The sequence below is a fragment of the Magallana gigas genome, chromosome 1, assembly GCF_963853765.1.
Source record: "Magallana gigas chromosome 1, xbMagGiga1.1, whole genome shotgun sequence".
NCBI classification, from domain to species: domain Eukaryota; kingdom Metazoa; phylum Mollusca; class Bivalvia; order Ostreida; family Ostreidae; genus Magallana; species Magallana gigas.
Genome location: NC_088853.1, coordinates 3,058,226 through 3,120,775, shown reverse-complemented (window position 1 = coordinate 3,120,775; position 62,550 = coordinate 3,058,226). Strand labels below are relative to the sequence as shown.

Below are 62,550 nucleotides of genomic sequence, written 5' to 3'. Positions count from 1 at the left end.
AAGGTGGTGGTAGGCTGCGATACTTTGTCCATCTCCTTTCCAGTCCTTTGAAGTTCCGCCGATTCCATATGGGGCGTCGCGACAGGCGGGTCGGTTCGGTCGGGAAGTGGTTCACTAGAATCGTCCGGTTCGTCTGAATCGTAATTTACACCTGATAAAGTTTTACTGCCACGGTATCGTTTAAGGTTGTCTGCATGAATAATAACGGGTTTTGAATTCTTAGCGTGTTTTATCTGGTATAAAACGTCTGAGAGTCTTCTTGTGACGATCCATGGTCCAGTCCATTTCCTGGTCCAGAACCATTTGACAAAATCAAATAATACGTATTCGGTGCTATAGTTCGAGATTTTGATCCTGTGGGAAATATATTCTGTGTTATGAAAACCACGCTAAGGCGACGATGGTGACAGCCTTGGGTAAATAATACTTCCATGTCTGTATTTTGTACGACCCTATGCATTAAATCTTAGATATCAGTGTGTGCTCTCGCACTGAGGTGAGTTCTTCTATCGTTTTAGTAGATGGTAGACCGTGATGTAATTTCAGATTTATAAAACGTCGTTCCATGTCGTCAAAAAGAGGGTGGTGTATTCTGTAGCAATACAAAATACTTTTCATCTAAATGAGTTAACAATCAATACACAAATCTTGTATTCCCACATCCGGTTTGCCCACTAATGCACATACTCGAACACGGTTGAAATGGTATAGAAATCTTGTTCATTTTTAGGGTCTTCCGTCTTCAGCGGAAGACCCTTCTATTATTGTAATGTTTCTTTTTCAGGTTTTTTAGGGTCTTCCGTCTTCAGCGGAAGACCCTTCTATTATTCTTCGGTTTCTTTTTCACTTTTCTTATTATTATTATTATTAAGGTCTTCCGTTTCCAACGGAAGACCTTATTGTTATTGCTTTGTTTCTTTTTCCCTTTTATTATTTTTTTTTTTCTTACGCTTTTTTGTACAAGCGATTTTTTGAAAACGACTTGACCGATTTTCGTGAAAATTTCAGATCTTGTAGATATTGATAAAAACCTTATATATAATTTTTTATTTTAATGACGTCATTTCCGTTCGGGAGATTTTGACGTTTTAGTGATTTTTAGAGGGTCATTTTGTCCTGCTATCTCCTCCTAAACGAAAAAAGATATTGAATTTAAATTTTCAGGGATTGTAGACAAAAGATTGTAGATGTGTTTAAAGGCATTTGTGCTTGTCTGGCTTCAAAGGCGTCGAAGCTCGCCTGGACCCGAAAATCGAGTTTAAAAAACGACGTAATTTTTAATGGTTTTCGTTCTTTATCTCCTTTCCTGAAAATATTTTACCATAACATATAGAGCAAATAAAATTTATATTTTCAGGATCTTCCGTTTGATAACAAGAAAAAGGGGCTGGTCCCTTAAATAAGGGGCCAAAAGGGCTCTAAAGTCTTTCTCCCATAGCACTTTACTGAGAAATATTTTGTCATATGTTTAAGAAGCAAAAATGTTCATCTTTTACTAATTAAACTATACATTATAAATTTTTTTATCATGCGTTACGTAATTAGGGGTTTTAAGGGGCAAAAAATCCAAAACTTCGATCGAATATATCTCAAAAAGGACAAATATTTTGAAAAGCAATATAGAATAAAAGATGCTTAGAATGATGTTTTAAACAATATTCAATCATAAAATTTTCGTTATCTGGCCCCAATAAGGAGATAAGGGGTCGGCCCCTAAAATGTCCTTTCCCAGATAGCTCTTAAACGGCAAAGAATTTCTAAACACTTGTTGAACAAAATATGTTTAATATCAAAAGAACTTTCGTATGATGCCAAGAAAAAGGGGCTGGGCCTTCAATTTAGGGGCCAAAAGGGCTCTAAAGTCTTTCTTCTATAGCACTTTACTGAGAAATGTTTTGTAATATGTTTAAGAAGCAAAAATGTTTATCTTTCACTAATAAAACTATACATTATAAAAATTTTATTATGCATTACGTAATTAGGGGTTTTAAGGGGCCAAAAGTCCAAAATTTCGATCAAATATATCTCAAAAAAGACAAATATTTTAAAAAGCAATATAGAATAAAAGATGCTTAGAATGATGTTTTAAACAATATTCAATCATAAAATTTTCGTTATCTGGCCCCAATAAGGAGATTAGGGGTCGGCCCCTTAAATATCATATCCCAGATAGCTCAGAAACGGCAAAGAATTTCTAAACACTTGTTGTACAAAATATGTTTCATATCAAAAGAACTTTCGTATGATGCCAAGAAAAAGGGGCTGGCCCTTCAATTTAGGGGCCAAAAGGGCTCTAAAGTCTTTCTTCCATAGCACTTTACTGAGAAATATTTTGTCACATGTTTAAGAAGCAAAAATGTTCATCTTTTACTAATTAAACTATACATTATAAATTTTGTATTATGCGTTACGTAATTAGGGGTTTTAAGGGGCCAAAAGTCCAAAACTTTGATCGAATATATCTCAAAAAGGACAAATATTTTGAAAAGCAATATAGAATAAAAGATGTTTAGAATGATGTTTTAAACAATATTCAATCATAAAATTTTCGTTATCTGGCCCCAATAAGGAGATTAAGGGTCGGCCCCTAAAACGTCATATCCCAGATAGCTCAAAAACGGCAAAGAATTTCTAAACACTTGTTGAACAAAATATGTTTTAAATCAAAAGAACTTTCGTATGATGCCAAGAAAAAGGGCCTGGCCCTTCAATTTAGGGACCAAAAGGGCTCTGAAGTCTTTCTTCCATAGCACTTTACTGAAAAATGTTTTGTTATATGTTAAGGAAGCAAAAATGTTCATCTCACATTTATTTAACAACATATTATAATTATTTTATCATGTGTTCCGTATTAAGGGGTTTTAATTGGTTTTAAGGGGCCAGAAGTACCAAACTTTGATAACATACCTCAAACAGAACAAATATTTTAAAAAACATTATTTTGAAAATCATTATAGAATAAAATGCTGAGAATGATGTTCCTAATACAATTCAACCATCAATTGTTTTTTGTTGCCCCAATAAGGAGATAAAGGGTCAAATATCAAAGTCAAGGTCATATAACCTTCAAAAAATCGCACGGAAGACCTCCTCGTTGCTCGCAACGAGATCGTGTCTAGTTATTATTAAGGTCTTCCGTTTTCCAACGGAAGACCTTATTGTTTTCGTTCGGTTTCTTTTTCCCTATTATTATTATTTTTTTTCTTACAAAATTTGTGCAGGCGATTTCTCAAAAATGGCTCAGCCGATTTTCGTGAAACTTTCAGATCTAATAGATATTAATCCGAACTTAATATACATTTTTTTATTTTGATGACGTCATTTCCGTTCTTGAGAAAATGACGTTTTAACGATTTTCAGAGGGTCGGCTTGTCCAGGGATCTCCTCCTAAACGGTAAAAGATATTGAGTTCAAACTTTCAGGGATTGTAGACAAGAGATTGTAGATGTGCTATTTGGCGTTCATATTTGTCATGCTTAAAAGGCGTTTAAGCTCGCCTGGTCCCGAAAATTGAGACTAAAAAAACGTCGTAATTTTTACTGGTTTTCTTAGTTTGTCTCTTTTCTGAAAAATATTTTGTTAACACTTGTAATGCAAAAAAGATTAATTTTTACAAGACCTTTCATTTGATATTAAGAAAAAGGGGTTGGCCCCTCAAATTAAGGGACCAAAGGGCTCTAAAGTCTTTCATCTGTAGCCCTTTACTGAGTGATATTTTGTGAACAGTTATAGAAGCAAATATGTTTATCTTACAGTTATGTATCCAATGAATGTAATGATTTTATCACATGTTACGTAATTGGGGGTTTTTAAGGGCCAAAAGTCCAGAATTTTGATCACCCATATCTCAGAAAGGAAAAATATTTTGAAATAAAGTATAGAAGTAAAGATGCTCAAAATGATGTACTAAATAATATGCAATTTTCAAAATTTCGTTAAATGGCCCCTATAAGGAGTTATGGGATCGGCCCCTAAAACTTTCTTTCCTATATATCTCAAGAACGGTAACAAATTTCTAAACACTTGTTGAACAAAATGTGTTGAGATTTAAATGACCTTTTATTTGATATCAAGAAAAAGGGGCTGGCCCTTCAAATTAGGGGACCAAAGGGCTCCAAAGTCTTTTATCTGTAGCCCTTTACTGAGGGATATTTTGTGAACAGTTATAGAAGCAAATATGTTTATCTTACAGCTATTTATCCAAGCAATGTAATGATTTTATCGTGTGTTACGTGATTAGGGGTTTTAAGGGGCCAAAAGTCCAGAATTTTGATCACCCATATCTCAAAAAGGAAATATATTTTGAAATAAAGTATAGAAGTAAAGATAGTCAAAATGATGTACTAAATAATATGCAATTTTCAAAATTTCGTTAAATGCAGTTAAGGGATCGCCCCCTGAAACGTTCTTTCCTATATATCACAAGAACGGTAACAAATCTCTTAACAATTGTTAAACAAAATGTGTTGAAATTTAAATGACCTTTTATTTGATATCAAGAAAAAGGGGCTGTCCCCTCAAATTAGGGGACCAAAGGGCTCTAAAGTCTTTCATCTGTAGCTCTTTACTGAGGGATATTTTGTGAAAGGCTATAGAAGCAAATATGTTTATCTTACAATTATGTATCCAAGCAATGTAATGTCATGTGTTATGTAATGAGGGTTTTTTAGAGGTCAAGAGTCCAAAACTATGACCATCTATATCTCAAAAAGAAAAAATATTTTGAAATGCAGTTTAGAAGAAAAGATGCTAAAAATGATGTACTTAACAACATGCAATCTTCAAAATTTGGTTCAGCTGCTCCAATAAGGAGATAAGGGACCGGCCCCTAAAACTTTTTCTTCTAAGATATCTCAAGAACAGTGACGAATTCTAAACACTTGTTGAACAAAGCTCTTACACCTGTAACAAAATAGTATCTGGCCCCCTAGAATGTAGACCCTGTTTTTTTTTATTCTAAATCATGTTTAACTGTTAAATAGGAAAATCAAGATAGAACAAATTCTAAAATCAGACGGAAGACCTCCTCGTTGCTCGCAACGAGATCGTGTCTAGTTATTATTCTTTTTTTGTCTTACAAATTTTGTGCAGGCGATTTCTCAGAGATGGGACGATCGATTTCTCTCAAATTTTCAGGACTGAAGCCTCGTTATCTGAAATTTATACCGCTGAAACAGATTTTGAAAATTCACTTCCGGTCGGAAGTTATCGTCCGTTTACGATTTTAAAAAGTCAATTTTGTCGCTCAGGTTTTTCAAAAACGAGCAAAGATAGAGAACTGAGAATTTCAGAGATGATAGATCTATCGATTTCCTGGTGCACCTCGGTATAGAGAATGTTCGCCGTCACTTCCGGTCGTCACCGGAAGCAAAATTAAAAAATGAAAATTTTCAACTTTTTATTTTTATATATTTTTTCCAATAAGATGATAGTGACCCTTTTACTGATTCAGAATATGTAATTTGTTTCAAAATCGATCAAGGCGTTCTCGAGAAATTAAGCGTCAAAATCCTGAAGCGAGAGTCCGAGTAGCTCACTCGATGTAGTCGTGGACATGGCCCAGGCGACCCGGGTTCAAGCCTCGAGTGCCGCAAATTTTTTTTTCATTTTTTTTGCTTAGATCAACGATTTTATCTTTGAATTGATAAGTTTAATCTAATCTATTCAAACATCGGACGGAAGACCCACTCGTTGCTCGCAACGAGATCGAATCTAGTTTTTTTTCTTTTTCTTTTCTTTACAATTTTTGTGCAGAAGATTTCTCGGAGATGGGTGGTCCGATTTTTGTCAAATTTTCAGCATCGATCTATTATTATATAAACTTCCGGTTCGGACTTATCCGCCATTTTGTCATTTTTTAAAAAGTTCTTGTCCACGTATCTCCTCAAAAACGAGCAAAGATAGAAAGCTGAATTTTTCAGGTATGATAGAGGACATGAACGTCTAGCCTCACGAGGAAAATCATTGTCCGGAAATTCCGAGTACGGAAGCTAGCTGGGGTCAAATTATAGGACACGTTTTTGACGAAAACGTCTTGTCCACGCATCTCCTCAAAAACGTCCAAAGATAAAAAGCTGAAATTTTCAGGAATGATAGAGGACATGAACGTCTAGCCTCACGAGGAATATCATTGTCCGGAAATTCCGAGTACGGAAGCTAGCTGGGGTCAAAATATAGGACACGTTTTTGACGAAAACGTTTTGTCCACGCATCTCCTCAAAAACGTCCAAAGATAGAAAGCTGAAATTTTCAGGAATGATAGAGGACATGATCGTCTAGCCTCCCGAGGAAAATCATTGCCCGGAAATTCCGAGTACGGAAGCTAGCCGGGGTCAAGATATAGAACACACTTTCGATGAGTTTTCATTGTCCACACATCTATTTTAAAGCGAGAAAAAGATAGAAAGCTTAAAATTTCAGGAATGATAGAGGACATGATAGTCTAGCATCACGAGAAAAATCATTGTCTGGAAATTCCGAGTAGGGAAGCTAAATTTTAAAACTCATATTAAATGTGTTATAATGACCTCAAACTAATTTTAAAACATAATATCTAAGTTGCACTTTAATTCTACGTCTAATAAAATCTTTTTCCAATTGATGGGATGAAATTTAAATTTTTTGAAAATTTTAAATTTAATTAAATCGTAATAAAATGACCTCAGACTAATTTTAAAACATAATATTTAAGTTGCACTTACAATTTTGTGTCCAATGAAATTTTTCTGGAATTAATTGGATGAAATTTAATTTTTTTAAAAAATTAAAATTTAATTAAATCGTGTTAAAATGATCTCAGACTAATTTTAAAACATGAAATCTAAGTTGCGCTTACAATTCTGCGTCTGATGACATCTTTTTCGAATTGATTGGATAAATTATAAATTTTTTAAAATTTTTAAATTTAATTAAATCTTAATAAATTGACCTGAGACTAATTTTTAAATGTAATATTGAAGTTATGCTTACAATTTTGCCTCTAATGACATCTTTCTCGAATTGATTGGATGATTTTTAAATTTTTTGAAAATTTTAAATTTAATTAAATCGTGTTTAAATGACCTCAGACTAATTTCAAAACATAATATTTAGGTTACTCTTACAATTCTGAGTGTGATGACATCTTTTTCGAATTGATTGGATGAATTTTAAATTTTTAAAAAATTTTAAACTCATTTAAATTGCATTAAAATGACCTCAGACTAATTAAAAAACATAATATCTAAGTTGCGCTTACAATTCTGCATCTGACGACATCTTTCTCGAATTAATTGAATGAATTTAAAAAATTTTAAAAATTTTAAACTCATTTAAATCGCGTTAAAATGACCTCAGCCTAATTTTAAAACATCGTATCTAAGTTGTGCTTACAATTCTGCGTCTAATGACGTTTTTGTCGAAATGATTGGATGATTTTTAAATTTTTCAAAAATTCTAATTTCATTTCAATCGCGTAAAAATGACCTCAGACTAATTTTTAAACATAATATCTAAGTTGCACTTACAATTCTGCGTCAAATGACATCTTTGTCGAACTGATTGGATGATTTTTAAATTTTTAAAAAAAATTAAATCTAATTAAATTGTGTTTAAAAGACATCAGAATAATTTTCAAACATGATATCTAAGTTGCTCTTACAATTCTGCGTCTAATGACATCTTTGTCGAATTGATTGGATGATTTTTAAATTTTTTGAAAATTTTAAATTTAATTAAATCGTGTTTAAATGACATCAGACTAATTTTTTAACATAATATCTAAGTTGCGCTTTGAATTCTGCGTCCAATGACATCTTTTTCGAATTGATTGGATGAATTTAAAAAATTTTTAAAAATTTAAATTTAATTAAATTGTGTTTAAATGACATCAGAATAATTTTCAAACATGATATCTAAGTTGCGCTTACAATTCTACGTCTAATGACATCTTTGTCGAATTGATTGGATGATTTTTAATTTTTTTGAAAATTTTAAATTTAATTAAATCGTGTTAAAATGACCTTAGACTAATTTCAAAACATAATATTCAGGTGACGCTTACAATTCTGCGTCTGGTGACATCTTTTTCGAATTGATTGGATGAATTTAAAATTTTTCAAAATTTTTAAACTCATTTAAATCGCGTTAAAATTACCTCTGACTAATTTCAAAACATAATATCTAATTTGCGTTTAAAATTCTGCGTCTAATGACATCTTTTTCGAAATGATTGAATGATTTTAAAATTTTTAAAAGAAATTAAATTTAATTGAATCGTGTTTAAATGACATCAGAATAATTTTTAAACATGGTGTCTAAGTTGCACTTACAATTCTGCGTCAAATGACATCTTTGTCGAACTGATTGGATGATTTTTAAATTTTTTGAAAATTTTAAATTGAATTAAATCGTGTTTAAATGACATCAGACTAACTCTTAAACATAATATTAAGGTTGCGCTTTAAATTCTGCGTCTAAAGACATCTTTCTCGAATTGATGGGATGAATTTAAATTTTTTTTTTAAATTAAAATTTAATTAAATTGTGTTTAAATGACATCAGAATAATTTTCAAACATGATATCTAAGTTGCGCTTACAATTCTACGTCTAATGACATCTTTGTCGAATTGATTGGATGATTTTTAATTTTTTTGAAAATTTTAAATTTAATTAAATCGTGTTTAAATGACATCAGACTAATTTCAATACATAATATCTAAGTTGCGCTTTGAATTCTGCGTCCAATGACATCTTTCTCGAATTGATTGGATGAAATAAGCGTCAAAGTTCTGAAGCGAGAGTCCGAGTAGCTCAGTCGATATAGTCGTGGACATGGTCAAGGCGACCCGGGTTCAAGCCTCGAGTGCCGCAATTTTTTTTTATACTATTTATCGCTTAAATGTACGTTTTTATCTTTGAATTGATAAGTTTGATCTAATCTATTCAAAAATCGGACGGGAGACCCACTCGTTGCTCGCAACGAGATCGAATCTAGTTTTTTTATTATTTCTTTAAGTATTCTTATAATTTATCTGGTTTTAAAGGTAATTTTTTTTTATATATTTCTTTAAGTATTCTTATAATTTATCTGGTTTTAAAGGTAATGCGTAACCTATGGCACAGCTAAGCAGGGAAATCCACAGCTCCGTAGAACCATTTTGTAGAGACAAGTTTACAATGGAGGTTATTATTATAATGTAAACCACACTCATTTGACAAAAGTAAACGATATCTGATTTGGGAATTTTATTTCCCAGTAAACTCCAAGGTTCTGTAGAGGAACTGTTAGGTCTGTCCATGATTTTTTTTTTTTTTAATACTAACTCCTTCTTATAACTTTAGTAATCAGTAGTGAGTGAAATTATCATGTAACGAGCATTATATATTGTGATTATAATTGTTAAGTACAAAACACTTGTAATGAAGAATTTTACCCCCCCCCCCCTCCCCTTTTTTTGAAATGTAAAAAATAAAATATATGTGATCTGGTGTCAACATGTTTCGCATTTCGTTTGTAATAGTGGTATCTTTTCTAAGAGTTTGGTGGCCCTGAAAAGGGCCGTTTGTTTGTATTCTTTTATCGTTGCCTATACTGGCAAAGACGTTGTAATAGTGACATTCCTCTCCCTACTCCTCTCCCTACTCCTCTCAATATTCCTCTCCCTACTCCGCTGAACTGCTGGGGTGGTTCATGCTCCGGATCTTCTCTTTCCGCTATGTCGGAGAAGCGACATACGGGGCACGGCAGCCAGTCTCCCCATTCAGTAATTGCAGGGTGCACTCCCTGCATGCTGGACGTTGTCTGCACTGTCTGCACACATATAGACTAAGACGACCCGTCTCTAAACACACGGGGCATCTATTTAAAAGTAGGCTTCTTGCCCGGATACCCCAACTTGGAATTATCTCTGTTCCAGGTGGGAGATTTAGAATTGTGTTCCGTAATGTTAAATCTTCCTGATGTACCAGGACAGGCGGGGATTGGTACACTCTCTCTCTCCTTAAAGTGTGCCAGGCGTTTCCGTCGCCAAACTCGCTGACGACAACGAGACTCTGTCGCCAAAACAAGCTGGCTCCGCGGTTTCTGAAATCCGCCTCCAACCTCTCTTCATTTTCCCTAAACCATGCTCTAAAATCTTCTTGGTCGCCCATCTTGATGAAACAAGGAATACTTACAGAACCCGATTTATATTACAAGAAGGCGGAGCAAAATTATGTAAATCGAACCCCATTAACTTATTTGTGTGTTAATTGTATGAATCAAGAAGTTATCATAATCCTTTAACGATCCCCACTTTAAGGATTAACATTAATGTGTTCTCGTGAGATAAATAATGAGACACCAATGACTTTACAAACATATATTTATTGACAAAGGATTACACCTTGTGTTTATAACAGATGGTACATAAGCACGTGTAATGTGGTTTTGGATTATAGCTAACAAACTTTTAATCTGTAATAGTGTTTTCAAGTTTATAATAAGAAGACTTAAAATAATATATACGTTTATCTTTAAAGTAATGTTTTTTTTAAATCACTAAAAAAGAGAAATATGCGATTCTGCTTTTTTTTTTATCAATGTGACATAAATAAAATCTGAACACAATAAATAAAGCAATATTAAACAAATATTTACACTCATGATAAATGGAAAATGTAAAACTATTTTCATCATGCAACCAGAAGAATGAATCCTATATTCGACAGACAAAACAGTGCTTTTAAATTTAAAAAAAAGTGTTACTAGTAAAATAAAACTAAACTCAGTCTTATGAGGTCAATAGACAAAACGACCATTTATAATTTAAGGTATATTTTTTTATATTTTTAACGAGAGCTGTAATGAACCAATTTACACCTTAATATCAGATTATTTATTAATCTGCATCGTTCATTTCGTGGAGCAAATGTATGAGTTCTGAATAATAGTCGTCAATTTCAATTTCATAATCGCGTTTACTTTTAACTGGACATAATTTTACATCTAAAGGTACGGTGCTGATGCCGTCAGATTAAACTCTGCACTTACAATAAAAATACGTAAATCCGTTTCGAACTTGACGGTACGTATAAATTTCGTTATTGTGTAATTTAAACCCCATATTTAAACTTGGTGATGATTTCTGAGTTTTAATGACGTTTCTAAACGTAGTTAAGGGAGCTTTTACCCTTATCTTTGAAATACCTTTGCAGGAGAACTTCGATTTATTAACAATTCTGTCTTTTACGCGTTTTCTGTATATAGAATTGTTATTTTTAGCTTTGTTAAGTAAGCGATCAGCCGTAATTCTTGTATTAGACTGCTTCACTCTTTCTCGAGTCGAAACAATGTATGTCTTTGAACATAAACCAATAATTTCGTGTCCTTGTATTCAATTTTAAAAAGACCTGGAGTCCTGCGATCGTGTTTGGCATGAGCCTTGCAACAAGTGCGAGGAAACCAATGACGATCGCAGTATTTCACGTCCTGAAATTTTTCCTGATTCATAATCGTGGACCCGTATGCACTGTTTCCCTCTAATATCCGGGTGTCCGCGAGAATGGTTTTAGAGGGATCTACATCTCCTTGACGCCGGGCATCACTAACGTCGCGCACGAAACTTTTAAAACATTTTTGTCTGTCATATTCAAGGTCTGGTATATTTTAGTAACCTCCAGACCGTGACTTATGTACCACTTGAGTAATGGAGTTGCGATTAATAATTGGCGCGCACGCATTCCCCCTATTAATAGGCGACGCGGTTTTTCAGACAGGTGAAAACACTTTGCATGTGATGACCTATCACGTCAAAGGGAATATCAGTGGTACAAAAGAGGGGACTCATTTCTGAAAAATACTCATAGGGTGTCATAGTGGGGTGGCTGAAATGAGCAGGCCACATATCCGGTACGCGAATGTCGCACTCGACCATGCCGAATAATTTTTCAGTCATAACAGCAACAATGATGTCTTCCGGAGACATTTGATGTCGACTCATACTGGGCTTGCGAGAATCTGTAAATTTTTTCAGTCGCAAATTAGTGCGCATTTTATTACGAAAAAAACCAGTATAGCATCTCTACAACCTTGTAACCTTTTCTCTTCAGATAGGTAGGTGTTTTGCGCGTCTTCTTTTCGCGATTAGTCATTAACTTGTCGTATTGAACATGACGAGTCAACCAACAACGGTGGCCGTGCCAGTAGCAACCTTGAAATTGAAACACAGTGTTGGAAGATTCGTCATAACCATCGACCGGAAAACGACCTATTTTCTTTTCCTTTCCGGAATTTAACTTATGTATAATATTGTATTGACCACTGTGGTTCAGCCACTATAGCCAATCATAAGCAAGCATGTATTTATCACGCCTCTGTGCCTTAAACCCGTCGCCTATCTTACGACGCACAAAAGCACCCACGGGCATGTCTTTTCCTAAACAGTGTAGATAGAGAGCATTAGCATCGAAACCAATGATCTTACCACAGGGTTTCTGGGAATTTCCACGAATGAACGATTTCCCCGCCTCGTGGTAGCGCGTGAAAATAATACTAGCCCCCCCCCCCCAATGATATTTTGTTTTACCGTGTCATACAAGTCTTCGTTTGACTTATCAAACAAGGAGAAAAGAGCCCCTTCTTTTCTACCACTTTGAACAACATTTGTCGCGCTAGACCCGGTACCGAAATGCTACATTTGAATATATCAATGTTTCGTTCGAAATAATTATTTATTTAATTTAATTATATTGTGTCTGTAGTATATCGATCCTTACACCCCTCCCGTTTTACAATAAACCAGTCCGGCGATTTTGGTCTTTCGGGACGGTCACACCAACAGGTGTCCGTGGGGGGGGGGGGGGGGGGTGATAGCAATATGCTGTATTGCACAACGTTCATCTCTGGGTTTTTTTCTTTTATTTAAATGATTTGAAATATTAAAACAACTTAAATGATTTGTATAAAATTATTTTAGATTTTATAATTCGAGTGTTGACACCGGTGTTCTGCTAAGACTTCAAAACAAAATAAGCTCCACCCTGCTCCCCCTCCGCTGATGTGTTGTATTGGTTCGTTTGGTGTTTGGGGGTATACACAAGGGTGGGAGATTTGGGAATATATTCACAAGAATGAGAGAGAGAGAAAGTTGTTTTGAACTTGTTCTCTACAATTTACTTGCGTGAAAAAATCCCCGTTTCATAAACCATTTAATTTTGAATATATTCATTCATTTGTTATATACATTTATGTGTTGAAGATAATAGTTTTAAACGACACTTTGTAGAAGACTTTTAAACGACACTTTGTAGAAGACATCATACTAGTTTGTATAAAAAACTTGTTGACAAGACACAATTTGCAGCGGGAGCCAATCTAGAAGGCACAGGTTCCAACGTAGTAGGCTTGGAAAACACTGCAGAATCTGTCTCCAAGCAATGGGGTCTGCAATCTAATTTGGAAGTCATGCTTTCGTGAGGACAGTCTCGTAAATAAATCAGAAATAGGGTTCATCGTATTTTATATAGCAGTCATCACGTGATTATAATGTTTGACGTCCCAGTCAAGGAAATACCTGTGATGTCATGAGATTTTCCATGACATCACAGGTGATGGTGATACAATCTGTAGATATCATTAGCCAAGAAATATCTTAAATTTGATTCCTCGTATTTTAATTCATATCTATTGTAACAACAATATCTAATTTCCCTCAACTTTATTACACTTAACGAGGCCCATTCTAGTTGAATAATTAAAATACTGTAGGGTGGAATTTGCTGATTTCTATGGTAGATACTTTAAATCATACTTTCAACTAGACTCTTGTTGCAAAAGCAACAAAAAGGTCTTCCGTTTTGATATACATGTATCAATTTAACTGTAAGACATTGCTTCTCTCAGTATTTCATAACCATTAGACAACAGGACTTAATTGACTATCAATTTGTCTTACTTTGTCAAACAGAAGCAGTAAATCTCTTAAACAAAATGAATTGTTTGAACTCTTCCGGTGTGGACCGGAAGTGACGGTTGACAAAATAAAAACGGTTAAACACATCTTCTATCAAATGTCTATCATCCGTGTAAGTTTTGTGTCTTGGTCACTTACAGTTTATGAGACTTCGCTGTCATAATATTTGTTTTAAAAAGACTACCTGAGATATTTGAGATATCTCACCGGAAGTAATTTTTTTTGTTTATTAATCATCGGATAGATAACATATGAAAGCGCTTATACCTTTATATCATTTCAGTGTTAAACAAATAAAATGCGTAAAAACATAATTTTTGAAGTGCTTCCGGTGACGACCGGAAGTTACGACGAACAAAACAAAATAGTTTAAACACATCTACAGCTATAGGTCTATCATCCCTCAAAGTTTGGATGTTCAAGTCTTTATCGTTTCTGAGATCTCATTGTCCATAGCTTTTTGTCGCGGGACAGGAAACGGACGACAGGAAGGGAATTTTGAAAAAATGAAAAAAATGCCTAAAGATATTTTCGTTCTCTATCAGTCCTATAAATTTCAAGAAAATCCATCCATGCATCTCTGAAAAATCGAGTTAAACTTTTACAAAACTTGATTTGTTTGAACTCTTCCTGTGTGGACCGGAAGTGACGGTCGACCAAATAAAAACGGTTAAACACATCTTCTATCAAATGTCTATCATCCCTGTAAGTTTCGTGTTTTGATCACTTACAGTTTCTGAGATCTCGGGGTTCAAACATTTACTTTAAAAAAGGCTTCATGAGATATTTGAGATATCTCACCGGAGGTAGAATTTTTATGTTTATTAATCATCGTATAGATGACATATGTAAGCATTTATACTTATATTTCAATTCTCCGAGAAATATATTAAATGCGTAAAAGCATAATTTTTGAAGAGCTTCCGGTGACGACCGGAAGTTACGACGAACAAAACAAAATAGTTTAAACACATCTACAACTATAGGTCTATCATCCCTCAAAGTTTGGATGTTCAAGTCTTTATCGTTTCTGAGATCTCATTGTCCATAGCTTTTTGTCGCGGGACAGGAAACGGACGACAGGAAGTGAATTTTGAAAAAATGAAAAAAATACCTAGAGATATTATCGTTCTCTATCAGTCCTATAAATTTCAAGAAAATCCATCCATGCATCTCTGAAAAATTGAGTTAAACTTTTAAAAAACTTGATTTGTTTGAACTCTTCCTGTGTGGACCGGAAGTGACGGTCGACCAAATAAAAACGGTTAAACACATCTTCTATCAAATGTCTATCATCCCTGTAAGTTTCGTGTTTTGATCACTTACAGTTTCTGAGATCTCGGGGTTCAAACATTTACTTTAAAAAATGCTTCATGATATATTTGAGATATCTCACCGGAAGTAGAATTTTTATATTTATTAATCATCGGATAGATGACATATGTAAGCATTTATACTTATATTTCAATTCTCCGAGAAATATATTAAATGCGTAAAAGCATAATTTTTGAAGAGCTTCCGGTGACGACCGGAAGTTACGACGAACAAAACAAAATAGTTTAAACACATCTACAACTATAGGTCTATCATCCCTCAAAGTTTGGATGTTCAAGTCTTTATCGTTTCTGAGATCTCATTGTCCATAGCTTTTTGTCGCGGGACAGGAAACGGACGACAGGAAGGGAATTTTGAAAAAATGAAAAAAATGCCTAAAGATATTTTCGTTCTCTATCAGTCCTATAAATTTCAAGAAAATCCATCCATGCATCTCTGAAAAATCGAGTTAAACTTTTACAAAACTTGATTTAATTGAACTCTTCCTGTGTGGACCGGAAGTGACGGTCGACCAAATAAAAACGGTTAAACACATCTTCTATCAAATGTCTATCATCCCTGTAAGTTTCGTGTTTTGATCACTTACAGTTTCTGAGATCTCGGGGTTCAAACATTTACTTTAAAAAAGGCTTCATGAGATATTTGAGATATCTCACCGGAAGTAGAATTTTTATGTTTATTAATCATCGGATAGATGACATATGTAAGCATTTATACTTATATTTCAATTCTCCGAGAAATATATTAAATGCATAAAAGCATAATTTTTGAAGAGCTTCCGGTGACGACCGGAAGCTACGACGAACAAAACAAAATAGTTTAAACACATCTACAACTATAGGTCTATCATCCCTCAAAGTTTGGATGTTCAAGTCTTTATCGTTTCTGAGATCTCATTGTCCATAGCTTTTTGTCGCGGGACAGGAAACGGACGACAGGAAGTGAATTTTGAAAAAATGAAAAAAACGCCTGGAGATATTATAATTTTCTGCCAGTCCTGAAAATTTCAAGAAAATCCATCCAGCCATCTCTGAGAAATCTTGTGGACAAAAAACGGACAAAAAAAAATAATAATAACTAGACACTTGTTGCAAAAGCAACAAAAAGGTCTTCCGTTTTGATATACATGTATCAATTTAACTGTAAGACATTGCTTCTCTTACATGCAAAAAAAGTTGATATGATAATTATTGTGAATGATATATCCAGACGTTACTTACATGTAAAACAACGAGAATGAAAAAGAAATCAATTTTTTAAGTACTTTCTGTGACGACCAGAAGTAACGCCGATCTAAACAAAAATGTTAACCATTTGTACAATCATAAGTCAATCTTGCCTCAAAGTTTGGTTGTTCACGACTCTGCCAAATCTAAGATCTCTTTGAAACAATATTTTTTGTCTCGGGACCGAAACGGACGAACGAAAGTGATTAATAAAAACAAAAGCTGGTATTTCTCGTACATTTGCTTAATGTACATCACTGTTTATCAGGCTCGATGAAATTCCAAAAAAGTCAGCTAAACTTGTTAAAAACAGGATTTGTTTGAACCCTTCCGGTAAGAACCGGAAGTGACAGTTGACAAAATTAAACCCGTTAAACACATCCCCAATCAAAATTCTATCAAACAATCAATGAAAGATTCGTGTCTCAATCACTTACAATGACGAAAATATTGCGGACATCAAATTTGTAAAAAGAAAAGCTACATAGAGATATTTGAGATTTACGGAAGTAAAATTTATTTGCCAATTTAAAATTATATAGATGACACATGTAAGATTGTATACTGATATTTTCATTTTATGTAAAATGAATAAAACAAATTTTTGAAGTGCTTCCGGTGACGACCGGAAGCTACGCCGAACAAAACAAAATAGTGTAAACACATGTACATACATAGGTCTATCATCCCACAAAGTTTGATCGTTCAAGTCGTTACCGTTTTTGAGATCTCCAGGAATCAAGGTTTTTTTTGTCTCGGGACAGGAAACGGACAAACGGAAGTGCTCAATGTAAATTGTAATTAATATTTTTTTTGTACTTGCCCTTTCTACTTAATTGTTCATCGACTTCACTACAAATATCAAAGGAAAACAGTTAAACTGATAAACAGCTCGATTTGTTTGAACTCTTCCTGTGTGGACCGGAAGTGACGGAAGACAAAACGAAACCGGTTAAACACATCTTCAATCAAATGTCTATCATCCATGAAAGTTTTGTGCTTTGATCGCTTATAGTTTCTGAGATCTCGTTTGTACAAAATGTGTTTCAAAAAAGCTACCTGAGATATTTGAGATATCTCACCGGAAGTCGAATTTTTTTGTTGAGTTAACATCGCATAGACAATCTATGCATAGATTTATACTTATATATTTATTTTATGGAAAAAGAATTTTATGCGAAAAAGTAGTTATTTTTGAAGTGCTTCCGGTGACGACCGGAAGTTACGACGAACAAAACAAAATAGTGTGAACACACCTACAGCTATGGGTCTATCATCCCACAAAGTTTGGATGTTCAAGTCTTTACCGTTTTTGAGATCTCGTTGATACAAGCTTTTCCAACGCGGAACAGGAAACGGACAAACGGAAGTGCTCAATCTAAATTGTATTTAATATATCTTGTAAACTTGCCTTTTGTACTTCATTTCTCATCCAGCACACTACAAATATCAATGGAAATAAGTTAAACTGATAAACAGCTCGATTTGTTTGAACTCTTCCTGTGTGGACCGGAAGTGACGGAAGACAAAACGAAACCGGTTAAACACATCTTCAATCAAATGTCTATCATCCATGAAAGTTTTGTGCTTTGATCACTTATAGTTTCTGAGATCTCGTTTGTACAAAATGTGTTTCAAAAAAGCTACCTGAGATATTTGAGATATCTCACCGGAAGTCGAAATTTTTTGTTGAGTTAACATCGCATAGACAATCTATGCATAGATTTATACTTATATATCTAATTTATGGAAAAAGAATTTTATGCGAAAAAGTAGTTATTTTTGAAGTGCTTCCGGTGACGACCGGAAGTTACGACGAACAAAACAAAATAGTGTGAACACACCTACAGCTATGGGTCTATCATCCCACAAAGTTTGGATGTTCAAGTCTTTACCGTTTTTGAGATCTCGTTGATACAAGCTTTTCCAACGCGGGACAGGAAACGGACAAACGGAAGTGCTCAATCTAAATTGTATTTAATATATCTTGTAAACTTGCCTTTTGTACTTCATTTCTCATCCAGCACACTACAAATATCAATGGAAATAAGTTAAACTGATAAACAGCTCGATTTGTTTGAACTCTTCCTGTGTGGACCGGAAGTGACGGAAGACAAAACGAAACCGGTTAAACACATCTTCAATCAAATGTCTATCATCCATGAAAGTTTTGTGCTTTGATCACTTATAGTTTCTGAGATCTCGTTTGTACAAAATGTGTTTCAAAAAAGCTACCTGAGATATTTGAGATATCTCACCGGAAGTCGAAATTTTTTGTTGAGTTAACATCGCATAAATAACCTATGCATAGAATTATACTTATATATTTATTTTATCGAAAATGAATTTTATGCGAAAAAATAGTTATTTTTGAAGTGCTTCCGGTGACGACCGGAAGTTACGACGAACAAAACAAAATAGTTTAAACACATCTACAACTATAGGTCTATCATCCCTCAAAGTTTGGAGGTTCAAGTCTTTATCGTTTCTGAGATCTCATTGTCCATAGCTTTTTGTCACGGGACAGGAAACGGACGACAGGAAGTGAATTTTGACAAAATGAAAAAAACGCCTAGAGATATTATCATTTTCTATCAGTCCTGAAAATTTCAAGAAAATCTATCCAGCCATCTCTGAGAAATCTTGTGGACAAAAAACGGACAAAAAAAAATAATAATAATAATAACTAGATCGTTCTCGTTGCGAGCAACGAGTGGGTCTTCCGTCCGATTTTTGAGTAAATGAGATAAAATCCTTCACTTTTAAGACTAAATTGTTAATCAACGCCAAAAAAATTAGGAAAAAAAATTTCGGCACCAAGGGCTTGAACCCAGGTCGCCTTAGCACATGTCCACCACTGTAACGACTGAGCTAATCGGACTCTCGCTTCAGGAATTTGATGCTTAATATCTCGGGAACGCATCAATCGATTTTAAAAAAATTTACATATTCTTAATCAGTAAAAGAGTCTCTATCAACCCGTTGGAAAAATATATATAAAGCAAAAAGTTGAAAAAACCGATTTTTTATCTTTCCTTCCGGTGACGACCGGAAGTGACGGCGGACGATTTTATGACCATGTTGCAACAGGTTCAGTAAATGTCTATCTTCACTGAAAATTTCAGCCCTATATCTTTATTCGTTTTTTGGATCTCTAGCCGACAAAATTGACTTATAAAAATCTTAAACGGACAATAACTTCCGACCGGAAGTGATTATCAAAAATTTGAAACGGCGGTACAAACTTCAGATACCGACACATCAACCACCAAAATTTGAAGATAATCGAATGAGCCATCTTCGAGAAATCGCCTGCACAAAATTTGTAAGACAAAAAAAGAATGAAAAGAAAGACACGATCTCGTTGCGAGCAACGAGGAGGTCTTCCGTCCGGTTTTTAGAAGGAAATTTGACATCATCGACTTTGATTTTCGAAAAAAAAAAACATGATATGGAAAAAAGAGTGGAGAACTAGTGCTGTATTGTATCACATTTTATAACTTCTCTTATATTGCCTTTTTAAAGACTTGCATTTCTTCAAATTAAGATCGAAAAGATTAAACTTGTTTACCTCTGGCTCCTAAAGAACCCTTAATACGTAACGCAAGAGAAAATCATTATATTGTTAGGATATATAAACGTATTATACCTACTTCAGCTTAAATAACTTTTCACAAAATAGCTCTTAGTAAAGGGCTATAGATTAAAGAATTTAGAGCCCTTTGATCCCCTAATTTAAGGGGCCAGCCCCTTTTTCTTGAAATCAAATGGAAGGTCATTTCATTCTGAACACATTTTGTCAACAAATGTTTAGAAATTCGTTACCGTTCTTAAGATAAATGGGAAAGAAGGTATTAGGGGCCGATCTCTTATCTCAATATAGGGACCGTTTAACGAAATTTTGAAGGTTGCGTATTGTTAAGAACATCATTTTCAAAAACTTTTCTTCTGTGCTGCATTTCAAAATATTTTTCCTTTCTGAGATATGGGTGATCAAATTTTGGACTGTTGACCCCTAAAAACCCCTAATTACATAACACATGATAAAATCATTACATTGCTTGGATTCATAACTATGAGATAAACATATTTGCTTCTATAACATTTTACAAAATATCCCTCAGTAAGAGGCTATAGATAATAGACTTTAGAGCCCTTTGGTTCCCTAATTTAAGGGGCCAGCCCCTTTTTCTTGATATCAAATAAAAGGTCACTTAATTCTAAACACATTTTGTTCAACAAGTGTTTAGCAATTTGTTACCGTTCTGGAGATATATAAGAAAAAAGGTTTTAGGGGCCGATCCCCTATCTCCTTATAGGGGCCGTTTAAAGAAATTTTGAGGGTTGCATATTGTTAAGAACATCAGTTTGAACAACTTTTCTTCTGTACTGCATTTCAAAATATTTTTCCTTTCTGAGATATTGGTGTTCAGAATTTTGGACTTTTGGCCCCTAAAAACCCCTGATTACATAACACATGATAAAATCATTACATTGCGTAGATACATAACTGTGAGATAAACATATTTGCTTCTATAACATTTTACAAAATATCCCTCAGTAAAGGGCTATAGATAAAAGACTTTAGAGCCCTTTGGTTCCCTAATTTAAGAGGCCAGCCCCTTTTTCTTGATATCAAATAAAAGGTCACTTAATTCTAAACACATTTTGTTCAACAAGTGTTTAGCAATTTGTTACCGTTCTGGAGATATATAAGAAAAAAGGTTTTAGGGGCCGATCCCCTATCTCCTTATAGGGGCCGTTTAAAGAAATTTTGAGGGTTGCATATTGTTAAGAACATCAGTTTGAACAACTTTTCTTCTGTACTGCATTTCAAAATATTTTTCCTTTCTGAGATATTGGTGATCAAAATTTTGGACTTTTGGCCCCTAAAAACCCCTGATTACATAACACATGATAAAATCATTACATTGCGTAGATACATAACTGTGAGATAAACATATTTGCTTCTATAACATTTTACAAAATATCCCTCAGTAAAGGGCTATAGATAAAAGACTTTAGAGCCCTTTGGTTCCCTAATTTGAGGGGCCAGCCCCTTTTTCTTGATTTTAAAAGAAAGGTCTTGTAAATAGAAACTATTTTTACATTACATGTCTTAACAAAATATTTTTCTGAAAAGAGATAATTAAAGAAAACCACAAAAAATTACGACGTTTTTTTATCCCAATTTTCGGGTCCAGGCGAGCTTCGACACTTTTTGCGATCGAAATGATTTTAAACCTTCATGCACAATTTCAGTCTTCCGTCTACCATCGCTGAAAATTTCAAGTTTATATCTGCTATAGTTTAAGAGGAGTACTGCCGACAAAATACCCCTCTGAAAATCGATAAAACGACTATATCTCAAAACCGGAAGTGACGTCATCAATAAAAAAAATTTGCAATACGGTTCATATCATCTTCTATTAGATCCCAAAGTTTCATGAAAATCAATTGAGTAGTTCTCGAGATCTCGCGTGCACAAAATTTGTAAGAAAAAAAAATAATAATAATATAGAAGAATAGGGAAAAAGAAACAAAGCAATAACAATAAGGTCTTCCGTTGGAAACGGAAGACCTTAATAAGAAACATTACAATCACTATAAGGTCTTCCGTTGGAAACGGAAGACCTTAATAATAACTAGACACTTGTTGCAAAAGCAACAAAAAGGTCTTCCGTTTTGATATACATGTATCAATTTAACTGTAAGACATTGCTTCTCTTACATGCAAAAAAAAGTTGATATGATAATTATTGTGAATGATATATCCAGACGTTACTTACATGTAAAACAACGAGAGTGAAAAAGAAATCAATTTTTTAAGTACTATCTGCGACGACCAGAAGTAGCGCCGATCTAAACAAAAATGTTAACCATTTGTACAATCATAAGTCAATCTTTCCTCAAAGTTTGGTTGTTCACGACTCTGCCAAATCTAAGATCTCTTTGAAACAATATTTTTTGTCTCGGGACCGAAACGGACGAACGAAAGTGATTAATAAAAAAACCCCCTGATATTTCTCGTACATTTGCTTAATGTACATCACTGTTTATTAGGCTAGATGAAATTCCAAGAAAGTCAGCTAAACTTGTTAAAAACAGGATTTGTTTGAACCCTTCCGGTAAGAACCGGAAGTGACAGTTGACAAAATTAAACCCGTTAAACACATACCCAATCAGAATTCTATCAAACAATCTATGAAAGATTCGTGTCTCAATCACTTACAATGACGAAAATATTGCGGACATCAAATTTGTAAAAAGAAAAGCTACATAGAGATATTTGAGATATCTCACCGGAAGTAAAATTTATTTGCCAATTTAAAATTATATAGATGACATATGTAAGATTGTATACTGATATTTTCATTTTATGTAAAATGAATAAAACAAATTTTTGAAGTGCTTCCGGTGACGACCGGAAGCTACGCCGAACGAAACAAAATAGTGTAAACACATGTACATATATAGGTCTTTCATCCCACAAAGTTTGATCGTTCAAGTCGTTACCGTTTTTGAGATCTCCAGGAATCAAGGTTTTTTTCTCGGGACAGGAAACGGACAAACGGAAGTGCTCAATGTAAATTCTAATTAAAAAATTTTTTGTACTTGCCCTTTCTATTTAATTGTTCATCGATTTCACTACAAATATCAAAGGAAAACAGTTAAACTGATAAACAGCTCGATTTGTTTGAACTCTTCCTGCGTGGACCGGAAGTGACGGAAGACAAAACGAAACCGGTTAAACACATCTTCAATCAAATGTCTATCATCCATGAAAGTTTTGTGCTTTGATCGCTTATAGTTTCTGAGATCTCGTTTGTACAAAATGTGTTTCAAAAAAGCTACCTGAGATATTTGAGATATCTCACCGGAAGTAGAATTTTTCTGTTGAGATAACATCGCATAGACAATCTATGCATAAATTTATACTTATATATTTATTTTATGGAAAAAGAATTTTATGCGAAAAAGTAGTTATTTTTGAAGTGCTTCCGGTGACAACCGGAAGTTACGACGAACAAAACAAAATAGTGTGAACACATCTACAGCTATCGGTCTATCATCCCACAAAGTTTGGATGTTCAAGTCTTTACCGTTTTTGAGATCTCGTTGATACAAGCTTTTTCAACGCGGGACAGGAAACGGACAAACGGAAGTGCTCAATCTAAATTGTATTTAATATATCTTGTAAACTTGCCCTTTGTACTTCATTTCTCATCCAGCACACTACAAATATCAATGGAAATAAGTTAAACTGATAAACAGCTCGATTTGTTTGAACTCTTCCTGTGTGGACCGGAAGTGACGGAAGACAAAACGAAACCGGTTAAACACATCTTCAATCAAATGTCTATCATCCATGAAAGTTTTGTGCTTTGATCACTTATAGTTTCTGAGATCTCGTTTGTACAAAATGTGTTTCAAAAAAGCTACCTGAGATATTTGAGATATCTCACCGGAAATCGAAATTTTTTGTTGAGTTAACATCGCATAGATAACCTATGCATAGATTTATACTTATATATTTATTTTATCGAAAATGAATTTTATGCGAAAAAGTAGTTATTTTTTAAGTCTTCCGGTGACGACCGGAAGTAACGACGAACAAAACAAAATAGTTTAAACACATCTACAACTATAGGTCTATCATCCCTCAAAGTTTGGAGGTTCAAGTCTTTATCGTTTCTGAGATCTCATTGTCCATAGCTTTTTGTCGCGGGACAGGAAACGGACGACAGGAAGTGAATTTTGAAAAAATGAAAAAAACGCCTAGAGATATTATTATTTTCTATCAGTCCTGAAAATTTCAAGAAAATCCATCCAGCCATCTCTGAGAAATCTTGTGGACAAAAAACGGACAAAAAAAAATAATAATAAGAAACATTACAATCACTATAAGGTCGTCCGTTGGAAACGGAAGACCTTAATAAGAAACATTACAATCACTATAAGGTCTTCCGTTGGAAACGGAAGACCTTAATTAAGTGATGTAAATAAATTACCATGTTTCCCTTATTGTAGTGAATAGGGGGAGTCTCAAAATATGTATTCATTTTGTTGGAAAATTGTATGCATTATTTAGGGAAAATGGAAATTTGGTATCTTTCTTTTGATGTAGAAAAAATTCGAGAGGGTAGAAAATCGAACAATTGATACAATATGAACACTTTTACTTCCGTCTTTGAAAATAAATATAAAATGCGGGGTGTTTCCCTTGAAAATGTTAAGTGGGAACGTCTCAAAACCCAATATATAGGTGAAAATGGTCATCTTTTGTAAGACTTTTTACGCTATGCTAAACTTTAGAGGGTGGAATATTCAATGCTACATATATAACACACATCAATTCTTCCTCTTTCAAAATTGATGAAGATAATGTGGTGTTTCCCTAAAAAAAAAAAATAAAGAGGGGGCGTCTTAAAACCCAATATATAGGTGAAAATGGTCATCTTTTGCAGAAGTTACGTTTTATGCTAAGCTAAATATTATAAAATGGAAGATTCAATGCTTCATATGAACATAGAACATTTCTCCCTCTTTCAAAACTGATGAAGAAAATGTGTTTCCCTTGAAAATACAAAGAAGGAGCATCTCAAAATCCAATATAAAGGTTAAAATGAATGGTCATCTTTAGCCATTCGTGTGATATTTTTCAAACTTTGGAGGATGGAAATTCAATGATATGTATATTACATTCAAATCATTTTCCTCTATCAAAAATTGAAAAAAGAAAAAAAGGTGTTTCCCTCTTGAAATATGAAGAGGGGTGTCTCAAAACCCAATTCATAGTTAAAGAGGCCATTTTTTCCAAATCTTGTGTATGGATTTTGTTTCCATGCAGAGAGCTAATATTGCTTATAATGGATAAAATTTACAATCAGTAGGAGAATAATGATCGAATCATTTGAAAATTTTTATTTATAGTGTGGTTGGATTGCATTGAAACACAACATGTTAGTATGGCAGAATTGAGATGATATAACAGTGACAACAGTCTAATTAATGTAATACACATGCAGATATATTACAAGATTGATATCCATAAAATGTAATAACACAAAATGTTTTAACAAATACAACACGATGATATATATTTATTGCAAACTTGAAAAAAATTCAGCAACCTTCTTTGCAACTTTATAATTGCTGCTTACTCTAGCTTTACCATCACTTGTCTTTTCACTAAACAAGAAAAACACACCATCAAAACCTTTTCTTTCAAATGCAAGTTTCAAATGGTTGTATGATAGTGACGAACATTTGATCTTTTTCAAAGTTGCTTTTGAAATGACATTTTGCTTCTGTAAATACTCTATGGATTCTACAGATGGTTGAACACCATGACTAGTCACTTGAACTGTACTATAAAAAAAATCAGCGAGTAAAACATCAACTTTCCCACTACTTTTCACAAGGGTCTGAAGCATTTCAGAATCAGCTAATGAATTATGAGCTGAATAAGACTCATTCAACACTTTCTGAGCAAGATATTCTTGCTTATAACAATCAAAACCAGGATACACAACTTTAAAAAAAGGCAAGGTATCACAAAACCCCACTACATATTTACAAAAGTGGTTCCATATTTTATAATATTTCAGCTGATTATACAGTACAATAGAATCAAAACATTTGTTATTGTGTGCCACTAATACACAGCTTTTCCCTAGTAACATAACAAATTGAATAAAGTCCAAAAGAACTTGTAGTGGATGATTGTGTGACACAGCTACATTGTTATGGAGCAGCTCATTGGTTGAGGCATCAAACTTCATTCCAGTCACTCTACTGGCCTCTTCTGAAATTTCCTGGCTTGGTGTGACATATCTGTTGAATTTTTGGTCTTCACAGACTGCCGAAATTTGAATAATAGAGCTTTCTCTACCTATAAGAGAAGAAAAGGAATGAGAAATGGTTACCCATACATCCAAAAACATAAAAACAGGATCCCATTATGTTTATAATTCAGAATGATTTTACTTTCTCAAAAGTAAATTAATATAAGTAATAATTAGCAATATTGAAAAGTTCACTGGGATATGAACTTGGTTGCAATGGTACATAATCAGATCTTCTGAGAAGTCCTTCCTTTGGTCACGTGACCAACCAAGTTCACATTCCAGTGAACTTTTCGACATTGCTATTTATTTCTTTTCTTGTGTTTCTATATCCCTTAGTATTGGCAAGAGGATAGAAAACACAGCGAGTTGAATAAATTCATACACAGGCAATTGTGCCTCACGTGAAATTCACGTTAATTTCACGTGAATTTCACGTGAAAAAATTCACGTGAATTTCACGTGAAAAGAGCACTCACACGAATTTCACGTGAAATTCTTCACGTGAAATTCACGTGAATTTCACATATGTAAACTAGTACACATGCACCGGCATGCTTTTCATACCTTAGAATTTTTTTTAGCCTCTCCAATGATTTCTTTGTAAAAAAATTAATTAATTTGGTTTCAATTTTATCATGGTTAAAGAAAGCATTTTACATCCCATCAAAATGTATAATCAAAACAAAAAACAAATGTCATCTTATATGTATAAATTTTATTTTTCCTACGTAAAATTTAATAAAAAATTGTTCTCCTTCACTCTCAGTCATGATCATCTTCACTCTCAAAGTCAACCTCGTGCACCTAAAATTCAAACGGATAATTATAATATATATCAAGATACTAATATGATATCATAATCATGAAACAGGATGTAATATTTTGTACTGTGTATTGTACATACATTCTAAAGCTTCTCATATCTCTCAATCCGCTTTTCCTCTCGGGCTTGGAGTTTCTCCCATTTAAGAGGATCTTCATCTGAGTCTATCCTTTCCTTGTGCTCTTTCAATTCAACCCAGAAATCCAAGGAGACTGGTTCCCGACCTCTGAGTTTTTTAAGGAGCTTCTTCTCATGGCAGAAGGAGCGCTGAAAATAGATTTTTAAAAATCAATATATTTAACAAGTATACATACATTGTGTTTTTTGGTTCATGCATTTTAATGTTGAATGTCGTAGTCAATTTGATCAAGGTACAGCAATTTTGGTGATCAGACATATATTAATACAGTGTATATAGTAAATAACATAAATAAATAATAATTACCAAAATGATGGTCATCTTGATAATTTCCAAGTTCCCAGCATCTGTGAACTTGGAAAAGATGGTCCTGGCCAGTTCTGCCAACTGCATTGCCCCCACATCTAATTTTTCTGAAAGCAACTAAAAAAACCCAAATCTATTTATGAAAATGTCTTACAACACACCATCAAGCCAATTTGTTTGTGTGAACTTCTCAGCAGCTTAGACATCATATTCATGACATCATAATCATTACTATACAAGCTTATGGTTCTACAGAAATACAAGCATAACACACTTTTATAACATGTCTTCATTTAAGAAATAAACAACGTTATTTAGTGAACATGGCGTTATGAATAGCAATTGCTCTGTTGGCATATTCCATGATGCGCGCTAAATAATCGTTGTTTATTACTTATATTTGCATTTTACCACTCGCAAATACCCTGTATTAGCATAGACCTTGCTTAGTTATTACATCAAGAGTAAACATTCAGACTGTAATGTATCTTTTTAATTTACATAGATTTGTTAACAGAATCAATGATATGTTATAACAGTAATTCCTTTAAAATGTTATCAAAAACATGTTTTAATATTACATGTAAAAACGTCAATTTTAATGGAGTTGGAGAAAAACACATGATGTATCGTATAGTGGTTTAAATCTATAACATCATGGAAAAGTATATATAACGTTACACCTTTATGACGTCATAGTATACTGACAGAGCAATTGCGATTATAGAGAAATAATTGCAGCTCCTCCGTATGGGCTTACAGTGGGAAAGAACAATGGAAATGCAAATATTACTAATTATATTTTTATTGCAGATGATCCACAACATCACTGTTTCTTATTATGATTATCATTCCTTGGAATGTGGCCATATGTCTGAACAAATTTGAGAACCCTTAAGAATTCAAATTTTGTTCATAAAAGTGATCCCTTTTGCATTTATTCAATATGGGCTAAAAACTAAAATGATGTAAAATAAATTTAAATGTTGACCTTGGATTTGGTCTGTGCCCTGAAGTCAACGAACTTTCTTGCCGCATACTTTCGAACACTTCTGAGAACTACAGGAAGATCAGCGGTTACCCCGTTCTTTTGAAGAAGTACTGTCACTTTAGCCTGTAGTAATAAAGATTATAGTAAATGTAGTGCAGAGTACTCACTTTAAGTAATTTATTCATGCACAAATAAAACAATAATTAACTAATACATTTCATAGAAATTGATAATTTGTGTTATTTATCAGACATGCCTATCAGCTGATTACTTAATATAATTGCCTGCTTAATTTACTTTTCATTAACTTACTTTTAATTCTGTGTCTGGATTGACTGGGAATAGCATGATAGGGAACTTTTTCTTCAGGTGTTCAACAAGAGGGGCCTTTGATAAATAATGAGTATGAAGAAATTATTAATTCAATTTGTTTTGATCATAGACTATATGAGAGAGAGAGAGAAAAACAGAGAGAGAGAGAGAGAGAGAGAGAGAGAGAGATATACCTCTATGGGTGATTTCTCTACAGTAAATCCAGTAGTGTTTGGACTTTGCTTATTTGTGTTCTTAGACAGTTCCTCTTTTAGTTCTTTTAATTCCTGTACTATAATAAATTAAAAAAACAAATCAAATTCATTGAAAACAACAATTTTGAATCAAACTATTTTCAGAAAAAAGGAGATATTTTCCATGCATGATGAATGAAATATTTAGAGTTATGCGCACGTACAGACACACAGAGAGAGAGAGAGAGAGAGAGAGAGAGAGAGAGAGAGAGAGAGAGAGAGAGAGAAATTATCCGTAATTCTTTTTTAATATAAATATATATACATACAGACTTGTTTCAGAAGTTTTGTGTTTTCAACACAGCCATGGCAGGAATTTGAGGCACCCGAATGTCTGCTTAATAGTCTTGGGCTCGGGGGCTCCGAGTCCGAAAACATTGTCTCGCTGTTCTCTATTGTTTTCTGGCTATCCTATAATTTTAATAATATACTTAAAACCAAATATATGTTCAGTAGTAATAAGTTTTACGTGTGTGTTGAAAATACTAAATTGAGTATGGGTGTTTTTCACTATTGCTTTTTGATAAATTAATAGATCCTATATATATCGTTTATTTTTAACTTGGATTTTCCCTATGGGCGGAGCTTATGCAGTAAACAAAGGCATGCATATTCCTTCAGCGTAAAACAACAGCTAAAACTATGAATTTGATTATCCTGCTGATGAATTTTTTGATGTTTTTTTTTATAAATAGTATATACATACCTCATACATATCTTTAATTTGACACTTCCACTCTCCCTTTCTTAATGTTGACAGTATTGTCTGCTTGACCTAGTTGTCGTCTGCAAATCTCGTGCAACGAGAATCTTACTCTTTAAAACGTTTCAAATATTCAGATAAGGGTTAATATTTTTCAAGGAGTAGATTGACGTCGATGAGCTGTCAAATATGTATCGGACAAAATTCAAGAAAAAAGAACGTTTCATTTGTGAATGCTGCGATTTTTCCACTGACCGATTTAATAACTACAAGCGACACTGTGAAACAAAAAAACACAGAGATTGTTTAGATTTAACAAATCACGAGGAAACTCTCTCAGTTAGCGATATTTATCAGGATCAGCGATCACAGGCCGATGTTGATCTGACAAGTTCTGATTCTACAGACTATGCTATAGACAGCGATGGCCCATCTTGTTGTGATTATATTGAAGATCACAGCGTCACTTCAGATTCTGATGAAACAAAGGGAAACAATTCAAAGCAAATGCAACACGAAGTTTTGGACGATGACGATGATGAAGAAATCGATACAAGGATTACGAACGACCAAGAGTCCGAGCCATCCGACTGGTTTCCATTCGAATCTAAGTTGCATTTTCTTTTAAGTGTTTTACACAGCTCTAAAACTCACCGAGTTGTAAGTATTCTCTCTCTCTCTCTCTCTCTCTCTCTCTCTCTCTCTCTCTCTCTCTCTCGTTCAATATTGACATTTATATCGGACATTTTGTTTTAAAACACTTTTTCCCTACATTTTCAGAGTGACGAAACACTCTCATTTATTCTCTATATTTTGAGAGAGTGTTGTGTAAAAAATGTACCTTCATTGGCTAAAATCAAGTCATTTTGGACAGAAAATCTTAAACTGGATGAGATGATACAACAGGTAAATATTTTTATTATAATTTAAATTATAATTTATTAAATCCATTTGTTTAAGAAAAATTAAGAAAAAACTGGTTTTTTATATGAACATATACAAGTAAGTACATGTACATGTAGAAAAACATACATAATATATACATAATATATATTCTTGACATACAAACACAGATATATATATTGCATGTAAAGTGTGTGGAAAGCTACTGCAGTTATAACACTGTAACACACACAGGGTACTGAGGGACCAGGCTAAATTTATCACAATGATGGGACCTGAACAAATTAAAATATCCATTAAAAAAATTGACATGTCCCATGGCTTTCACATTGAAAAAAAATATGTGTCTCATGCCTTTACCCTTTTATTGTATATATGCATCAAAAATGTAGAACCGCATGCAAAGTTTGAACATTTTTCATGAAATTCTTATTGGTTTCCAGCTACCCTGCATGGTGTGTTTGATTTTTTTTAAATTTAAGGCAGGCATCACACTTGTAGGTTTTACTGTTTTAGCATGGTTTAATTAAAGGAGACTGAAATCAGAATAGATATTAAGATAATCACTAAATATGATTGTTAGCTTCCTTTTTCATGGAAACAAGAAACCACATGCAGGACGGCATGTCTATTTTTAAATAAAAATGCTACAAATCATCCAATTGACCAAAAAGGAGCAATTCTTAGCATCAATGATGATTATTCCAAATATTGTGAGAAATAACTCAAGGAAATTGCCACAAGTTTCATAATATTAGGTACCGTAAAATATTTCAAACTATTGCTTTTTATGAAAATCAAAAGATAGGGGGAGGGTATACATGTAAGGGTTATATTTCTAAGTGATGTGATGCTATTATCATGATAATATCATGTAGATGTATGAAGCATTTGAATAAGGTTTCTTATTAAAGAAGTAGAACAATTGACCTCTAACAGATTAAGTAAATATGCTTTTTTGAAGGAGAGCCCTATGAATCTGTGTTAAATAGGGGAGAGTGGAAGAATCTGTGTTAAATAGGGGAGAGTGGAAATGGTGGGTTCACTTAAATGGCCATATTTCTCTTAAACCTCAATGGAATTGGCAATATGAGGCATACCTTTTCTCAGAATTGCATAAGCTTTCTAATTTTAGGACAAGATATCTTTTCATAGAATGTTAGTGTAAGTTAAAGGTAGCGCAGTAGCAGTAGCAATAACAAGGGGAGTAACTTACTCTTAAATGATTTTTTAAAAAGATTTTTTGTGTTTAAGAAATGAAATGCTTAAAAATAATAAATGTTTTTCTTGAGTTGAGAACTGTAATTCATTTAAAAAAATGTGCTCGTCCCATGGGTACTTAATACTAAAAAAAGTATTAACGCGCTTTACTCAATTTGTATGCACACACTGCTGCAGTTATGAGACAATGTCTTTCAAAAATAATGATTCAATGCTTAAATATATATATGATGTATTATTCCCTTGTATATTATTAGAATACAGATGAAAATGGGAATATCCATTGGATGGTCAAACCATCTGCGATGCTTCAAATGCTTATAGCAAATCCTAGCACTGCACAGAAAATAGACAGGTATTCACTTAAATTAAATTTCTTTGGTGAATTGTGGGATTTGTTGGTGGATTTATTTAGCTTAAAATTACATATACATTATTTTTTTTATATAACATGTATTTGTTCCAGATATCCAAATATCTTAAAAATCGGCACTCATAAAATCACAACACAAAGCTCTGCTGAAAAGTGGAAGGAAATGAAATTCCATTGGGGCAAAAGCAAAACAATGGATTTTATTTTGGGAGAGATTATTGAATTTTCCCACAAAGAGAAAACACTGTTGGGGAAAATTAGACAGTTCATGGTAAAGGAATGTGACCAGGTAATTAAATAATTCAATAATATTGTCAGACTCACATAATGTATCTCTTTGATCTCGGCAATAACTGTAGTAGATTTGTTCATATTTCTATATCAATTGTTTGGTATATCAAATTATTTACAGGAAAATGGTGAACTCTGTGTTGAAGTTGAGGAACTCAGAAAGGGTGATCACCCCTACTTTGAAGATTTGTTTAATGAAGAAGAAAATAGGTAACTGGACTATTAATATTAAGTGCCAAGCTCAGAATTTTTTATCATGCCCCCCGCAAACAAAGTAGAGAAACATTGGAAGCTCCTACTACACATACAGAGTTCTTATGACCTGAGGATGTGTCATTAACTTAATTGACCATGGGTCAGTAAAGCAGTTTAAGGTCATTGTTAAAAAAATGCATAATTCATGCCTAGGCCATATCTTGTTATGGAAAATGATTAGAAGCTAAAATTTGACTCAAAGGTTATTATGTCTTGACCTTGAGCTTTGATCATTTGTGCAAGTTCAAGGTCAAGTTCAAGGTCACTATAAGAAAGAGATGCATCCAAGAAGTAATCAAGTTATTATTTGCGAGCTTGCTCAAAGTACCTCTAGTTTATCCAGATTTGTCATTTGCATATTAATATGGTTTGAAATATCTTTTTGCATGTAGAACTATTTGCTCTGATTTTTAAATTTTATACTTTTTAAAGGTGTTTGGTGATTATGAACAAATCACTCTGTGTCCCAATTGATAAATGTTCTAAGTACACAGTATCTCAGCCAATTGATGTGTACCTGAGAGAGGTTAATGATGGATATGAGAACTTCAATTTACTGTCAGAAGAGGTAAGCATTTGAATATCTACATATTATATATATATATATATATATATATATATATATATATATATATATATATATATATATATATATATATATGTGTGTGTGTGTGTGTGTGTGTGTGTGTGTGTGTGTGTGTGTGTGTGTGATCTATCATGGTTTTTTATCCAACAAGATGTTTGTTTTCTAACCTCAACCCTTGGCGAGGGGATAGAAAACATGAAACGAGTTGGATAAAAATCATTTACCATTCCAAATCAAGTGAGATATTCTTTTTATTCTTTGTTTTACCACGTCTTTTGTTAAACCTCAATCTCATCTGTAAAAATTATGATTGTGAGCCTCACAACACATTTACTGCAAGATGTCAACAACTTAAATGTCAATAAAACAGCATTAATTTTTAAAATTATATTGCAATGAAAATTATAAATTTTTTTTTTTCAGGAGAAAAGGGATTTTTTTGCAACATCTTCACTCTGGAAAGGAAAACCCATCATTAAAATTCCTCTTAATATATTTGTGGATGATTTGTCTGCAAACCAGTCCCGGAGATGGGCTCCTTTGCATGGGATACAAGCTCAATTGGCTGGTCTTCCTTTGGAGGAAAAAAACAAGAACAAGAACTCGATATTTCTAGCAGCATCAGAACAGGTTGCAATGATAGAGCTTTTAAAGCCAGTATGTGACGACATAAAAATGTGCGCAGAGTACGTATGACGTAAGAACACATACAATAATTTGAACATCGATGGAAGTTTGTCCACGTACATGTATATATTAGGTGTTTAAATCTGACTTTTTTAGAATAGGAGTTGACAGCTATGACGCCTTTTTAAAGCAAGAAATAACGCTAACATCAGAAATTTCATCCATAATATCCGACTACCAGATGATGAGTTTGGTTTCAAATCACATGGGACCTGCAGCAATTAAGTTTTGTCCCAAATGTTTGGTAAGAAAATTTTGAATTTGTAAAAGCTTTTAATTTCCTTCAGTTTCTTATCATTCTTTAAATGAAATTACATAACTGCAACTTTAATAAAATCCATTTCAGGCTGACAAATCAGACCCATTTACAATATGGCCATTGCGAACATCATCTGCAACAAGGAAAACACTAAGGAGACTTGAAATTCATGCTCAAGGTAGTGCAAGAACAATGATACAAAAGCAGACCGGTATCAAATTCTACGACAATTGCTTGTGGCAGCATGTTGATCCCCACAGGTATTGATTTTATTAAACAACAATTCTCTCTAGATACAAGATAGTATTAGGATTATATTATAAAGTTGTGATGCATCAATATATTGGTTTCGATATATTTTCCCTCTCCTCATAGGGATGCACCTGTAGGAATTCTTCATTTCTTGTACCTTGGATTAGCAAAACACTTGATTCAGGTAAGATATCTTTAATATCAAGAATATGGAAGTAAATTATACAGTGCACACTTGCTAAATATACCAGTATATAGTGGTTATAATATAGTTTTGCCTTGACCTATAACTAAGAAATTTTTCAGCTGGCATAAAACTTTTAATTCGAATCTCATTACCCCTTACATACAAGCATTCTTTTTCAACCTGAGCAAGATTAAGCAAATATATATGCTCTGAAAAAAGAATTTTGCATGATCTAGTATCCATAAATAACATTCTATATAATGACCTAATTTGCTTTTGAAGCACTGTGTCAGAACTCTAAGTGAACACCAGATGCAACTTTTGACTTTACATTTGGAAACTGTTGATCAAACTGACTTTTCCTACCGCATCAATGCTGACACTTTTTTCAAGTTTTTGGACAGTCGACAAGGAAAGGATTATAAACATTATGTAAGTATGAAAAGTTCAAAAGTACAACTTTTCCTTATTCTTAGACACAAGTGATGCATGGCAATGAGCAATTTCTTTAGGTGTTTATTCATGTACTTATAGATGTTAATCTTTTTACAGCTTCAGGTCGCTCCATTTAATATGGAATTCGCTGGGTTGAAAATGCCATATGTTGAAGCACTTGGAAAGCTTGCTTTGGTAATAGAGAAATGAATTATAGCCATTAAAAAAAACATAAATGTATACTTATGATTTTAAAACTAAAATTCTAAAATTTAATCACAAAACAATAACATATTTTCACTCTTCAATCAGTTGAATTATATGTATTATTTGATTCATGTACCAGTATATTTTCAGATATCCAAGCACATTTATCAAGGTGTTACGTCAGTTGGTTCTGAATTTGAAGATTATCTTGCATTTATCAAAGACAACATTCCTCAACTTGGCAGCAAAAGCAAGACACATTTCTGTGTTCATATAGTATGTAAAATATAGCTCCCAATTGACTTGTGTTTACAGTATCACTAATAAATGACTCAATTCTGAATGTAACATATATACCATATATTAAATACTGCAAGGAAAGGCACATTAATTTCAAGCAGATATATAGATGGTTAACTATGAATGTGGCAAAATACTTTCAATAAAGGATAATAGGACGGATAATTATATATATATAATGTAAATTCATGGCACATATATTATATCTTGTAAGTTACCATATGGTAAATCATACATGCTTGTACTTAAATGTTAGATTGTCTGATCTTGTTTGATAATTGCAGTCTGATGACATAATAAGGCATGGCCATCCTCTTCATTTCACTGAAGACGTGTTTGAAAAAAACCACAAATCAATAAGAGAGAGTATTCGTCATCAGAACGGCCATCAAAGGTCAAGGGATACGGTCATCCAATTTGCAAAGTCAGAATTGACAAAACATGTGGTGTCTGGAGGTTTCTTGCATTTGAATGATACATGGTAACAATTTTATTGTTTAATTTATGTAAATATCAGTAATTTTTTTCAGTTCCATACGCAATTTAAATCTAATGAAATGTTATATGTTCAAGCAATATTTATCTGTTATGTATAGTTATGTCAAACCATTAGCTCATGGAAATGAAGTGTAAATATCAAAAATTTATTACATGATAGATACATTTTTTCCCCCGCATATTGATCGACTAAACAACTGATAAAAAAATTATCTTGCAGGAAACAAGCTAGCAGTTTTGTGCTGTCATATGGAAATGACAAGAAAATCAAGTCTTTTCTTGGAGTCCCTGACCAAAATGAAAATTTTAAAGCTGGGGAGCTGCGAAACGTGACCAGAACTTCTTCAAGGAAACCAATGGCAAGTACATATATAATTAATGATTATAGGTTAAGAATAAATGTATAGATTATTACCTGGCCATAGTTTTTATATCGCATTCCTTATTAGCCCAATGCCACTGTATATTCAGCATGAGAGCCGCTAGGCTCGAAATCAGAGTTGAAGAAGGCATATATACCAAACTCTACATCATAATAGCTGATGGTTGACGAAAATTTTATGAAAAAATAATTAATGTACATGAATCTGTCTTAATTAAAGGAATGAATTGTATTAACTCTAAAAATGAAATTTTGTTTGTCTTTGAGGGTTTTATATATTGCTTCATCTGCATTAAACAGGGTAACCCCAATCTATTGGAAGAGTTGGAGTTGCTCACAATATCTGTTGCCATTGACACTGATATTGCTAAAGATGCAAAACTATACAGCTGCCTAGGATGCATAACAAGCGAAGGAGATTATGCAGGCATTCAAAGCTTTGTCTTATATTCAGAAACTGTAAAGGTAACTTTTAATTAAGTATAGATAATATAACAAATATGGATATAATGAATATAATGAATTCATTTCTAGGTCACCTGAGTAAACTCAGGTGACGTATTGCTATCTGTTTTCGTCCGTCGTCATGCATGACTTCTGTCGTGGGTTAACAATTTTACATTTTTAACTTCTTCTTAAAAACTACAAGGCCAATCGTTACCATTTTTGGTGTGAAGCATCTCTATGATAAGAGGAATCTCATTTATGAAATTTATGGGTCTACCACAGGAGAAGTGAGTAACTCATGATGATTTTTAAAGCTGTTTATTTGTTTTTTGTCTAAATGCCCACAGGGAGAGCTTCTGTCTGCCCCTGGGGATGGGGGATGGGAGGTTGTTTTAGATAAAACATGTATACTAACCACCTTGTTTTACATGTAGATTATCCATGAGAACATATACACATAAAACCTATCCTAAAAGTTAACAAATATGGGATTATTATTTTCTGTCAGAGGCTTGCAACTTTTTAAAATCAGGTCATGCACTCTATTATGATCTTTAAGTTTTTCGCTAAAATTATAGGTTTCATAGTCCTTTTTGAAAGAATATTTCAGGCAGGGAGATGGCCGTTATTACAAATTTATAATTTTTTTTACTTCATAATGAAACTTAATTAAATGCATATATGAGACTCCTAGACAAGTTTGGGTATGGGTTATATGCTACTCAGGTGACCATTAAGGTCTATTGGCCTCTTGTTTTTTAAAGTATTAAATTGATTTTATTTGTTGATACATTGTCTACATCAAATGGAGAATGGTTTTGTACATACAACTTTTAATGAAAACCATATAGCTATATTGAGCTTTATGGCCAACTCGGATTCTTATCATAAACTGCAATAACAGTACCAAATGTAAATGTAACAAAACATAACATCATGTAGGTTGATATGTTTTTTAAACAGAGATATTGTGACATCATTAAAAAAGGTTTATATAAGCGTTAACTTTTTAAATTAGCAAATGAAATAGCATATCACAAAAATATAATAATGTAGTTATAATGTAGGAACTAAGGGTATTGTATGTAATGTATATTCCGATATTTGTTTCAGGACAGGATTGGAGTGATTCAGAAGCTTCTACGTATAAAGACCAAGACAGCAGAACACGAGATAGCTTTTTTGAAAGTGTGCAACATTTCCTTTACAAGTTGCAACCAAGTGGTGCAGTTAACAAATGAGACTCACATTAAGAAAACATGCCACATTCGGCATGTTGTTCATGTTATTCATGACTGCAAACGAGGTGGCTGCAGAGTTGTAGAGAATCACAATGAAAAATCTCTAAAGCACAGCAATCACAATGGTTACATTATTAACAGATTTAGAATTTCCAAACTACCCGATAAGCTACAATTATAATTGTTGGTGCAGATCGATACAGTTAGTTCAAATGCAGATTAATGCTAGGTACTTTGAAATGAATATTCCAAGTCTTGTAAATGATTTTTTTTTTAAAATTTACCAATTGGAATAACATTGTATTAATAAATAGATAAATTAAAGAAAAATTTGCTACAGCAAAAATCTCATTATAATGACATTTTTCAAAGAAAACCAATGAGTTTTGTCAGTAATGTTTACATATGACAACAGCAAAAGATTCTTGCCTTATTTTTTGGAAAATTATCTAACTAGTGTTATTTTTGATTTGTAGTCATTCTGCTTTGAAATGTTCACTTATCACTTGTAAAGTTTTACAATAGAATAGCATTAGCAGTTTTGTGTGCCTTTATTGTGTATAAAGCACCTTTTCTAATCTAAATAAGTTTGTATTTCTATTCTTGTTATAAAATAGGTTTGTATTTCTGTTCTTTTTATACATGTTAAATAGGTTTGTATTTCTATTATTGTTATACATGTAAACTCTTTATTATATGATGATGATATTGTATTACTACCTGAAAGCAAAAATGGGTTTACATAACTGTTTAAATATTCTTGAAACAGTTCACCCTTGAAACATATTGTTCTAAATCAAAATTACAGGTCAATATTGAAAAATCAAAAGTTCTTTTATTTAATTCAAATGTGAAATCTTGTATTGATAAATTAATTTACTTATAATGGAAATTTACTTCAAACTGTGTCAAAATATTGTCATTTGGTTTAACTTTAATATGTAATGTACTGTTTATAACTTTGCTACAGCAGTTCTCATGGAAAAGACCAGAAAAGCTTACTATAAGATCAAGAAGACAATTGGACTAGAAAACCTGTGTAAACTTTTAGAAAAACTTTTTGACTATATAGTAACACCAGTTCTTTTGTAGTGAGATATGGGGTTTATTTGCTAAAAATTGATGAAAATTCTGTTATCTATCAGAAATTTTTTCCTCTTATGTGAATGGGAAATATAATGATATATCTATGTAAACAATATTCTGTTTATACATATCTTAGGCCTTTGCCTATTATTGTAAGTGTGTTTGTGCCAATAAAATATTAGTATTTGTTATACTTGTATTAGTCATATAATTTATTGTTGTATATTTTTAAAAAATACTAAAAAGTATACAAATGATAGTTTCAAAAAAAGGCTTAATATGTATCTTTATTTCAAAAGTTATTTTTTCATGATAAACATACATCATATATTTCATAAATTTAAAAGAAATATTTGTCTTTTGCGTACTAATTGATGCATATTGTTGTTAAAAACCCAAATAAATAAATGCAAATTTGATGCTACCAATTTGATCTTGTTTCATGTTGTATATTCCTTTCACAATAATGAATTAAGTATGGTAGTCATTCTTAATAATATGATAAACAGTCTAATTTTTCCGAATATTGACAGTACTTAAAAAAGGATGCATATTGAAAGCAATTATAAAAGCAAAACAAGAAATTATAATAGAAAAGTGAACATGCTTTTGGAAAAGAAAAATAATTCATGTGAAAACAATTTCACGTGAAATTCACATGAAATTTTTCACGTGAAACTGTTTTCACGTGAAATTTTAGTGAAAAATGTGTGAAATTTTCACGTGAATTTCACGTGAAACACATTCACGTGAAATTAACGTGAACAAATTCACGTGAAATTCACTTAACGCGAAATTCACGTGAAAATCACGTGTATTTCACATGAAGCTTAACGTGAAATTCACGTGAAGCTCATTTCACGTGAATTTCACGTGAGGCACAATTGGCTGTGTATGCCATCGCAAATCATGAGAGATCTTTTAATCATGTTTTTCCACATCTTTTGTTTAACTTTGATCTGTTCAACAAATATCATTGTTGTAAGCCACATAACACATTTACTACAATACTGGTATGTCAACAACTTTATGCATGAAAAAAAAATTTAAGTTTCAAGCTTACCGAACAAACATTTAATTTTCAAATGTATTCTATTAATTTATGAGAGAAAATTATGAAATGGCATTAAATGCTTCAAGATTATTTTTTCATTGGTATTATTTGTTACTTTTTTATAGCGTATGTCTATCATCGGACTATGTAATGTTTGTTTCTGACATCAAGTGGCATAACAATTTATACACATTGTAATATCAAAAATTTATTGCATGAGTGATATCCATTGATTTTGAGCTAAAAATGTGATAAATTTCTTATATATTATGCTTGAAGTCTGATTATTAGATGTTTAATCGAGCTATAAAACATTTCTATGATTGATTAGAAATATACCAGCAAATAAATGATGAACTACAAAGAAAAGAGCTGTTGGCTGTGTGATGTGATTGTAGAAATCCTAGAATTCCTGATGTTGACCTGCTATTGGTAAAAATAAAAACAAGATAATATTGTATCAAAAAGGAAACATCATGCAAACTAACATTTAACAGCAAAACTCTAAATCAAACAAAATAACAAATGAACATAATTTGTAAATTGACAGATTGATTGATTGAATGGTTCACATTTATCATTTTGGATTTTTCTATAGCTTCTATATTATCTTTAAGAGTAACAGAAGTATACGTAAAAACTTTGTTCAATATACAATATACATAAAATCATGGTAAATATAACAAGAGGCCCATGGGCCACATCGCTCACCTGAGAAACAATAGGTATGATAAAATCAGCTTAATGGAGTCATAATACAAACTATCTGGACAATGTACAATAATACATAATACATACTTTGAATTTACACTACCTGAGGATGCTTCCACACAAGTGTCAGCTTTCCTAGCTGATTAGTTTCTAAGAAGAAGATTTTTAAAGATATACTCTATATATTCATATGTTAAACTTCGACCCCCCATTGTGGCCCCACCCTACCCCCGGGTGTCATGATTTTCACAATTTTGTATCTACACTACCTGAGGATGCTTCCACACAAGTTTCAGCTTTCCTGGTCTTATGGTTCATGAGAAGAAGATTTTTGAAAATTTCTCGAAAATTTTCATAAATTCCTAATTATCTCCCTTTGCAAAAGGGCGTGGTCCTTAATTTTCACAACTTTGAATCCCCTTAGGCTAAGGATGCTTTGTGCCAAGTTTGGTTGAAATTGGCCCAGTGGTTCTTAAGAAGATGTTGAAAATGTGAAAAGTTTACAGACAGACGGACGGACGGACGGACAGACGGACGACAGACAAAATGTGATCATAATAGCTCACTTGAGCTTTCAGCTCAGGTGAGCTAATAACTTTGTAAATTAATGTACAAATGTAGACATACTCAATCCTGTTGTCTCCAGATCATAGTATACAATTGTTTTGGCGTTACAAACATCTGATGGTCCAGGAATTACTTCCATATCTGGGTCAGGTGTGTCTCCTACAATAAATGTATTATAATTGTATCACTGATATAATTATATAGTAGATAAGGAACTTACACATAAGACTACTATCACCATCACATTTAAACTAGAAACTTTGTTCAAATTACACTGCCCACCAAATACACATAAGTCATTGTGTATAAAGTATGAGTCAGATTGGAATCTGCACCCAAAATTTGAAAGTCACAGGACAAACTTGGCAACTCTAATGTTTTCCTCACCTTCCCTTAAACCTTGATTACATATAGTGGTATATACCGGTAATAAGATCATACTTTTGGCTAAATATCTAAATGATCAATCAAAAATAGATATACTCTTATAGAATTACTAAGTAAAATCACCTAAAAGATTTGATGAGTAGCTGTCACCCTCTCTGACTTCTTGGCTCCTAGTTTCTCCACTCCTTTCACTCTTTAGTTTTTGACGTTGCAACTGTGCAAAAAGAAACCAATCTAATTGTCATCTTGTAAAGTAACAAATGAATAGATTTTAATTACATGTATAAACAATTTCTATATATCTTTACTAATGAAAAGGTTTGATCATGCATGCATACGTACATATACATTTATGCCTATATGAAGTTTAATACTATAATTATGGTATATTTTGAGGGGTTTTTTTGCTGTGTAAGCTTAAAGAAAATTTGTATGAAATTCATCTATATTATTTTTATATACCTTGAATTCTTTTGTTTTTGAAACTTCTCTTTTGCGATGAACATCTCTGTCTCTGATGGAGGCTAGCGAGGTTGTTGCTGTCCCAGGACTAAGTCCAAGCTTCTCATGAACCTAAAAGATAGCACTCATTATTAAAACAAGAAAATGAAAATTATTTCATAATTACATGTATATCATCATTGATTTTTGTCCAAAAAAAAAGAGAATGCTCCACTCAAAGTTTTAATACCTTTGCTACATAGCTATAGCCTTCATTCTTTTGGCAAACAGCTGCAGAGAGTCTATATGCCAAGCTTCCACTCTCACTGTAGTGCTTGTCTTTTGGAGCCTTAGATCTTAACGTATTGTTAAAGCTTTCATTGCAGTTGCTAGAGTCTAGTCTGCTTAGCTTGCTTGGATCAAGATCTCTGAACAATGTCAATAAATCAGTTTTCAGTTTTTCATTCTGTAGATCTGCTCCCCATGGAAGATTATTGTGTCTAGCAGTTGGGTTTTCCTTCATGTTACACCATTCGCCACATTTTACATGGTCACCAAACTGGTGAAGAACAACAGAGTCTATAGATTTTTCTATTTTGTCCGTGTCTTCCTTGCACTGTGCTAGCATGTAGCTGAAACTCTTCATTATGGCCGTAATCGTTTTAACAGAAAGCTCTTTGTGTTTTGATTTTAATTTATAGAGTTTGTTGGAAATATTCTTTTTCACATGATTTTTGTCACTTAACTTTTCAATGCAAGAACTAACTTCACATCTTGCTCTGTTGAAAGCTGTGCAATCGTCATCTCCAATCAGTGTAACAACAGGATTATTCTTGTCTTTGACTTCCTTAAGTATTTCTACAATCATGTCAGGTTCCATAGATTTTGCGGTGCCAGTCCAATTTTTCTTACATGCATGCTTGTTGGGGGTTCTGTGCTTTGCCTTCGCCACATCACATTTTCTGCATCTTTTGTATCGAGCAGAGAAACCCACAATTTTGCCAGTCCTTTTACCAATTAGAGTTGCAGTGCCTGTAATATTCAAACAGCATTAATAAGTCTGCATGTATAATCATTATTAATATATCGTATACTTATAGAAAATATACCCTTTTCTGCCCTGTGCGATATAAACAGTAAATTCACCTAGGGGTGTGCTATAAACCCTAGGGGTGTGATATAAGATTTATATCACACCCCTCTCCGGCAATCTTTGGATGTTATATCACAACCCATTCCGTTAATTATCGGCTATTATGATGTAGAGTTCGGTATGCGTCCTTCAACTTCGATCTCCGAGTATGACGTCAAATAGTACGTCAATTAATGTCAACTTGGTATACAAACAGCTGGTGCAAAAAATTCCATAGAAGTTTATCAGAGATGATATACAGCGACCTCGGGCTAATATAGGATGCGATATAAAAATTGCCATATAATAATCTATATATATTGATCTGCCAAAAAATTACTTTCTGAATCATAAACAAGATAAAAAAAAATATGTTTGGTCTTTATGGAAAAGCAAGATTTGTTCCACCCCAAACAAAGATTCATAAATGGACAGATTGACAGACCAACTGATCACTGTAGGGTACAGTACATTATGTACATGCAGAGCAGTCAGTTCTAATAAAATGTTGTGTCTTATTACAAAGGAATTAAAAATAACACTAAACTTTATGTAATACATCGACATTTGTTATTTACCTGACAGACTATTGTAACATCTTCCTGATCCTCTTCTCTGGTAAGCACCATCTGCAGAAGCTGTTATTCCAGTGGACTCAATACTGTCTAAAAATATTGATAAATATTGTTAAACATTAATGTACAACAGAATGACTCAATTCCATTTTTTACTGTAATTATACAGAGGGAAGCTGGAGAGAGAGAGAGAGAGAGAGAGAGAGAGAGAGAGAGAGAGAGAGAGAGAGAGAGAGAGAGTTCCCTTGTTTAATTAGGTTTTACTTTAGTTGTATCATTTAGCTTTTCATTTTTGTTTCCATTTAGAATGCATTGAATCTTTTATTAGGCCACTTATTTATTTTGGGTGAGCGATAGGATTGGGTGGCGGTATTATACCATTACATTAATAGATTTGTGCAAAAATGTGTTTTTATTGATAAAAAACTAATATATATATATAACTATAATAAATTTTTTTTGGCCTTAATGTGTAATTTGTGATGTAATATTTACCTAAGTTAACTTTAATTGATTTAAAAATCTTACTTTCAACAGTGTCAAAGCTAAATGTACATGCATGTTCATTAGAAAAAGTTCAAATATGCTTACTTGTGGCTGATAAATGCCCCTCTTCACATAGAGCTTTACTGGTAGATTCCTCGGCCAAGTCTTCCAGCACAGGCCCTACTTCATCACATCTTCTTCTTATCAGGCTCTCACTGATGTTTGGCAAGCTCATTGATGTGAAAAGGTTGTTAAGTTGGACTGGACCAATTCCACAATGGTACATGCCTGTAAATTTAGAATGTGTATAGCAAAACTGTAAAAGCAGAAAATTTAAAGGCATCAAAATTTAATGGTGAATATCCCTAATACATGTACTGGCGTGTGACCAGTTCTCGCCGAGTACCATTTCTCGCCAGTACATTGTGACGTCAATTTTCGTTTATAATTTTATGTGTTCATAAAATGACATCACAATGTACGGGCGAGAACTGGTCACACGCCAGTATAGCTTTCAAATTTACAAAAAATAGGCACAATCACATTTTGCATACTTTACAATAAAATATCTACTGTTCATACAGATCTCTCTCTCTCTCTCTCTCTCTCTCTCTCTCTCTCTCTCTCTCTCTCTCTCATACATAAAAAACTAAATTATTTTGATTTTTAGGAAATAAGTTGGTTGTTTAATTGATGATAATAATTGAATAGTTTTTTTTTAATTTTCATTATGATTCAAATTTTTTTTTTTCACTTTTTATTTTGTGGAAATTATATGTGGTATTTAAAAAAAAGGATAAATACATGTATATTATACATACCAGTTGCCAATTTGGTGTTCACATCAAATATCTGTTGACCATGTGGTGATGAATGTGTTTTTCCCATGGCAACTTGCACAAACCGAAGACAGTTGTAGCACCTTATCACCAAGTGCCCACAAATACCAGCTGGTAAAACTCCAACAGCATCATTGAACTTCAATGACACATTTGCGCAATCCACGCATTTCATGTTGTTGAACAATGCTTGCAGATCTACCACATGTCTTGTAAAGTCTAAAGCTCTTAATTTTCCACTAAAAAATGCTTCATTAATTTCATCAAACGAACCTGTTGACTGTATATACGAATGATCATCTAAAGTGCTGCCCGCAGCAGGAGTAGATTGAGTATCAAATAAAGGCACAAAAGTATCAAGATTTACGAGCTGGTCACATTCTTCACTTGATTTGTGTAAATTTTTCAATTGCTGATTATAACGTGCAACCTGTGTCGGTTTTAAAAACCTTCCTTTTTTCGTTCTGTTAACCATCTTCGACGGCCTGTCTGACAGTCGTCTGGTGTCAACGTAAACAATGCCGTAAAGTGACAAGAACTTGAAGAAGTCGTAAATTAATTCGTTGTGTCAAACTAGGTTAAACTGCTAAAAATATGCAATATTAATTTATTTTATGTTTAAAAGAAAGTAATTATTTACGTTTAGATTAAACTCCATCTATTCTACATATTACGAAAGCGAGAGCAAAACGCCATCCGGAAACCATTCGAGCTGCGCAATGAGATCGAAAAACGCGAACTAGCTCGGGCCTCGTTAATACATATTCTCGGGAAATACATATGGACACATTTCATTAAATTTGTTCCCCATAAATTGTGATTTAAATTATTTATCGAAATGACCTTTATCAAAATTATTACTTGTCAAATTAGTTTAATATGTTAATATTAATGTATTGATCAACGGATTAAGTTCTTAAAAGGATTAAAACAGTCGTGTTATTGATCTATTCATATCAGATTTTGACTTCCTGAACTTGTTCTCTTGGTATAATACACTTCCGTGATCTATCGTCAGCGCCTCAAATTAGTTGGCGCCTCAAATTAGAACGAACAGCCCCCACTCTATACTACTCTTGTCCTTCCTCACTACAGATACTCTTTCCTCCCATCTCTTTTTCACTTCCGACTGCATTTCTAACATCATAAACTTGAGGTGAGAATAATTTAGGAGCTGATTTCCTGTTCTCAGTAAATCTTATACATTCTTCCTGCATCGCTGCGGTTACTGCCTCTGCTAATGTTTTAGATCGAGTTCGTTTAACTGCCAGCCTGAAATGGTCATTTCCGCTGCAATCTCATAGAACTTTCCGCAACATATTCGCGGTTTTCAGGGTAGGCTCGTCTATATAAATCCTAGATGGCCTGGCCAAAATCTCGGAATGTTTCTGTGTCCCTTTTTCTTCGCAGTTTTGCTTCCGCAATGCAACTATCTTTTAAGGCTGTGTGTCCAGATCTCTGATTCAGTGCTGCCTTAAGGGAGTTATAGTCTTGAATTGTAATATCAGGTAGACCCTAGGCATATGCCTTTGCTTGATCTTGTAGCGTTGTTAGCAGTATTCGTCTCATGCGCTCCTCCGTCCATTGATTCACGTTTGCTACATTTTCAAAGTATCTGATAAATTTGCTCCATATTGAAGTTCCGTTCCCCTTAAAAACTCGTTTCACAGAAATATTCACATCTGATTGTCTGCTTTGGGCTCTTTGTAACTGTGTTGAGTAAGCTGGCCGTGGTGTAGAAGTAGGACGTGTTCGTCTATCCGTGGTCGTAGGAGACTGACGACTTTGCTCTGTGCTAAATCCTCGGATGCGACATATTCTCCACAGAATACTTATAAATATTACAAACAGAATAGTCAAAATCACAATAAGTTTGAATTCACCGGTAAATTCTATCACAAGCTGTCTTGGAAACAACATAGACTCCAAATGCTACGGATGCACCAAACGCAACAACAATTATCCAGTTTTGAAGAAAAACCCACGTCGCGGTTTTCACTATCATTTTGATATCCAATAAGTTGGTCACCTTCCACACATATAGGTGTTGCCAAATCGAAGTCGACTGCAGGTTCACGCTGCACTGTAGAATTATCTCCTTGAATTCCGTAAATAAATTACGACGCACGGGTGGAGTTTTCGGCGTTCTCGGGGTTTACGGTGAGACATGATTTTCTATTTTCAATTATCATTTAATCCTTAGAAATGAACACATCACATATTGTTTGTAATATCCTCCTGAAATGCTTTCACTCGGCATTTGCAGCAAAGGGCACCGGTAGAAGTAAGTGTAATCACTACCTTTGAACATCAAATAACAACTGGGACACTCTTTAAGTGCAATTAAGTCCACCCGTCCCACAATCTCTCCATGTCCATTTTCATCAAAATCAATCAAATTTACATAACGCCGTTGTTGAACAGAATCTCCTGAATTTAAATCCATAGTCAATTAATTGCTGTTAATATCCAACACAGAGTAGTTGTAAAAACTCGCATATAAATCCACAAAAATGCAGAAAAATCCCACCGCTGCCACCAGTTGTAACGCAGTCCGAGCAATTATTCCCATTTTCATGTAATTAATTAAACCAATTATCCACCAGGTAGCTTTTTAATATTTAAGTACTAATCGCCCCAATTTCCTCCTTGGGAATAAAAAATCGGGTATAAACAATGGGGTATCACTCCTAATGAGTGACTTGGTATAAACAATTCTAAAAATAGCACGGGTGACTGAAAATAAGGAAAATGATAGGTAACTAATTTGATAAAAAATAAATAAGACTGAATTTTTTTTAAAGTGTTACAATAAGAATACTCTTTTGCTTCAGAAAACCCGGATTTGAAGGGAATAAAAGTGCACCCCTTTCCCCTCCTTAACAAGTACACACTTATCCATTGCATACTGACTGACAAAAGGCCACCAAACTGGGATTGGCAATAATTTTGGAATAACCATTGTACAAGCCTCAACACCCTGGTTTTTAAGGCGTCGAGCTAATGCTCGGCAGCCTTTAAGCGATCGTATGGATTGGTAATCGTCCAAAAATGCATGCTCTGCACCGCCTTTTAAATGCTCACAAGAAATAAGTTCTTTAAAGTATTAAACGTATTACAAGATTTGTATTCCATTTATTCAACTACACTGTGTACAAAAAAATCAGAATTGCCTCCCTGGTTTTTGACAACTCATTGCATAAGTATAAATTTGCCTAATCAAGAATGGTGGATGAATACAATAAGGTGTAAACATTCACTAAATATTATTATACCCCCCGCAAAATTTGGGGGGGGGTATATAGGAATCACCATGTCCGTCATTCTTTTCTGCACTGCTTGTTTTCTTTGTACAAAACTGTCAAGAACTCTATTATATGTTCGAATTATGGAACGAAATGGATTGAACAGCATCTAACATGGATTTTTTTTTCCAAGCATTTGTAAGAGAAATAGGGTCGTGTTTTGACTTTGAACCGATTTCGCTTTGCTCCGATCCCTGATAGGATAAGAATGTCGTGTAAGTAGTAGTAGAAGACATACTACTGGTTTCAGAAGTTTTGTTAAGGTTCTTGGAGCAGAGGCCAGACCGAATGGGAGTGTCTGAAACTAAAACGGCTCCTGTCTCCATTAAAACCTTAAAAACTGTGGATCCTTTATGAATGGGACTGTTAAATATGCATCTTTCAGATCTATTTTGCACATGTAACAGTTCCGTTATATTAGATCTGGGACCATGAATAGTCCTTCTATCTTGAAATGTGGATATAGAAGGAATATGTTTAACAGTTTCAGGTGTTTAATGGGCCGATAACCTCTGTCCTTTTTGGAATTGTAATCATATTGCTGATAAACTGATGTTGGTTGGGAGCAACTCTCCCAACTGCCTCTCTTTGTACCAAACTTGTTATTTCCTCTTGCAAAAGTTTTTCTTGCTCTGAATTCAACATTAGGGATGAGGAATTTTCTCTTGGACTGGATAACTTGTCAAATCAAAAGAAACCCATTGAACTGTGCTTAAAATTATCGCATCACTTGTTATTCTTTGCCAATTCTTTATGAAAACTTTATTCTCTCCCTACAGGGATCACATTTTTTATTATCTATTATTTACTGATTCAAATTTTGAATTTCTGTGCTTATTTCTGAATTTTGTAACTTGTTACTGAAAATAAATTTAATTTTTCTTCTGCAGATATAAGAGTTCCTTCCCTCTCTATGATTTGAGATATTGTGCTTGTACCTGTCAGACTTGTTCTTGAAGTACTAGTATTGGGTTGTTTCTGTTGAACTTGTACCCAGGTCTTCGGCCCTCTGTAAACCTACCCCTCCTGAAAGGGCTCTCTGAATCTAGACTTAATTATATGGACGATTGTAAGGACTTTCTTCTCTTTTTCTTGTTTGGCTCAAAGGCATCAGCAATTTCATTCGCCTCCCTACGCCTTTTCCCCGTCTTCTTTAAAATCTTGATAAATTTTTTCCCTAAAAAGTTTGCTGCCACTCTTTTCCAACGCGTCGGCATTCTCATCTTAAATTGCTTGAGCTTTCTTGTAGTCTCCAGTAATTTTTACTGTAGTATTCACTCTTCTATGGTAATGAACTGCCACACTGGCTTGGACAAGTAAACAACCCGTCTGTTCGATAAAGGAACACATGTGCACAACATCTACATTATCCACTTATGTGAATTTTTTTGAAGCAGCACGCAAGCCTTCTAAACTACTCTTTAAGTATGAAAGTGTTCACATGACCTTCATAACACGAGACTGTATATTTTGTGCACATTTGTCAGCTCCCTTGTCGAATTGCTTGTTTCTCTTCTCCAATAAAGGACTAATGAAGCTGTCTAGTGACTAGTTTGTGTCTCATTACTAAAAACTTTGTGAAAAAGGGACGACAATATTTCTTCTAACTTCTCACCTCTTGTGTCATTTTCGATATCAAATCTCTCATAAACAGTTTCTGATGATACACTGCGTACAGGTTTGTTATTTCTACTACTTTTTTTTTTTTTCTTTTTTTTTTATTCAATTTCGTACATGTAGTTTATATATATATATATATAAATCATACAAAATAAATTGAAAAAAAAACCCACAAAAAACCATGTGTCTCACAATCTTATAACAATTGTGTTACATTTTCAATCACATCAATTCTTAAGTCACATTTACTAAATTTCAATACATTTATCCAAAAAATAGTACACTTTTTAACATGATTTCTTAGATTATATTCTGTTTCATCGAGACTTTCTAGTCTGCAAAACATCTTGTATTTGTAGATTTTTAAAGCAACAAAAGAAATGAGGTTATTTAATAAGCGTGTCTTTTTGTTACATTCAAAATAAAAGCCAAAAATAACATCTTTCCATTGAATTCTCACATTGATTACAAAAGATAATATGTTCCAAATGCTTCGTACATTCTCGCACGTGAATACAACATGTTGAATATCTTCAATTTCAGAGCATAAAGTGCATTTGTTACATGTGTCTTTTTTCCACTTAAACATGATTTTCTTACAGCACAACATGTTATGTAACAAATTATAATTGAATTCAGCAATATTTCTATCTAAAGCGAATTTGATTTTTTGAAGATATATAGATCTCCAATTTTCAGGGAGTATATTATTCATTTCTTTGTAAATACAATTATACTTTGGAGGTTCAAATTTTCTATATAATAATATATCATAGAAAAAATTACATTTCTTGTTTTCAATTGTACAATACTGTTTAAAAAACAAAAACGTTCTCTTGTTTTTTATATTAATAGATTTTGCTTGAACTCCGTCAATATTTTTAATATTCTTAAAGGCAGAACTTATTATCTTATATTCACAAAGTAGATTTGCTTTACTGCAAACTTCATCACCAATTTCATACAATGATTTAAACCTATTGTCAGTGAATAGGTCTTTAACATACAGAATGTTTCTTTTAATCCAATTCTTAAAGAACATAGGTTTTCCATCAAATACAAAATGCCTATTATTCCATATAGGCTCTTGTAAAACATCGTTTATATTCATACTTGATATTTCTGTAATTTTTTTACAATGATTAAAATACATAAAAATTTCTTTATAAAACAAAGGTAGGTTTTTAAACATTTCAAAGTTAGCCAACTTAACACTTAACACAGTTTAATTTCAATATATATTCAAAATCTATATTGTTACTTTTTAATAGATGATCCAGGTGTTCACCCAGAATACTTCTACCTTTATTTCTCAAAAATCTTGGAATCCAAGCTGCTTTTAATGCTTGGAATTTTAAAAGTACATCAACAATACCTGTCCCTCCTTCCATTTTTCCAATTATTGTTTTTCGTTTAATTCTATCTTTATTATTCCATATGAAGTTAAAAATATGGCTATACAATTCTTTAATTACATCTTCATTTGGTAATGGTAAGATTGATTGTACGTATATAAATTTACTAATACCTAGTTTTACCAAAAATTGTGAGTTTTCTCCTTTTCCAAGATTCATATAGCTTTTTCATGTTTTCACATTTGTCTATCCATTTTTTCTTATAGCACTCATCTTTATTATGTCCAATATATATACCTAAACATTTAATGGATGACGTGTTTATTTTTATTCCAAAAATATCATTTTTACAACATTTTAAACGACCTGTCAATATACATTCTGTTTTGTCAATGTTTAGTTTAGACCCTGCATGTTTAGAAAATTCTTTTATAGTCTTCATGGCCTCTTTTAGGGATTCCCTATTTCTTAAAAACAATGTCAGATCATCTGCATGTTGTATATGTTTAAACTCTTTACTATAATTACTTGGTTTTATTCCTAGAATTTGATCATTGTTTTTCACTTTTAAAGCTAGAATATCGGCTACAAATAAATATAATATTGCCGAAATTGGACATCCTTGTCGTATTCCTCTGGACATATAGCATGTTTTAGAAATCCATCCATTATTTTTTATTCGAAACATCGGGCTATTGTACAGAATCTTCATCCACTTTATAAAATTATTTTTGAATTTGTATTTCTCTAGTGTTTTTAATAAGAAGTTCCATTCTATCGAATCAAAATCCTTTTCAAAATCTAGGAAAAATTCCCTCATTATTTGTTTCCTCGCAATAATCGAATAAATCTAAAATTATTCTTGCGTTTTCTCCAATATACCTCCCTTTAATGTACGCCGATTGATTTTCGTTTATTAAGTTATCAATCACTTTTTGAAGTCTTCTTGCAAATACAAAAGCTATAATTTTATAATCTGTATTAGTCAAACTAATTGGTCTGTAATTTTTAATATTGGTTTGATCGCCTTTTTTAAAAATAAGGGAAATAACTGCCAGTCTCTGTGAATAACTCATTTGATCATTTTCAAAAATGCATTTTAGTGTATCTTGAAATAGTTGCTTTAAATCTTTCCAAAAGCATTGATAAAATTCATTAGTTAGACCATCTAAACCTGGAGATTTGTTAAGTTTTAAATTATGACAGCCTCAGTACATTCTTCACAAGACGGAAATTGCTCGCAAAAATTAGCATCATGCTCGCTAGTTTATTATCAATTTCTACAGATGATAAATATTCATCAATGCAATTGTCGGAAACTTTGTTCGAGGAGTATAATTTTTCATAGAAATCGCACATTACGCCCATAATGTCATTTGTTTTATTAAATGTACCGTTCACAGGATGAATGACCATCTTTAAGTCTTCCTTAAAGATAGCTTAAAGGTGTTTAAAGGCTATATGTATTGCTTAAAGGTGGCTTAAAGAAAGCGTAAAGATGGCTTAAAGGCAGCTTAAAGACTATCTTTAAGCCACCTTTAAGCCACCTTTAAGCACAACTTATAGGTCCTTAATGTCCAAACTTCTTTAAGCCACCTTTAAGCTACCTTTAAGCATCTTTAAGCCATTAAAAAAAAATTAATTCAATATTGTGCTTAATTTCCAACAAAATGTATTAACTTTATGAAAGAAAAGGTATTAAAACGGTTTTTGTTCTAGAAAGAAAAATGAAAAAAAAACACAAAAAAATACGGCCACAGCGAGAATTGAACCCGGGACCCTTAGTTTACTAGCATCACAACACATCCTCTGCGACACGGCAACTTACATATATAAGAGCGTTTTTATATCCTATATATCAGTGGATATTGAATCACTGTATTGAATGTGTTTACTTGAAAAGATTTTGACAAACCATTCAGTTTGTAACAATCAATTATATCTAATTTATAAATTACATGCATGCATGTGTTTAGAATGAAATATGGAAATGGTCTTCAGTGAACAAAAATATATTATACCTAAATGGAAACCGTTAGGTTCACTATAGTAGGCGTTCTTACATGTAGTTAATAAATTTAAACCGAGTAGATATACGTTCATCTTATTTATAGCTATAAAAATGTAAGAAAGAAAATGAAATCATTTCTTTTACTAAATGCATTGATACTATTAGGGTATTTGTTCAATTTCCCGCAATTTCCCAGTTTTCATGATCGCGGCGCCGTTCCAATATGTTTAAATATTTACATGTAATTGTATGTACATGATTTATAAACTATCAATTCTATAACAAACAAAATTACCAATTACCGGTGACGTATTTACTGCATGTGGCAATTGCAAATGACTTGTACATACAATTGTATGATGTGCCAGGCCGGGTATATTTGACAAATTTACCCTTATACATATATTTAAATACTCAACCCCTATTTATGATCACCGGTACATTAATTAATTAGCCTCAAGATTTTACTCTTACATACATGTATCGTTAATTTGTAGACGTAACATCTTTGAAACCAAGAGCTAGGAAATAATACTTTGAAAATGAATTACAAATGTAAATTAACTTTTATTCACTAGACTTATCGTATACTCGTACATACTAAGATTCAACGCCTTTAGAAACCCTGACGTGCACCTGGGCACACGACACACCTGTTGTGTATATCTTGTATATTCTGTGTTAGTTCCAGGGGTTTTCTTAAGTTGGACAAACAATAGACTTTAATTAGATATACACAAACATGCACCTGGGCACACGACACAACTGTTGTGTATATCTTGTATATTCTGTGTTAGTTCCACGGTTTTCTTAAGTTGGACAAACAATAGACTCTAATTAGATATACACAAACGAACAAAACTATGTCTAGACAAACAAAGCAGTAATATCCTGCCCGATATAACAAAGGCAGTTGAGAGTCTTTTCATCTTTAACATGTATCTAGCAGATCTAGAGTTAGAAATAATGAAAATTGAAAAAAAAAATACAAACCTTAAACCGATTAACAAATTAGATCATGCATTTTTGGTTCATTATCTTTATTTTGTTTAATAACCGGATGAACTGAGAGAGAGAGAGAGAGAGAGAGAGAGAGAGAGAGAGAGAGAGAGAGAGAGATTTTTTCACCGATTAATTTATAATAGGAAACTAACATACTTTAATTAGTTTTATGCACATATTAAGATACAGAGACTGCGCTCATCCCTACAATAATTTTGAAACCCCCCAAAAATCATAAAGAATTTTATAACGGCAATCTGTGTCCATCGGAGCGGTGCTGATGATAGCGATCTGTGTTTAATGGAGCGACGATTAAAACCGCCTGAAACACCCCCCCCCCCCCTTCCTTGGAAATTATATTATCACTCGGATGACCCCCTCCCATCTTTATAAAGAGCTTTTGCATTTAACATATGTTTTTATTGTTCAGCTTGATCAATATTGACTTAAAGGCCACTTAAAGACAGTGTAAAGGCAGTGTAAAGAGAGCGTAAATGCCACTTAAAGATGCTTAAAGGTGGCTTAAAGGTGGCTTAAAGGTTGTATAGCCCCTAAGCTCCTTTAAGTCACCTTTAAGCCACCATTAAGGACTTGCTTAAAGATGGTTTTTCGCCCTGTGGTTGTCAGTTTTTAGTTCTTTAATTATACTTTGTCTTTGTCTACTTTTTTCTAAGTTAAAAAAATATTTTGAAGATATTTCTCCCTCTAACATCCATTTAGACCTTGACCTTACAAATGCTCCTTTACATTTTATATCGTAAATTTTATCCAATTGCAATATGATGAAATTCCAATTTTTCAATGTCGTCTATTTCTTTTTCCAATGATAATATTCTTTGTTTAATACTTTCTTTTGAGTTTTTTGCAAAGTTAATAGAAAATTCACGAGCTCTTGCTTTGAAAGATTCCCACTTTACCATAGGATTGGTGTTTTCTTCATATATTATTTCGTTAATCAAAGTTTGAATACCTTTTTGATAATTTTCGTCATATAAGTATGAATTGTTAAGCTTCCAATAACCGTTTCCCCTTTTGTTAATATTTGTTTTAAAAGAAGTTTTCAGAAGTCTATGATCAGACATTCTCTTCCCATTAATTGTTCCGGGAATTTTCCGTAATGTAATTTTTTCAAAATCATAAATAAAATTTCTGCTCACAAATGTATAGTCAATTCTGCTACTAGGAACATTATATGCGTTACACCAAGTATAACCATCCAAGTCGGGATATTCTGTATGCCAAATATCATACATTTCTAGTGAAGAAACAATTTTATTTAGCTTATTTGAACTTTGATCTTGTGGATTATTAGTTTTACAGTTAAAATCACCACACATTATTATATTATCAAGATCAACTACGCATCTTTTGTGTAAAAAACTGTTTAACTTAATAAAAAAATCATTTCTATATTTAGCAGAGTTTGGTGCATATACATTTACAAGAGTTAGTTCAATGCCGTTAATTTTTACTTTCAAAAACAGTCGTCTACCATCTATAGACCCATGTTTTTCTATTAATTCTACATCTAATTCTTTTTTAAAAAGAATTGATACACCCCTACTAAATTTTGAATCGCTAAAACAATGATACGATTTTCCTAACCATCTAGCATCATATTTTAATACATCTTTTTCTATATAGTGGGTTTCTTGCACAAAAATTATATCTGTTTGAATATCATGTAACCATACATATAATTTAGTTCTTTTTTCATCCGAGTTCAGGCCTCGGGCATTAACTGTTAAAATTTCAAACTTATCCATTTAAATTTTTAACATGTATGAAATAAGCTATCGTTCTAAATGAAAAAACAGTACAGATTGAAGTATGTTTAACAATATACAGTCTACAATACGCAGTCCTTAAAATCATGTCCGGGTCGATCATCAGACTACAGTGTTTAAGAGCGCGCACTAACCACTATCATAGTCCGTACCCAGTGGTTTTTCTCCGAGAGAGTTGACATCGGTGTTTTTGTAGCCCGCATTTTTGCGCCTGTTGGTCCGCATAGATTTACGCGGAGACCGAGAGTGGTCTTGCATAGTAGACGGCTGCTTATCAGCTCTTTTGTCGGATTTTCGAATCGAACTCAACATGTCTGAGATATGACGCTGTGAGGCTGCCTGTAGATTCCTAGGAACAGACTCAGATCTCCGTGGTGGCGCCGGCCTTCGCGTACTGACGATCTTACGAAAGATCTGCCCCAGCACATTCTGTCCAGGCCATTTTCTGTGATCGGTATGTTCTGTTCCGGCTTTGTTTAGACCTGTTCCCCAGAAATCGTCATAAACACTCTCAGCAAAGAGTGTTGATTGTTCTTGTTTGTCCGGAATTTCCCGGAAAGCTTCAACCTGATCATACTTTGCATTCACAATTTCTTCCATTAGTTTTTCCTGTTTATCAATGAATTCATCATTAATCTGGATTGTTTTACTAATCACTTTTGCGTCTAGAGCCGTTTCTGCTGCCTGTATAGCTGTAGCCTTTGAGAGATCTCCGCAGCGAATGGCTTTAACATATTGAAAAGCGTGGTCTGCGGAGCGTTGATGGATCCCAAAAACATGTATGGTACACGGAAAGAAATTCGATAATGGGTTATCGGCACCGGCAAAGGATATGACGTTCTTCTGGTTTTCGACAAAAGCCTCACACTTCTCTGATCCTGGTTCATGATCTGTTTTAAGGCAAATGCGACAACGCTTTTTGTCGCTGCATTGGGTACGCCAGTGTTCTCCCAACAGTTTGTACATTTGGGTACTAGTACTCGTTTTTTAGATGGCTGGCCTTTATGGTAAATGAGACATTTAATGCCTGCACAAAAAGCTAATCGTGGGAGTGATTGGCCATTTTGTAGAGGTTTGGCATACACAAAACGGTTCCCATTTAGGATGCTTGTCATTTTGTGAGTAGTGGGATGTCTAATATTTTCATATTTAATTGGACTTGTAAGGCTAACTTTGTAGCTATCCAGCATTTTGATAATTTCACCATCGTCTACGGACAATGGTACTCCCTTGATTGTGATTCGCAGAACTTCCTCTAAGGGCGAGTTTGTTCCCGCAGAGAAAGGATTTGTTTCAAAGACATTGATATGTGTATTTCGAAAGTCAAAACCTTCGGTTAGTAGTTTATCCCTACTTTGGGTAGTGTTCACATAAATTCTCCAGAGACCTCGGTCTCTTTGAATACACTTGATTTCACTAGTACAGATTAAGACGGATTCAAGAAGTTCATAGTCTGTAACAGGGTTTGAATCTTGTCCGTAGACAATTAGGTGATCAATTTTGGTTAACAATTTGTAAGAAAAATGTCAGTCAGCATTCGACCCAGTGGAAGATTGTATTTGCTGACAAGGTCGTTGCATCGGCCATTGAACTCGCGAATCAATCATGACTCCAATCAAGACTGTTGGTAGTCTTGTTTCATACATTTGTTAGTCAGTAGCTTGCGTCGCCTCAGAAACTGTCGTGTCTCATGAAAGCAACCATTTATCAAACCGGAGTTCTTTGTTTTTCATCTGTCGGGTTTGTAGTTTAGCATGCTGGTTGTTCTTTACTGGACGACGATCTGCGGTTGCAGGTAAGTTTGTTTTCAGACAACGTCCTTGAAACATTCGCGCTGGTGACTTTCGCCCTTGAATTTCAGTGTTGCGACAGTCCATTAATGCTTTGTAAGGATCTTTGTTTTTCTTGAGGATTTTGTACCATCCTCTCTGCCTGTCCATTTGATCTAGGATATAAAAGACTTGACGTACTGTGTACAAATGTACACATGTATTCCTTAGCAGAGTTTCTACACTCTTTGCTTGCATATTGAGGACCATTGTCAGATATCAATTCATCAGGGATTCCATATTTTGAAAAAATGCTCTTTAGCGAGTTGATAACTTGTAGCGATGACAGGTCCTTTAGAATCATGATCTCAGGCCATTTGGAGTAGTAATCGACTATACGTAGAAAATGATTCTGTTGATACACAAATATGTCAGATGCAATCTTCGACCATGGAGTAACTCCACACAAATCAAAGGTTCTTAAGGGTTTGAATTTTAATTTGCGCTGCCATGCCGGGCCAGTTATTGGGTGTATTGTCAGTGTGACTGAGGGGGTCAAGCTTAATAGAATGGAAATTAAAGCTGGATATATCTAAAGAGACAAACAGTGAGTTGCATGTTCTAAATAGATTGGTTTTAATGAAAAAAGATAAATAATTGCATGATAATCATTTTGTATGCAAAAGGTTGATAATCTGATTCTGGATACTTTTCAACAGTAGAATCTTGGTGTCCTAACAACAACCCCAAACAATCCAGAAAAATACAACAGATTTCTCATAAACGAAGTTGAGAAACGCCGGACAATTATCCAGGCAGAAGCATAAAAAAATCTGCAATAACACAATTAAATGGCATCCCAAGCTGTGTTTTCACCGAGTTTGAATTATCAAATTCTTCTGGCCTTGGTTTGAGAAAAAATAGTGAAGATGTTTTCAAACCCTTAGACAGCACCAAGATAGATGCAGTGAGAGGCATCTTTATTTATCCTTGGAACAAAAATAATATGATTTTTTTACGTAATTCTTTACAAAATAGAAATCAAAAGGAAAATTATTTGATTTCTCTTTTTTTTAGAATTTGAATCATTACATTTGAAGAATGAATATGTATCATATGTATATTGCAGGTTACACCAGATTTTACTGCAAGACAAACATGTGGGAGGAGCCCAACATTACAGAGTTTAATTAAGTAGTAACAAACAAGGTTACAAAATGCAAGGGAAAAAATGACCAAATTAAAAACAAAGAACAGTGAATAGTTGTCAGTGTAATTCACTAATATTGGAGAACAAAATGAATTTAGAACATTGTGTTTTTAAAATGATTACCCATAGTACATGTGTATATGCATGTGCGTGTGTAAATTTGTTTACATTAGCATTATTCAAGTTGGATTGTTGATATTCCCTGTGTGTAAGTATTGTGCATGTTGGTACATATGATTGGCTCAGTTATGTAAAATCTTGTCCTGAGAATTAAAGAGAACAAGTTTAATTGGATTGGATCAATTTTTTATAGGCTATTTCATTAAGCTCATCATGCATATTCAAATTTGTTAAGTTTTGAAATTGATTAATTAAGGTCTTCCGTTTCCAACGTACTGATTCTGTTGGAAATTCTTCATTATTATTAGGGTTTTCCGTTTTTCAACGGAAAACCCTTCTGTTATTCTACTGTTTCTTATTAGGGTCTTCCGTTTCCAACGGAAGACCCTCTTGTTATTCTATTGTTTCTTTTTATTAGGGTCTTCCGTTTTCAACGGAAGACCCTCTTGTTATTCTTCGGTTTCTTTTTATTATTATTAGGGTCTTCCGTTTCCAACGGAAGACCCTCTTGTTATTCTTCGGTTTCTTTTTATTATTATTATTATTCTTTTTCTTTTCTTCTGACTCCCTTTTTGCTTCATAACTCAAAAAGTGTCTAACCGATTTTGATGAAATTTTCAGAGATTTTTGCAAGTTGGTGTCCCTCAAAAATGTAAAAGTTTTAAAGAGAACGTCACTCCCGTTTTGACGTGACGTCAATTTTAAAAATTTCAAAAAGTCATTTTGTCCCGGACTTTTCTCAAAAACGCTTTAAGATAGAGGCTTGAAATATTTAATGGTTATGATTTGATCGATTTACCTCTGTAATAAGACTGGAATTGAAAATCTATCACTTCCGGTCGAAACCGGAAGTAAAACAAAATTTTCGAAAAAATGAATTTTCTGATTTAATCAAAAATGTATATGTTTTTTGTAGAACTTTTTAAGCTGAATCTAACACTGAAAGCCGTTTTAAAATCGGACGATGCATAACAGAGATATCGGGGTTTAAAAATTGATTTTTCCGGAAATTTTGATTCTGCGTCCTTGGTTTAAAAAATAGCGTAATGTTCAAAGTAACATTAACTCGTACCAAAAATAATTGTTAAGTCGTACTTGGACACATTCGGATTTTTTTTGTTAAGTCGTTCTTGAAATCAGAAAGGTTTTTGTTAAGTCGTTCTTAAAATCATTCGGATTTTGTTAAGTCGTACCACGAATAATTCGATTTTTCATCTTTTTATTTTAGTTACTCTTGTTATTGGTTTAAGAGCTCTGCTTCTTACAGGAACTTCCAGCTTTACTTCCGACATTAACGGAAGACCCACTCGTTGCTTTGCAACGAGCTTTGCTCTAGTTTTTTTTCTTTTTCTTTTTTTTCTGACTCCTTTTCGGCTTCATAACTCAAAAAGTTTTCAACTTATTTAAAGGAAACTTTCAGGGATTATGTGCAATTAAAATGCCTCAAAGATGTCAAAGTTTCTATAACAACGTCACTTCCGTTTTAACGTTACGTCATTTTTAAACTTTAAAAAAAGTCATTTTGTCCGCGACATTTCTCAAAAACGCTTTAAGATAGATTCTTGAAATTTTCTGTGGTAATGAATTTTGCAATTTACATGTGCAATAAGGCTGGAAATAAAAATCCGTCAATTCCGGTCGAAACCGGAAGTGAAACAAATTTTTCGAAAAAATGAATTTTCTGATCAAATCAAAAATGAACATGTTTTTTATAGAGCTTATCAAGCTGAATCTTACACTGAAATCCGTTTTAAAATCGGATGATGCATTACAGAGATATCGGGGTTTAAAAATTGACTTTTCCGGAAATTTTGTTTCCGCGTCCTTGGTTTAAAAAGTAGCGCAATGTTCAAAGTAAAGTTAACTCGTACCAAAAATAATTGTTAAGTCTTACTTGAACACATTCGGATTTTTTTTGTTAAGTCGTTCTTGAAATCAGGTAGGGTTTTGTTAAATCGTACTTAAAATCATTCGGATTTTGTTAAGTCGTACCAGGAATAATTCGATTTTTTCATCTTTTTATTTTAGTTACTCTTGTTATTGGTTCAAGAGCCCTGCTTCTTACAGGAACTTCTAGCTTTACTTCCGACATTAAAGGAAGACCCACTCGTTGCTTTGCAACGAGCTTTGCTCTAGTTATTATTATTATTCTTTTTCTTTTCTTCTGACTCCTTTTTTGCTTCATAACTCAAAAAGTTTTTAACCGATTTTGATGAAATTTTCAGAGATTTTTGCAAGTTGGCGTCCCTAAAAACTGTTAAAGTTCTAAGAAGAACGTCACCTTCGTTTTGACGTGACGTCATTTTTAAAAATTTTAAAAAGTCATTTTGTCCCGGACTTTTCTCAAAAACGCTTTAAGATAGAGGCTTGAAATTTTCAATGGTTATGATTTGGTTGATTTACCTTTGTAATAAGACTCGAAATGAAAATCTGTCACTTCCGGTCGAAACCGGAAGTGAAACAAATTTTTCGAAAAAATGAATTTTCTGATCAAATCAAAAATGAATACGTGTTTTATAGAGCTTATCAAGCTGAATCTAATACTGAAATCTGTTTTAAAATCGGACGATGCATTAAAGAGATATCGGGGTTTAAAAATTGATTTTTCCGGAAATTTTGTTTCCGTGTCCTTGGTTTAAAAAATAGCGTAATGTTTAAAGTAAAATTAACTCGTACCAAAAATAATTGTTAAGTCGT

General features: G+C 33.4%; 3 protein-coding genes and 1 long non-coding RNA gene across 7 annotated transcripts; 2 read left to right on the top strand and 2 right to left on the bottom strand.

The window, feature by feature from the left end:
- Positions 1-25,400: 25,400 nt before the first annotated feature.
- On the bottom strand, positions 25,401-46,366 carry LOC109621176 (uncharacterized). 4 transcript variants are annotated; one of them, XR_010712570.1, is made up of 9 exons: positions 45,657-46,366; positions 44,941-45,123; positions 44,353-44,439; positions 42,893-43,674; positions 42,664-42,774; positions 42,325-42,415; positions 41,875-41,973; positions 40,876-40,959; positions 26,250-26,388 (listed from the first exon to the last, which is right to left on the bottom strand). XR_010712570.1 is itself a non-coding variant. In XM_066080730.1 (8 exons), exons 1-8 carry the CDS (start codon positions 46,147-46,149, stop codon positions 25,598-25,600), a joined length of 2,637 nt encoding a protein of 878 aa, XP_065936802.1. In that variant the 5' UTR covers positions 46,150-46,364; the 3' UTR covers positions 25,401-25,597. The 4 variants fall into 4 exon arrangements, 2 of the variants coding, with proteins under 2 accessions (XP_065936802.1, XP_065936812.1); XR_010712567.1 differs by having other exon boundaries at positions 40,876-40,962; positions 45,657-46,365; XM_066080730.1 differs by lacking the exon at positions 40,876-40,959 and having other exon boundaries at positions 25,401-26,388; positions 45,657-46,364.
- On the bottom strand, positions 27,252-30,016 carry LOC136273237 (uncharacterized). Its single transcript, XM_066077636.1, has 7 exons — positions 29,876-30,016; positions 29,439-29,580; positions 29,110-29,207; positions 28,916-28,990; positions 28,604-28,726; positions 27,613-27,729; positions 27,252-27,434 (listed from the first exon to the last, which is right to left on the bottom strand). The coding sequence occupies exons 1-7, from the start codon at positions 29,882-29,884 to the stop codon at positions 27,252-27,254; spliced, it is 747 nt and encodes a 248-aa protein (XP_065933708.1). The 5' UTR covers positions 29,885-30,016.
- LOC117688552 (uncharacterized) lies at positions 30,062-36,748 on the top strand. Its single transcript, XM_066080752.1, has 15 exons — positions 30,062-30,532; positions 30,653-30,778; positions 32,254-32,351; positions 32,463-32,658; positions 32,782-32,870; positions 33,348-33,483; positions 33,925-34,187; positions 34,285-34,432; positions 34,535-34,707; positions 34,823-34,883; positions 35,169-35,318; positions 35,439-35,516; positions 35,679-35,804; positions 36,113-36,309; positions 36,547-36,748. Exons 1-15 carry the CDS (start codon positions 30,062-30,064, stop codon positions 36,731-36,733), a joined length of 2,499 nt encoding a protein of 832 aa, XP_065936824.1. The 3' UTR covers positions 36,734-36,748.
- LOC136274306 (uncharacterized) lies at positions 37,014-40,035 on the top strand. The gene is made up of 2 exons (XR_010712579.1): positions 37,014-37,173; positions 38,269-40,035. It is a non-coding gene; the product is annotated as an uncharacterized lncRNA (long non-coding RNA).
- Positions 46,367-62,550: the final 16,184 nt, after the last annotated feature.

What these genes read in the sequence shown, in the direction of transcription:
- LOC136273237 (XM_066077636.1), bottom strand. An exon ending in AAAACTTCTGAAACAAGTCT is followed by an intron (nt 29,208 to 29,438) that starts GTATGTATATAT and finishes AATTTATTATAG; the next exon opens with TACAGGAATTAAAAGAACTA. An exon ending in ATCCAGACACAGAATTAAAA is followed by an intron (nt 28,727 to 28,915) that starts GTAAGTTAATGA and finishes TTATTACTACAG; the next exon opens with GCTAAAGTGACAGTACTTCT.
- LOC117688552 (XM_066080752.1), top strand. Translation starts at nt 30,062, where the DNA reads ATGTATCGGACAAAATTCAAGAAAAAAGAACGTTTCATTTGTGAATGC. An exon ending in AGTTTTGTCCCAAATGTTTG is followed by an intron (nt 34,433 to 34,534) that starts GTAAGAAAATTT and finishes AATCCATTTCAG; the next exon opens with GCTGACAAATCAGACCCATT. An exon ending in TTGCATTTGAATGATACATG is followed by an intron (nt 36,310 to 36,546) that starts GTAACAATTTTA and finishes ATTATCTTGCAG; the next exon opens with GAAACAAGCTAGCAGTTTTG.
- LOC109621176 (XM_066080730.1), bottom strand. Translation starts at nt 46,149, where the DNA reads ATGGTTAACAGAACGAAAAAAGGAAGGTTTTTAAAACCGACACAGGTT. An exon ending in ATGTTACAATAGTCTGTCAG is followed by an intron (nt 43,675 to 44,352) that starts GTAAATAACAAA and finishes TGAATATTACAG; the next exon opens with GCACTGCAACTCTAATTGGT. An exon ending in CAAAAACAAAAGAATTCAAG is followed by an intron (nt 42,416 to 42,663) that starts GTATATAAAAAT and finishes CTTTTTGCACAG; the next exon opens with TTGCAACGTCAAAAACTAAA.